Below are 72,089 nucleotides of genomic sequence, written 5' to 3'. Positions count from 1 at the left end.
TCATAAAATTAGAAATAACCGACTTCCTGTTGGGTTTCGGATTTTGCTCTAAGTGACTTTTTTGTAGGTATTGGAGAGTTACATGTGTATACCGATTTTCATACATGTACATGAAACGTAGCTCGAGGCACACACCGTTGAACGTGTATAGGTGGCGCCGTTGAGCCATTTTGCCACACCCACTTCTGAAACCCATATCAGACGTAAATGTTCGCCGGTTCTGAGGTGTGTGCAAAGTTTCATGACTTTTCGAGCATGTTTAAGTCCTCAAAAATGCGATTCATTTTGGAGAAGAATAATAATAATAATAAATATAGCTGCAAGCAGCGATGTCGGGCTCAAGCCATCAGTGCAACGCCACCCCGGTGGCATCAGGATAACTGTGCCCAGCGGGCATAAGCATTTACAGTAACCCTCTGACAATCAAGTTTTAAGGGATGTGGCAGTTAAAGGGTTAATCCGACCAATCTAGACTTTGAAATCACATACACAGAACAATATATACAGTATTGTTCAAAATAATAGCAGTACAATGTGACTAACCAGAATAATCAAGGTTTTTCGTATATTTTTTTATTGCTACGTGGCAAACAAGTTACCAGAAGGTTCAGTAGATTCTCAGAAAACAAATGAGACCCAGCATTCATGATATGCACGCTCTTAAGGCTGTGCAATTGGGCAATTAGTTGAATTAGTTGAAAGGGATGTGTTCAAAAAAATAGCAGTGTGGCATTCAATCACTGAGGTCATCAATTTTGTGAAGAAACAGGTGTGAATCAGGTGGCCCCTATTTAAGGATGAAGCCAACACTTGTTGAACATGCATTTGAAAGCTGAGGAAAATGGGTCATTCAAGACATTGTTCAGAAGAACAGCGTACTTTGATTAAAAAGTTGATTAGAGAGGGGAAAACCTATAAAGAGGTGCAAAAAATGATAGGCTGTTCAGCTAAAATGATCTCCAATGCCTTAAAATGGAGAGCAAAACCAGAGAGACGTGGAAGAAAACGGAAGACAACCATCAAAATGGATAGAAGAATAACCAGAATGGCAAAGGCTCAGCCAATGATCACCTCCAGGATGATCAAAGACAGTCTGGAGTTACCTGTAAGTACTGTGACAGTTAGAAGACGTCTGTGTGAAGCTAATCTATTTTCAAGAATCCCCCGCAAAGTCCCTCTGTTAAAAAAAAGGCATGTGCAGAGGAGGTTACAATTTGCCAAAGAACACATCAACTGGCCTAAAGAGAAATGGAGGAACATTTTGTGGACTGATGAGAGTAAAATTGTTCTTTTTGGGTCCAAGGGCCACAGGCAGTTTGTGAGACGACCCCCAAACTCTGAATTCAGGCCACAGTACACAGTGAAGACAGTGAAGCATGGAGGTGCAAGCATCATGATATGGGCATGTTTCTCCTACTATGGTGTTGGGCCTATTTATCGCATACCAGGGATCATGGATCAGTTTGCATATGTTAAAATACTTGAAGAGGTCATGTTGCCCTATGCTGAAGAGGACATGCCCTTGAAATGGTTGTTTCAACAAGACAATTACCCAAAACACACTAGTAAACGGGCAAAGTCTTGGTTCCAAACCAACAAAATTAATGTTATGGAGTGGCCAGCCCAATCTCCAGACCTTAATCCAGTTGAGAACTTGTGGGGTGATATCAAAAATGCTGTTTCTGAAGCAAAACCAAGAAATGTGAATGAATTGTGGAATGTTGTTAAAGAATCATGGAGTGGAATAACAGCTGAGAGGTGCCACAAGTTGGTTGACTCCATGCCACACAGATGTCAAGCAGTTTTAAAAAACTGTGGTCATATTAGTTTAGTGATTCACAGGATTGCTAAATCCCAGAAAAAAAAAAAAAATGTTTGTACAAAATAGTTTTGAGTTTGTACAGTCAAAGGTGCTATTTTTTTGAACACACCCCTTCCAACTAATTGCCCAATTGCACAGCCTTAAGAGCGTGCATATCATGAATGCTGGGTCTTGTTTGTTTTCTGACAATCTACTGAACCTACTGGTAACTTGTTTGCCACGTAGCAATAAAAAATATACTAAAAACCTTGATTATTCTGGTTAGTCACATTGTACTGCTATTATTTTGAACAATACTGTATAACTTTAGTAACACTTTATTTTAATATCTATAAAAAATGTATAAGGTGTGCATTGTAGCTGACACCTATATGAACACATTACAATTGTTTTATGACTGCAAGTCTTTCTTCTCAAATGCTATTGAGCTTCAAATTTGCATTTGAGCCCATGTGAAAAAGTAGCATAATTTTCATATGACTTACAGTTTGTTGTAATAAATATAAAACATTCAATTTAATTGTGCATTATAGCTGTCACCTAGATGAACAATTACAGTTGTTTTTATGACTGTAAGTCATTCTCTTCAAATGCTACTGACGTTAGAAAAGTGTATAACAATATCACATGTAACTTTAGAGACCGGCCCTAAATTTGAGACTCTAGAAAGTCCAATGTCAAGACAACTTTATGCCTGTTTTATTTTCTTTAGTTTTCTTTTCTCTGTGCCGGATTGCTGATGTCCTATACCCAGGCATAGATGTCCATCCATCAATTACGAACATTCAGCCGCAAACATGAGGTGTGAGCGGTCGCGAGCACGGATGGAAGAATGGCGCATGTTTTTTGTTTTGTTTTTTTGAGCAACTGGGATGGTGCCCCCTCTGGGAGTTGGTGCCCTACGAAGACTGCATAATATGAATATAGGGAGCGGCGGTACAATCTCGAAGATATATTCCTCAAACCATCTTACAAGAGGAGGTGATGCTAATCCTTCAAGAATCGCATAAAAGCTATTCAAGTGTACAGTTTCCTTTTATTGCATCTTGAAATAAATATTTCTGAATTCTGAATCAAACTGGGTTGTGTTTATTTATTTATTTTATAAGACAACTGAGACTTTAATCTCCTTTGTAATATATGTGCTTTTAAACCAAGAACAATTTATTTATAGATGTATTACTGCTTAATAATGACTATTATTAAGGGAAAAGGCTTTATAATCATGAACTATTTACTAATGCTTAGCTAATGAGTGCAATTATTATAAAGTGTTACCATTGCATATATACTAATGTTAACAAATTAGACATTATTTTACAGTGTTACCAAATCCTTAAATAATGTATTAGTGTTTTGTAATGATTTTAATGACCTATAAGCATTTGTGAAATAGTTTTGCTTGCATTGCAGCTTTATCTGTCAGTTGAAGAGTTTTACTGTTACATCCATGAGATTAATAAATGTCATGTCACGTCACAGGTTGTCATAGGTCAGTATCAAATGAGTTTGAAATTATTATTTGCAGCACAAATTAGGGTTCTTAGGATGTTTTTAAATCCCTAAAACTGTCAGAAAAGGATAAGGCCTAAGAGATTTCTTAACCTGTAATGAAAGGAGAAAAACACCACCATTAGCAACAACAAAAACAATAACAATTTAAAATACAGATTTTTTTTTTTCCTGATTATTAAAGGGATTATTAGGTCTCTCTCTCTCTCTCTCTCTGCCAGACAGCCCCTCCCTACAGTCCACACACACTGTCACAGTCACCAACCCCCTCACACTCCCCCTCCCTCTCCCCCTCCCTTCCCTCACACAGACAGGGTGGCCAGAGTGAGATCATGTAAGTTGAGAAGTCTGACAGTTTTTTAATTTTCTTTTATCCATACAGTGTTGTAAAGTCGTGAAACTATGCATATTTCCTCTGAATGATTTGATCTTTGTATGAAAAAATGCTTTGAAGTGTTTGGAAGTTGCAATTTAAACATACAAGACAATTAATGTTTCCCTTTTTACTGTCATTTCAAAAATTCACCACGACAAAACCGTTCAAGCTAACCAAAATCCGTTCGCAATTTAAGTTCCTCAATGGTTTTTCTTAATGTAGACAAAGTTTGGTGTGTATAGTGTACTTCCCCTGGGAGGAGTATGCATTAATTCACAAAAGAAAATTCCCAAAAATCCATATTCAAGTCAAAATAGCCAACTTCCTGTTGGTCGTAGCTTATGACTGCGAATTAGAAAGTTGTCCGTCTTGATAAGAACAATTTATGTACCAAGTTTGGTGTCTGTAGCTAAAACTAATCCCCCCACTTTTGACAAAAGGTGGCGCTATAGAGTGCCTCTTCCACGCCCTTTTAAAAGCTTTTGCCATGGTCTAGCTATCTTTAATACTGATATCTGTTTCGAGTTTCATGTAAATCTGAGCTAGTTATCTGCCTAAAAATCACCAGAACAGAACATTCAAGTTTGACACGTTGCCATGGCAACACTATATTAGATATAAATATCCCCACGACAGATTGTCTTCGGCCGTGTTTTGTCATTATTCTGATGAAGTTTGAAGCAAATCAAGTAAAAATAAGATGCTGAATTCAAAGCGTTCTGAAAATGATTCACTTCCTGCTGCCAGTTGGTGGCGCTATAACTTTGACTCCTAAAAGTCACATATATACGATCGGTATCATACAACGAACAAACCAATTAAGTTTGATCAAATTCAGCAAATGTATGTGGATGTTATTATATATTTCCTGTTTCTCATTTCTCGCCATAATTTCAACGCCTCGCCACGGGCAAACCGTTCGAGATATCAAAAATCTCTTCGCAATTTAGCATCCCCAATGTCTTGAGATCGTGTTCACCGAGTTTTGAGGTGAACGGGTGGAGTTCCTCAGAGGAGTATATCAAATTCCAGAGCATGTGTTTTTCATAAAACCCTAAATAGCCAACTTCCTGTTGGGCGGAGCTTATGACATGCAGTGTGAAAGTTGTTTGGTTTGATGAGTTATATATATGTACCAAGTTTCATATGTATACGTGCAAGTATGCATGATATATGGCCCTCGGTACTACAGGGGGCGCTGTAGAGCCCCTGTGACACGCCCGTGTATCAGACTCTGCCCGGCCCTAATGGCCGCAGGTTCCAAGGTGTGTGCCAATTTTCAAGAGTTTTTGAGCATGTTAAGGACCCCAAAAGCCCCCGAAACCTTAGAAAAAAATTAGAAGAATAAAAAAAAAAAAAATAATAATAATCCTAAGGAAAACAATAGGGCTCTCGCCCTCCAGGCTTGAGCCCTAAATATAGCTGCAAGCAGCGATGTCGGGCTCAAGCCATCAGTGCAACGCCACCCCGGTGGCATCAGAATAACTGTGCCCAGCGGGCATAAGCATTTACAGGAACCCTCTGACAATCAGTTTTAAGGGATGCGGCAGTTAAAGGGTTAATCCGACCAATCTAGACTTTGAAATCACATACACAGAACAATATATATAACTTTAGTAACACTTTATATTTATAAAAAATTGATAAGGTGTGCATTGTAGCTGACACCTATATGAACACATTACAATTGCTTTGTGACTGCAAGTCTTTCTTCTCAAATGCTATTGAGCTTCAAATTTGCATTTGAGCCCATGTGAAAAAGTTGCATAATTTACATATGACTTACAGTTTGTTGTAATAAATATCAAACATTCAATTTAATTGTGCATTATAGCTGTCACCTAGATGAACAATTACAGTTGTTTTTATGACTGTAAGTCATTCTCTTCAAATGCTACTGACGTTAGAAAAGTGTATAACAATATCACATGTAACTTTAGAGACCGGCCCTAAATTTGAGACTCTAGAAAGTCCAATGTCAAGACAACTTTATGCCTGTTTTATTTTCTTCAGTTTTCTTTTCTCTGTGCCGGATTGCTGATGTCCTATACCCAGGCATAGATGTCCATCCATCAATTACGAACATTCAGCCGCAAACATGAGGTGTGAGCGGTCGTGAGCGCGAATGGGAGAATGGCGCATGTTTTTTTTTTTTGTTTTTTTTTTGAGCAACTGGGATGGTGCCCCCTCTGGGAGTAGGTGCCCTACGAAGACTGCATACTATGTTATACTGCATAATGTTAACAAATTAGACATTATTTTACAGTGTTACCAAATCCTTAAATAATTTATTAGTGTTTTGTAATGATTTTAATGACCTATAAGCATTTGTGAAATAGTTTTGCTTGCATTTGAAGCTTTATCTGTCAGTTGAAGAGTTTTACTGTTACATCCATGAGATTAATAAATGTCATGTCACGTCACAGGTTGTCATAGGTCAGTATCAAATGAGTTTGAAATTATTATTTGCAGCACAAATTAGGGTTCTTAGGATGTTTTTAAATCCCTAAAACTGTCAGAAAAGGATAAGGCCTAAGAGATTTCTTAACCTGTAATGAAAGGAAAAAACACCACCATTAGCAACAACAAAAACAATAATAAAAATACAATTTTTTTTTCCTGATTATTAAAGGGATGATTAGGTCTCTCTCTCTCTCTCTCTGCCAGACAGCCCCTCCCTACAGTCCACACACACTGTCACAGTCACCAACCCCCTCACACTCCCCCTCCCTCTCCCCCTCCCTTCCCTCACACAGACAGGGTGGCCAGAGTGAGATCATGTCAGTTGAGAAGTCTGACAGTTTTTTAATTTTCTTTTATCCATACAGTGTTGTAAAGTCGTGAAACTATGCATATTTCCTCAGAATGATTTGATCTTTGTATAAAAAAATGCTTCGAAGTGTTTGGAAGCTGCAATTTAAACATACAAGACAATTAATGTTTCCCTTTTTACTGTCATTTCAAAAATTCACCACGACAAAACCGTTCAAGCTAACCAAAATCCGTTCGCAATTTAAGTTCCTCAATGGTTTTTCTTCATGTAGACAAAGTTTGGTGTGTATAGTGTACTTCCCCTGTGAGGAGTATGCATTAATTCACAACTGTAAAATCTCAAAAATACACATTCAAATCAAAATAGCCGACTTCCTGTTGATCGTAGCTTATGACTGTGAATTAGAAAGTTGTCCGTCTTGATTAGAACAATTTATGTACCAAGTTTTGTGTCTGTAGCTAAAACTAACCCCCCCACTTTTGACAAAAGGTGGCGCTATAGCGTGCCTCCTTCACGCCCTTTTAAAAGCTTTTGCCATTGTCTAGCTATCAATAATACCGATATGTATTTTGAGTTTCATGTAAGTCTGAGCTTGTTGTCTGCCTCAAACTCACCATAACAGAACATTCAAGTTTGACACGTTGCCATGGCAACGCCATATTAGATATCAATATCCCCACAACAGATTTACATCGGCCGTGTTTTGTCATTATTGTCATAAGTTTTAAGGAAATCGAGTAAAAATAAGATGCTAAATTCAAAACATTTTGAAAATGACTCACTTCCTGCTGCCAGTTGGTGGCGCTATAACGTTGACTCTTAATAGTCACATATATACGATCTGTATCATACAACGAACAAACCAATGAAGTTTGATCAAATTCAGGAAATGTATGTGGACGTTATTAGACATTTCCTGTTTCTCATTTCTCGCCATAATTTCAACGCCTCACCACGGGCAAACCGTTCGAGATATCAAAAATCCCCTCGCAATTTTTCATCCCCAATGTCTTGAGATCATGTTCACCGAGTTTCGTGACGAACGGGTTGAAAACCTCAGAGGAGTATTTCAAATTCCAGAGCATGCTTTTTTTAAACAGCCCTGAATAGTTGACTTCCTGTTGGGCGGAGCCTAAGACATAAAGTGTGAAAGTTGTTCGGCTTAATGAGATCTATAAGTGTACCGAGTTTCATATAAATACATGCAAGTGTGTGTGAGCTATGGTTCAAGATTTCTGAAGGTGTTCCAGGGGGCGCTGTAGAGTCCCTGTGCCACGCCCGGGTCCCAGCCTCTGCAGCGTCCTGATGGCCACAGATTCCAATGTGTGTGCCAATTTTCAAGAGTTTTTGAGCATGTTAAGGCCCCTAAAAACCCCCGGAAGGTTTAATAAAAAATAAAAAAAATAATAAGAAGAAGAATAATCCTTAGAAGAACAATAGGGCTCTTCGCCCCTTCGGGCTTGAGCCCTAATTAAAGCTGCAAGCAGCGATGAACGGGCCCTCGCACCCGGGCTCACCGGCAGCGAGTGGCTTTAGTAAATAGGTGAACGGTGAGAAACATGCATTTAAACTCATAAATATAAGTGGAATATATCAAAGTTTACTCCATATTTGTGCCAATCTTTGTGTTGCCAGTAGGTGGTGCTCTCATTATAATGGACTATTGGCCTTCAGATGTGTTCAGGGCAGGACTCTTATCGAAAATGTGAAGTTTGGGGAAGATCGAACAAATTATGCCTGAGTTACAACAACTTCTCTTGCTGTGGCAAGACATCAAATTTTGTCATGGCGCCATGGAAACGCCCTTTAACAAAAACTCAAGATCTCCAAAAGTTAACATTGCACAGGCCTTTAGATTAGACTGACCACAAAATATATGTTAATCTCAAAAAAATTATAGGAGTAGTTTGTCGCAGCGTAAAACATGTCACTTCCTGTTGCCAATAGGTGGTGCTATGACTATAACTGAATGTGGGCATGTAGATCTGTTCAGGTCAAGAGTCTTATCCAACATGTGAAGTTTGGGGCAGATTGGACATTGTATGTCTGAGTTACAGCAACTTCCTTTTTCATGGCGAAACAACGAAATTTGTCAGGCCGCCATGGACACGCCCTTTAACGAAATCTAAAGATCTTCGCAATTTAACATCGCAAAGTGCTTAAGATTACACTGACCAAGTTTGTTGTTGATCTGAATAAATCTCTAGGAGGAGTTCGTTAAAGTACAACCCTTGAAAATGGCAAAAACAACGCCAATTTTGCAGAGAAAATTCGAAATAACCGACTTCCTGTTGGGATTTGGATTTCGTGCGAAGAGACTTTTTTGTAGGTATTGCTGTGTTACATGTGTATACCGATTTTTGTAGATGTACGTGAAACATAGCTAGAGTCGCACTCTGTTGAAAGTGTATAGGTGGCGCTATCGAGCCATTTTGCCACACCTGATGGAATTTTGGCCTTCAGATGTGTTCAGGCCAGGACTCTTATCACACATGTGCAGTTTGGGGAAGATCGGACATTTTATGCCTGAGTTATAACATCTTTTATTCCCATGGCGAGACATCGAACTTCGTGACGGCGCCATGGACACGCCTTTTAACGAAAACTCAAGATCTTCACAACTTAACATCGCACAGGCCTTTAGATTAGACTGACCACAAAAAAGACATTGATGTCATAAAATTTCTAGGAGTAGTTCTTCGCAGCATAAAATATGACACTTCCTGTTGCCAATAGGTGGCGCTATGACTATAACTGCATATGGGCATGTCAATCTATTCTGTTCCAGAGTCTTATCAACCATGTGAAGTTTGGGGCAGATTGGACATTGTATGTCTGAGTTATAGCAACTTCATTTTTCATGGCGAGTCATCGAAATTCGCCAGGCCGCCACGGACACGCCCTTCAACGAAAACTCAAAATCTTCGCAATTTAACATCGCAAAGGCCTTTAGATTAGGCATACCAAATTTGGTGTTGATTTGAAGAAATCTCTAGGAGGAGTTCGTTAAAATACAACGCATGGAAATGGCAAAAATGACACAAAATTTGCTCATAATATTAAAAATAACCGACTTCCTGTTGGGTTTAGAATTTTGCTCCAAGAGTCTTTTTTGTAGGTATTCATGTGTTACATGTGTTTACCGATTTTCATACATGTACGTGAAATGTAGCTCGAGGCGCACACCGCTGAACGTGCATAGGTGGCGCTGTCGAGCCATTTTACCACGCCCACTTCTGAAACCCATATCAGACGTAAATTTTCGCCAGTTCGGAGGCGTGTGCAAAATTTGGTGACTTTTTGAACATGTTTAGGCCCTCAAAAATGCGATTCATTTTGGAGAAGCGGAATAATAATAATAATAAACGGAGCAATTCCAATAGGGTCCTCACACCATCGGTGCTCGGGCCCTAATAAACGGAGCAATTCCAATAGGGTCCTCACACCATCGGTGCTCGGGCCCTAATAATAATAATAATAATAATAATAAACGGAGCAATTCCAATAGGGTCCTCACACCATCGGTGCTCGGGCCCTAATAAGAATAATCCTTAGGGGAACAATAGGGCCCTGTGCCCATTGGCTCGGGCCCTAATAATAATAAACAAAGCAGATACAAGAGGGTCCTCGCACCTCGGTGCTCGGGCCCTAATAAACAAAGCAGATACAAGAGGGTCCACGCACTTCGGTGCTCGGGCCCTAATAATAAACGGAGCAATTCCAAGAGGGTCCTCGCACCATCGGTGCTCGGGCCCTAATAAACAAAGCAGATACAAGAGGGTCCTCGCACCTCGGTGCCCGGGCCCTAATAAACGGAGCAATTCCAAGAGGGTCCTCACACCATCGGTGCTCGGGCCCTAATAATAAACGGAGCAGATACAATAGGGTCCTCACACCTTCGGTGCTCGGGCCCTAATAATAATAAACGGAGCAGATACAATAGGGTCCTCACATCTTCGGTGCTCGGGCCCTAATAATAAACAAAGCAGATACAAGAGGGTCCTCGCACCTCGGTGCTCAGGCCCTAATAATTAAAGCTGCAAGCAGCGATGAACGGGCCCTCGCACCTGGGCTCCCCTCCAATGAGTGGCATTAGTAAAAAGGTGAACGGTGAGAAATATGCATTTAAAGTCATAAATATATGTGGAATATATCAAAGTACATTCCATATACACTATGTTCCAATCTTCTTGTTGCCAGCAGGTGGCGCTCTCATTATTATGGAATATTGGCCTTTAGATGTGTTCAGGCCAGGACTCTTATCGAACATGTGAAGTTTGGGGAAGATCGAACATTTTATGCCTGAGTTACAACAACTTCTCTTGCTGTGGCGAGACATCAAATTTTGTCATGACGCCATGGACACGCCCTTTTACAAAAACTCAAGATTTCCATAATTTAACATTGCACAGGCCTTTAGATCAGACTGACCACAAAAAAATACATTAATGTCAAAAAACCTCTAGGAGTAGTTTGTCTCAGCGTAAAATATGTCACTTCCTGTTGCAAGCAGGTGGCGCTATGACTATAGCTGAATATGGGCATGTAGATCTGTTAAGGGCAGAACTCTTATCTAACATGCGAAGTTTAGGGCAGATTTGACATTGTATGTCTGAGTTACAACAACTTCCTTTTTCTTGGCGAAAAATCGAAATCTTTTTTCAGGCCGCCATGGACACGCCCTTTAACGAAACCTCAAGATCTTCGCAATTTAACATCGCAAAGGCCTTTAGATTACACTGACCAAGTATGGTGTTGATCTGAATAAATCTCTAGGAGGAGTTCGTTAAAGTACAACCCCTGAAAATAGCAAAAACAACACCAATTTTGCAGAGAAAATTCTAAATAACTGACTTCCTGTTGGGATTCGGATTTCGTACCAAGATACTTTTTTGTAGGTATTGGTCTGTTACATGTGTGTAGCGATTTTTGTACATGTACGTAAAAAATAGCCCGAGGCGCACTCCATTGAATGTGCATATGCACTCCGTTGAAAGTTTATAGGTTGCACTATCAAGCCATTTTGCCACACCCAATGGAATATTGGCCTTCAGATCTGTTCAGGCCAGGACCCTTATCACACATGTGAAGTTTGGGCAAGATCGGACACTTTATGCCTGAGTTATAACATCTTTTATTCCCATGACGAGACATCGAACTTCGTCACGGCGCCATGGACACGCCTTTTAACAAAAACTCAAGATCTTCCCAACTAAACATCACACAGGTCTTTAGATTAAACTGACCACAAAAAAGACATTGATGTCATAAAATTTCTAGAAATAGTCTGTCACAGTGTAAAATATGTCACTTCCTGTTGACAATAGGTGGCGCTATGACTATAACTGAATATGGGCATGTAGATCTGTTCAGGTCAAGAGTCTCATCCAACATGTGAAGTTTGGGGCAGATTGGACATTGTATGTCTGAGTTACAGCAACTTCCTTTTTCATGGCGAATCATCGAAATTCGCCAGGCCGCCACGGACACGCCCTTTAACGAAAACTCAAGATCTTCGCAATTTAACATCACAAAGGCCTTTAGATTAGGCAAACCAAATTTGGTGTTGATTTGAAGAAATCTCTAGGAGGAGTTCGTTAAAATACAACACATGGAAATGACCAAAATGACACAAAATTTGCTCATAATATTAAAAATAACCGACTTACGGTTGGGTTTAGAATTTTGTAGGTATTGGTGTGTTGCATATGTGTGCCAATTTTCGTGCATGTATGTGAAACATAGCTGGAAGGCTGTTGATTTTCTTAGTATAGGTGGCGCTGTCGATCCATTTTGCCACACCCTCTTCTGAATCCTATATCAGACGAAAATTTTCACCAGGTTTGACACGTGTGCAAAGTTTCATGACTTTTTGAGCATGTTTAAGCCCTCAAAAATGCGATTCATTCGGGAGAAGAAGAAGAAGCGGAATAATAATAATTATAGAAAACAAAGCAGATACAAGAGGGCCCTCGCACCTCTGGCCCTAATTAAAGCTGCAAGCAGCGATGAATGGGCCCTTGCACACGGGCTCACCACCACCCGGAGCCCATAGGAAGAACCGTGAACGTTGGGCCATATGCAAATATTTTTGCCACATTTCCTGCTGCCAACAGGTGGCGTTATGATTATAACTGAATATCGCCATGTAAATGTCTTTAGGCCAGGACTCTTACCAAACATACAAAGTTTCAGGCAGATCAGACATCTCATGTTTAAGTTAGTATGAAATAAGTCATTCCTGTTGCCAGCAGGCTGAGCTATACTTATAATTGAATATTTGACTTTAGTTGTGTTCAGGCCAGGACTCTTATAAAACATGTGAAGTTTGGGTCAGATTGGGAATTGTATGCATGGGTTACAACAACTTCCTGTTTCATAGTATTAATAGCATCCTTTAGCACATAGTAAGTGTTGTTAGAATGTTTGAAAATATTTCTAGCATGATTAGCACACAATGGCAAATTGTATTGTGTTGCAAATGGTGCATAAAATTGTTAAACATGAAACTTCCTGTTGCCAGCAGTTGGAGCTATGACTATAACTGAATACTGGCATGCTGATGTGTTCAGTATGGGCCTCTTGTAAAACGTGTGAAGATTGGGGCAGATCGGACATAGCTAGCTTGAGTTACAACAACTTCCTTATTCAATGCCATAGTTGCATGCTTTAACACTTAGCTAAGTGTTGCTAGCATGTTTTATTATGCTTCTAGCATGTTGCCAGCCTTTTTAACCCTTTTTGACCCTTTTTTAAATTTATTCTTAGGAGTCCATAACAGTGTTAACCTTGTCACTTCCCGTTACCAGCAGGTAGCGCTATGACTATAACTGAATTTGTTCATGGGTGTTTGTCCGGAACAGGACACCTATCACACGTGTGAAGTTTGGGGAAGATCGGACATTGCTTGCCTGAGTTACAGCAACTTGCTTTTTCACTACATTATTAGCATGCTTTAGCACTAAGCTAAGTGTTGCTAGCATGTATTAGTATGTATATATTATTTTGCCAGCCTATTTAACACTTTTTGACACTTTTTAATATGTTCCTAGGAGTCTGAAACAGTGTTAACCATGTCACTTCCTGTTACCAGCAGGTGGCGCTATGACTATAACTGAATTTTTTCATGGGTTTTTGTTCAGGACAGAACACCTATCACACGTATGAAGTTTGGGGAAGATCGGACATTGCTTGCCTTAGTTACAGCAAATTCCTTTTTCACTTCCTTAGTAGAATGCTTCAACACTTAGTTAATGCTGCTAGCATGTATTAGTATGTATCTAGTATGTTGCCAGCCTATTTAACACTTGTTTCCACTTTTTAATATGTTCCTAGGAGTCTGTAATAGTGTTAACCATGTCACTTCCTGTTACCAGCAGGTGGCGCTATGACTATAACTGAATTTTTTCATGGGTTTTTGTTCAGGACAGAACACCTATCACACGTATGAAGTTTGGGGAAGATCGGACATTGCTTGCCTTAGTTACAGCAAATTCCTTTTTCACTTCCTTAGTAGAATGCTTCAACACTTAGTTAATGCTGCTAGCATGTATTAGTATGTATCTAGTATGTTGCCAGCCTATTTAACACTTGTTTCCACTTTTTAATATGTTCCTAGGAGTCTGTAATAGTGTTAACCATGTCACTTCCTGTTACCAGCAGGTGGCGCTATGATTATGACTGAATTTGGTCATGGGTGTTTGTTTGGAAAAGAACACCTATCACACAAGTGAAGTTTGGGGAAGATCGGACATTGCTTGACTGAGATACAGCAACTCCCTTTTTCACTACATTATTAACGTGCTTTAACACTTAGCTAAGTGTTGCTAGCATGTATTAGTATGTATCTAGTATTTTGCCAGCCTATTTAACACTTGATTCCACTTTTTAATATGTTCCTAGGAGTCTGTAATAGTGTTAACCATGTCACTTCCTGTTACCAGCAGGTGGCACTATTACCATAACGGAATTTGGTCATGGGTGTTTGTTCAGGACAGAACACCTATCACACGTGTAAAGTTCGGGGAAGATCGGACATTGCTTGCCTTTTTTACAGCAACTTCCTTTTTCACTGCCTTAGTAGAATGCTTTAACACTTAGCTAAGTGTTGCTAGCATCTTTCTTTATGTTTCTAGCATGCTACCAGCCTATTTAACACTTTTTGACACTTTTTAATTTGTTCCTAGGAGTCCATAACAGTGTTAACCTTGTCACTTCCTGTTACCAGCAGGTGGCACTATGACTATAACTGAATTTGGTCATGGGTGTTTTTTCAGAACAGAACACCTATCACACATGTGAAATTTGGGGAAGATCGGACATTGCTTGCCTGAGTTACAGCAACTTCCTTTTTCACTGCCTTAGTAGAATGCTTTAACACTTATCTAAGTGTTGCTAGCATGTTTTATTATGTTTCTAGCATGTTGCCAGCCTATTTAACACTTTTTGACACTTTTTAATAAACCTGATGATTACATTATTTTAAATGAGTCCACCCCCAAAGTTTACTGTTAAACATGAGCCGCGTCTAAAAGGCAAAGGGAGAGGTGTTGCTTCAATTTATAACAACGTTTTCAGGATTTCTCAGAGGGCAGGCTTCAAGTATGACTTGTTTGAAGTAATGTTGCTTCATATAACATTATTCAGAGAAACAAATGTTAATGATAAATCCCCTGTTAAGTTTGTACTGGCTACCAGGGCACCATAAAAACTTTATTAAAGAGTTTGGTGATTTTACATCCAAGTTAGTTCTGGTTGCAGATAAAGTTTTAATAGTTGGTGATTTTAATATCCATGTTGATAATGAAACAGATTCATTGGGATCAGCATTTATAGACATTCTGAACACTATTGGGGTTAAACAACACGTTTCAGAAACTACTCATTGTCGAAATCATACTCTAGATTTAATACTGTCACATGGAATTGATGTTGATAGTGTTGAAATTATGCAGAAATTATAATGATATCTCAGATCATTATTTAGTTTTGTGCAACCTTCATTTAACCAAAATTTTAATTTCTACTTCTTGTTACAAGTATGGAAGAACTAGGGCTGTCACTTTTGTGAAAAAATTATTTTCGATTTTTAAAACATAAGTGTTCATTGAATCGATTGTAAAATCGATTTTCCATGTCAAAAAAAAAAAAAGACATTTCCTTTTTCAACGCCAAATAACAGATGAACGTAAAGAGAGCGCTGGAAACACACAAGTCAGCAATATTTTTTATTTATTGGCATTAGAGCTGTAATCAGGCCTTAAAAGTTAGGCCCGACAGGACCCGAGCCCGACAAGTAAATTGATTGAAAGCTTTTTAAAATCCCGAACCCGTTTACAGTCCGACATTCAAATATGCGTGCACATACACAGCTTTTGCCTTTCGTCAAGAATGAGTAATTTATACGTTTTAACATAATTTATTCATAACTAACTTAGACTAGGCCACTTGGAAGTTGGAATAAATAAATAAAATAAAACTAGGGGTGCTCCGATCACGATCGGCCGATCATTATGCGCATCTCGTCAGTAAAGCCGGTTTTCTAATCAGCGGTTAATTCCATCAGGTGCGTGATTTCACATAGCGCAGCTGTTACTACACAGAGCCATTGTTAATAGAGAAGATGCGCAAATCACGTTAATTTTCAGCGTTTTTTGGCGCATCTTCTCAGTTACTTCTTGGAATTAACCGCTGATTAGAAAACCGGCTTTACTGACGAGATGCGCATTAACGATCGGCCGATCGTGATCGGAGCACCCCTAAATAAATCCTCTGTAACATAGTAACATCTCAGCACTCTAAATAGGCATAAGCTCATTTAGCCTATAAATAGACAAACGCACCAATAAAACAAGTCTTTTTTAACAAATTAAATTAATAAATTAATAAATTTTAAATTAAGATGGGTATTTGGCAATAACGAAATTAAGATAAAGGCTCCACCGGATTTGCTTCGCACTAGCAGCTCACATTAATAAGAATAATGCCAACATTAGCGTACATACTCTGTCCACATTATGCATTCAAGACTCAATGAATATATAGTTATCATTTGAAAAACCTTTACTCACAGAGATTAGGCTAGGTCTACATGTTTTTTGGAGGAAAATGATTGAATCCACTGTAAATATCTTCAGCGCTTTCCTGCGCTCACTGATATTGTGTCATTATTCACTCATTATTCTCATTATAAACATGGTCAAAACTTTTCCACATCTCAGCCTTTGCTTTAGTCACTGGTGCTATCAAAACGTAATCGCCAGAGGCAAGCCTCAGTTACACCTACTCGGCATCCATTTTCGCATCTTTCTCATGCTAATCAAAACACATCACATGACCACTCGTTTACCTCACAAACCGGAGCGCAAGCCCAAGCTAGGCTGCGCGAGGTGGGAGTATTACTGCCAATCTATCACCACAAAAGCCGGTCGCTGTCAGCTGGCAATGGTGGCTCCTTTTCATAACTCAGCATCTCCTGTAAGAGTATTTGCTGGTATTTTCTGTCTAGCTTTCGCAACGCATACTGCACTTTTGGAATTCTTTATTTTCTTTTTCTGCTTGTTTGTGAATTTTTAATTGTTTAATTATTTTTAAAAAAATATTATAGTGTACATATTTGGTTAAAATCGATTCCCTATTTTAAACTTTTTTTGGTTGGTCCGATCGATTGTGCAATCTATTTTTGAACGAAAAGTGACAGCCCTAGGAAGAACCATCACTTCTACCACAAAAGACTGCTTTTTAAGTTATCTTCCTGATGTATCCAAATTCCTTAGCATATCCAAAACCAAAACCAAATCCAAAACAACTTGATGATGTAACAGAAACTATGGACTCTCTCTTTTCTAGCACTTTAAATACAGTTGCTCCTTTACGCTTAAGGAAGGTTAAGGAAAACAGTTTGACACCATGCTATAATGAGCATACTCGCACCCTAAAGAGAGCAGCCCCAAAAATGCAGCGCAGCTGGAGGAAAACAAAACTAGAGGTATTTCGTATTGCTTGGCGGGAAAGTAACCTATCCTACAAAAAAGCATTAAAAACTACTAGACCCAATTACTTTTATTCTCTTTTAGAAGAAAACAGACATAACCCCAGGTATTTATTCAATACAGTGGCTAAATTAACGGAAAATAAAGCCTCAACAAGTGTTGAAATTTCCCAACATCACAGCAGTAATGACTTTATGAACTACTTTACTTCTAAAATCGATACTATTAGAGATAAAATTGCAACAACCATTCAGCCCTCAGCTACAGTATCGCATCAGACAGTGCACTATAGACCCCCTGAGGAACAGTTCCACTCATTCTCTACTATAGGAGAGGAAGAATTGTATAAACGTGTTAAATCATCTAAACCAACAACATGTATGTTAAACCCTATACCATCTAAGCTCCTTAAAAGAGGTGCTTGCAGAAGTCATAAATCCTTTTCTAACTATTATTATTTCCTCGTTGTCATTAGGATATGTCCCCAAAACCTTCAAACTGGCTGTTATTAAGCCTCTCATCAAAAAACCACAACTTGACCCCAAAGAACTAGTTAATTAAAGACCAATCTTGAATCTCCCTTTTCTGTCCATGATACTAGAAAAAGGTGGTATCCTCACAATTATATTCCTTCTTAGAGAAAAATGGTATATGTGAGGATTTCCAGTCAGGATTTAGACCGTATCATAGTACTGAGACTGCTCTCCTTAGAGTTACAAATGATCTGCTCTTATCATCTGATCTTTTGCATAGACTTGAACACTTTGTTGGCATTAATGGAAGTGCATTAGCATGGTTTAAATCGTACGTACTTAGTACAGTTCGTAGCAGTGAATGAAGATGTATCATATCGATCACAAGTGCAGTATGGAGTCCCTAAAGGCTCAGTACTAGGGCCGCTACTCTTCACGCTTTATATGTTACCCTTGGGAGATATCATCAGGAAACATGGTGTTAGCTTTCACTGTTATGCTGATGATACTCAGTTCTATATTTCTTCGCGGCCCAGTGAAACACACCAATTTGAAAAACTAATGGAATGTATAGTCGATGTATAAAACTGGATGACGAGTAATTTCTTACTGCTAAATTCTGAAAAAACAGAGGTGTTAATTATATGACCTAAAAACTCTGCTTGTAATACCTAGAACACTGTCTAAGACTTGATGGTTGCTCTGTCAATTCTTCGTCATCAGTTAGGAACCTAGGTGTGCTATTTGATCACAATCTTTCCTTAGAAAGCCACGTTTCTAGCATTTGTAAAACTGCATTTTTCCATCTCAAAAATATCTAAATTACGGCCTATGCTCTCAAAGTCAAATGCAGAAATGTTAATCCATGCATTTATGACCTCAAGGTTAGATTTATTGTAATGCTTTATTGGGTGGTTGTTCCGCACGCTTAGTAAACAAACTACAGCTAGTCCAAAATGCAGCAGCAAGAGTTCTTACTAGAACCAGGAAGTATGACCATATTAGCCCGGTCCTGTCAACACTGCACTGGCTCCCTATCAAACACCGTATAGATTTTAAAATATTGCTTATTACTTATAAAGCCCTGAATGGTTTAGCACCTCAGTATTTGAATGAGCTCCTTTTACATTATAATCCTCTATGTCCGCTACGTTCTCAAAACTCAGGCAATTTGATAATACTTAGAATATAAAAATCAACTGCGGGCAGCAGATCCTTTTCCTATTTGGTGCCTTAACTCTGGAATAACCTACCTAACATTGTTCGGGAGGCAGACACACTCTTTCAGTTTAAATCTAGATTCAGGGTTTCTGCAGGGTTTAATCTTTTTAAGACCTTTTTATGACCATTAGGATTTGAATTTATGATCTACACGAATTACGATAAATAGCTTCAGTCATTAAAATTCCTTTCAAAAGTCTTTTTTTTTTAATTATTGACTTTCATTGAAAGTAACAAGTTTTATTATTTAAAGAGCAGAGATGTATAAAGTACTAGAGACCCATACTTGAGTAAAAGTACACGTGCTCTATCAAAAAAGTGACTTGAGTAGAAGTTGAAGTGCTCTTTAAGCACCACACTTAAGTAGAAGTACTAAAGTATTCAACATTTTTGTACTTAAGTATTGCAAGTAGTTTATTTTAAAATTTACTACTCAAGTACTGAAAGTAAAAGTACAAGTATTGTGTTATGTAGTTATTAAAGAAAGTAGTTAAACGTTTGAACATATTGTTTTTACTATTTCAAATGATTAACCTAAAGGACAATCACAATTCCTTTGACAGTAACTTTTTGTAAAAAAAATAAAAATAAATAAAAAACAGATTAAAGGGTTATTTCGCCCAATTTGCAAAATTATGTCATTAATAACTTACCCTCATGTTGTTTCAAACATGTAAGACCTCCGTTTATCTTTGGAACACAGTTTAAGATATTTTAGATTTAGTCTGAGAGCTCTCAGTCCCTCCATTGAAGCTGTGTGTATGGTATACTGTCCATGTCCAGAAAGGTAAGAAAAACATCATCAAAGTAGTCCATGTGACATAAGAAGGTCAGTTAAATATAAAAATAGCAAAAACTACGACTTTATTCAGCATTGTCTTCTCTTCCGTGTCTGTTGTTAGACAGTTCAAAACAAAGCAGTTTGTGATATCCGTTTCGTGAACGAATCATTCGATGTAACCGGATCTTTTTGAAACAGTTCACCAAATCGAACTGAATCGCTTTAAACGGTTCGCATCTCCAATACGCATTAATCCACAAATGACTTAAGCTGTTAACTTTTTTTAATGTGGCTGACACTCCCTCTGAGTTAAAACAAGCCAATATCCCGGAGTAATTAATTTACCCAAACAGTACACTGACTGAACTGATGTGAAGAGAGAACTGAAGATGAACACCGAGCCGAGCAAGATAATGAACAAAAGACTGACTCGTTCACGAGTCAAGAACTGTTTACGAATTCGTGTCCGATTCGTGAACCGAGGAGCTGATGATTCAGCGTGAAGCAAACCGACACACAGCACTGGACCGAACTGATTCTTTTGGTGATTGATTCTGAACTGATTATGTGTTAATGTTATGAGCGCTGGCAAACCGAAGGCTTGCAATCATCGCCAATGACGTCATTACGTAGAGCGCAAAAGAACCGGTGAACTGTTTTCTTCAACTGGTTTATTGAATCGAACTGTCATCTCGGTTACGTATGTAACCATGGTTCCCTGAATAGGTGACGTCACCACGTATGGGAACACCTTCGGTGTGACGAATGTCTGAAGCCCTATACCATCCCGCCAATCCTATTGGCCAAATGGCGCATGGCACCACCCTACGCATGCGCACGCATGATATACCTGGGTGCCGCGCGCCATTTCGCTCAGATTTCATGACTGAAGATGAAGAACATTATCAAGGTACGGCACGGCCAGGACCGCAGCATCTCGTTCCCTATTCAGGGAACCATGGTTACATACGTAACCGAGATGTTCCCTTTCATAGGTCACTTCGATGCTGCGGTGACGTCACCACGTATGGGAACGATATACCAAAACGCCTGACGTACCTGATAACTGAGATCCGAGGAAGCATCTGCTCAAGCGGAGAGAACCCGGGAGCCAGGAGCCATCCTCACATCTAGACTGTAGGACTTGATAAAAGTGCTCGGTGAGGACCATCCTGCCGCAGCACAGATATCATCCATAGAAGATCCACTGAGAAAAGCTTGAGAAGAAGCCACAGCTCGAGTGGAATGAGCTTTAACTCCTAAGGGCGAAGCGAGTCCGCGCGCCTCATAGGCCAAAGAAATTGCCTCCACCAGCCAATGGGACATGCGCTGTTTTGTAACCGCATGGCCCTTACTTTTATGCCCAAAACAGACAAACAGCTGGTCAGATTCACGCCAAGGGGCTGTACGATCCACATAAGTCTTTAAAGCTCTCACAGGGAAAAGACTTAGATCTCCTGACCCAGCCTCAGCAGGTGAAAAAGCTTCCAGGACCACTTGCTGAAAGCGAAAGGGGTTAGATGCGACCTTAGGAACATAGTTAGGCCTGGGCCGCAGCAGCACCTTCACAGAGCCCGGTGCAAATTCCATACATGAGGGTGAAACAGAAAGAGCCTGTAAATCCCCAACTCTCTTGAGGGAGGATAAAGCCATGGGGAGAAGTGTCTTCAGTGTCAGGAATTTATCCGGTACAGTCTCCAAGGGCTCAAACGGATGCCCTGATAAACCTAGCAACACAATGGATAAATCCCATGAAGGAACTCGCACAGGGCGGAAAGGCCTCAGCCGTCGCGCACCCTGTATGAAATGAGAAACTAGTGGATGACGCCCCACAGAGCCTATGTATTCGTGGTAAGCTGAAATGGCTGCCACGTAAACCTTTAAAGTGGCTGGTGTTACGCCATCTGAAAAACGGTCCTGGAGGAACTCCAGCACTGAAGCCACTGGGCAGTAAACTGGATCCACATTACGATTGCCACACCAGGCTGTGAACAGTCTCCACTTGAAAGCATATAAGCGTCTCGTAGAAGCTTCTCTAGAATTTAATATAGTCTCAGTGGTTTCAACAGAAAGACCGGGACATACTAACGCACTCCGCTCAGTGGCCACGCCCACAGTTTCCACAGATCTGGCCTCGGGTGCCAAATCAGTCCCTGTGCTTGTGATAATAAATCTTGTCTGAGGGGAATCTCCCACGGAGAGCCCGCTAGCAGACTGATCAGATCCGCAAACCACGGCTGCGTGTGCCATCGCGGAGCCACCAGCAGCAGCTGTTCCACTCTGTCCCGCCGTATTCTGCATAATACCGCTGGGATCAAACGAATCGGAGGAAAAGCATACAGACTGGTCCTGGGCCAGCTGTGAGCTAATGCATCCACACCCAGGGGCGATGGGGGGCATAGGGAGAACCATAGCGGGCAATGCGTAGTCATGTTCGACGCAAATAAATCCACTTTCGCTTTGCCGAATATCCGCCATAAAAGATTCACCGTCTGGGGGTGTAATCTCCATTCGCCCTGTTCCAGAGCCTGTGTGGATAGCAAGTCTGCTCCGAAATTCAATCGTCCGGGGACATGAATGGCCCGGATCGACAGAAATTTGTCCCGAGACCAAAGAAGAACATGCCTCGCCAGCCTGCACAGGGGGCGAGAGTGTAATCCTCCTTGATGGTTCAGGTATGACACAACCGCTGTGTTGTCCGATCTGAGCAGCACATGACGGCCGATCAGCAGATCCGTGAAATACTGGAGAGCCAGAAAAACTGCCAGTAATTCCAGTCTGTTTATGTGCCAGCCGCGCTGAGCCGCTGTCCACACTCCGTGGGCTGGGCGCCCTTGACAAACAGCTCCCCAACCAGTCAAAGACGCGTCCGTCGTGACAGTCTCTCGGAAAGCATAAATTCCCAGCCGAACTCCTGTCAGGAGAAATTCGGTTGACATCCATAATTTTAGCGACATCACACACCGCCGTGTCACCGAAATCGTTCGATGCGGAAGACAACGGGGTGAAATATTCCGCCTTTTCGTCCACCACTGAAAGGGGCGCATGTGAAGCAATCCCAGACGAATCACGGGGGATGCTGCTGCCATTAGACCTAAGAGCCTGAGGCACAATCTCACTGTCACCGTGCGACCCGCTTTGAAGTGCCGCACGCATGACGCAATCGACTGAGCGCGCGGGAGAGAAAGCTTCGCTGTCATCGCGCGAGAATCCAAATCTATTCCCAGGGAGGTTATCCGTTGAGAGGGAATTAAAACACTTTTCTTGAAATTTGTGCGTAAGCCCAGGCTGTTTAAATGATTCAGCACAAGATCTCAGTGAGAGTGTGCCTGAGTCTGCGATTGCGCTAGCACCAGCCAATCGTCCAAATAATTCAAAACACGAACGCCCTGGAGCCGCAACGGGGCCAGAGCTGCGTCCATGCATTTGGAGAAAGTACGGGGCGCTAAAGCCAAGCCAAAGGGAAGAACGCGGTACTGATATGCTTTGCCCTCTAAAGCGAATCTGAGGAACTTCCTGTGTCTCTTGCCGATCTGAATATGGAAATACGCATCCTTCAGATCGATCGTAATAAACCAATCGTTTGGTCGGATCTGAGACAGAATAGACTTTACAGTCAACATCTTGAATTTGCTCGGCCTGAGTGCAAGATTCAGACGGCGTAAATCCAGAATGGGCCGTAATCCGCCGTCTTTTTTCGGTACCACGAAATAACGGCTGTAAAAACCTGCCTCCATCTGAGAGGGGTGTACTTCTTCTATAGACCCTTTGCTCAGCAGAGTTGACATTTCCTGTCGCAGCACCGCCATTTCCGTAGACTTCACCGTAGTGGAAAGAATTCCGCAGAAAGGAGGCGGGCCTTTTCGAAACTGAATGGTGTATCCGTGACAAATTGTGCGTAACACCCATTGAGAAATGTCGGGCAGGCGTTCCCACGCGGTCCGAAACAATATTAGCGGTTTCAAAACTTCCGCTCCCTGCAACGCTGTCATACGCGTTAAAACGTCCGGACACGAAAAACCTGTGGTGTTCGTGCACAAGGGAAGCGTATACACAAGAGTCATTGCGTCCCGTTGAGTATAATCCTGAAACGTGTTCACGGCAGGAATTAGGCCAACAGATTGAACATCGGGCTCTGCCGCTAGCGAAAAAGCGGCGGCTGCGCGAGCCGTCATAAACGGGCCGTTTGTGTAGGGTCCCTGAGTCGCCCCTCGAATTCCGAAAGCAGGATTGCGTCTGAGGGAGCGTCTGACATTACAGCTCGATCCAATGCTGCTCGAGGCGCTGTTTGCGGCGAGACAGTCAATGTTTGAGCATGGGGACTGCAATGAGAGTGTAGGATGCGCGAAAGCGGTCCGACAGCGCTCTCTAGCGGAGGGCACAGTCCCTGGCAAGCAGCAAAATGATCAGGAGCTGCTATTCGGTACCCGAGAACGAGAGGCCTTTGCCGTTGAGGTCAGGTTCAGTCTTTTCCGTTGACGCTGGTGAGCCGGAGGAAAAACCCTAGCGCCCCAATCCTTACGAGGAGGCGCCATAGGTGAGGGCTCCTCTCGAGAGGCTGCTCGCTGGCGGTGAGAGGAGGTTGAGCGAGAACGCGCGGGCGCTTGCCGGCGTTCAACCTCCCTGGGTCTGCGGGGAATCAGCTGGCGGAAAGCGGCTGATTGCTGTTTCGCTGCCCTGAACTCTACCACTACCGACGTGACAGCCTCACCGAACAACCCATCCCTGGAGACAGGGGCATCCATGAGGAAAGATTTGTCCTTTTCCTTAATATCGGTGAGATTAAGCCAGAGGTGGCGCTCAACCGAAATCAAACCGGCCATAGAACGGCCCACTGCACGAGCGGTATGTTTGGTAGCACATAGCGCCAAATCCGTTGCTCTACGCAGTTCTTTTACTGCCTCCGGCGTGATGCCCTCACCTTCGTCAAGTTCCTTCAATAGCTCCGCTTGGTAGGCCTGAAGGACCTCCATAGAGTGGAGTGAAGCAGCCGCTTGACCAGCCGCCATGTAGGATTTACCCACCAAACTAGACGTGACTCGATACGCCTTTGAAGGAAGAAGGGGGCGAGACTTCCATGCCGCGGCCGAATTAGGCGCAAGGTGTTCGGCGAGAGTCTCTTCCACCGGGGGCATTATTGTGTAGCCATGGTTCGCCATATCAGAAACGGTGGCGAAATCCGTGGCCGCAGCATTAGTGATCCGCGCCGAAACGGCTGTTTCCAGGACCTCGAAACCTCCTGGTGGAGGTCCGGGAAAATAGGTAAAGGCCTCCGGGGCTGTGTAGGTGTCCGACTAGTTAAAAAACGGTCGTCCAGCTTAGAAGAAGGTTGGGCCTCGGCCTTGTCAACCTCCCAGTCTAGCCCCAATTTACCCACCGCACGAGAAACCACGTCCAACAGCTCACTGTAGGAGGGGGAAACACGCCTCTCCTGTCCGCTAGGAGGGAGAGGGCTAGTGTCGGTCGCGAAGTCCTCAGACCCCGAGGCCGCGGTGGATAAAACGTCGTCATCATAGCGTCCACAACCGAAGGAGATGGCGGCGCATGCCTCCGGTGTGGGGTGTAAATCCTCATTAGAGAAGACGACAGGCTCAGTATAACTTTTATTCTTCAGCAGGGTAGGGGAGAGCGAGCGATGTGGAGAATATTCCAGCGCTTCGCTGTCCACGAAATCCATGTCGCACGTGTCACCCCAGGCCCTTGCCTCGTGCGGTGCCTCGGCAGTCGCAGAGGTGTCATGACGGGGGTTAGACTCGAGGGCGACATCGGAGAATACTTCCACCCTAGAGCGCAGTACTCTGAGCCGCAGGCCATCACAATGGGGACAGGAAGAAAGGCCGCTAAGCGCCGCCTGTGCGTGATGTAAACCAAGACACACTACGCACCTGTCATGAGTGTCCCCCGCCGTGATGTACCTGGTACATGGCTCCTTACATTTACGAAAACTCATCGCGTCCGCGAAGAGGAGTTAACACTGCTCGAAGAGATCGCTGGAGAATGCGAGATGATAGGGCACAGATGATTCGCTATTCCTGAAGGAATGAAATCTGAGCGAAATGGCGCGCGGCACCCAGGTATATCATGCGTGCGCATGCATAGGGTGGTGCCATGCGCCATTTGGCCAATAGGATTGGCGGGATGGTATAGGGCTTCAGACATTCGTCACACCGAAGGTGTTCCCATACGTGGTGACGTCACCGCAGCATCGAAGTGACCTATGAAAGGGAACAGAAAGAACTACTGGTGATCTGGAAACCGATGCAACCGGTTCTTGACTCGTGAACGAGTCATTATCTGGCTCGGCTCGGTGTTCATCTCTCTCTTCACAGCAGTTCAGTCAGCACGCGCAGTCTTCTTAATCGCTTGATTCGCTCAATAATGTGCCAGCTTCATCAAACCTGCCATCTACAGTTCTGGCAGTGGTAATGTGGGTAACGAGTAACGATGCAGCACATAACAAAAATAACGGAGTAAAAGTATTAAACTCATCGAAAATATGTACTGAAGTAAAAGTGGAAGTAGGGGAAAAAAATAATACTCTAGTAAAGTACAGATACCGCCTTTTAGTACTTAAGTACAGTAGTGAAGTAGTTCTACTTCGTTACTATACATCTCTGTTAAAGAGTTATTCTATTATTTCTTAAGATTAAGAAACTGAAGCCTTCGCCTTCTTTTTCTTGAGTATCAAGAACACAGGAACACTTAACAAGTGTAACATTGTAAAGTAACAATTATTTTATGGCATTATTTTCCAAAATAACAAGTGTTATTGGTGTTTAGTCACAGTATTAAACACCCACTGGGGTAGCTGGGGTCAACGGGGCCCCGGTGAAGGTTGAACCAGTGGGCCCTGTTTGAAATTGTTTAATTTGGATGTTCGTTCATTTTTATTTATTTTTGCTATTTATACATGTTTAAGTTTTTTTCAAGTTTGCAGGTGTCAAGGTACAGAAACCGAATAATTAAATGTAAAATAGCACTGGATAGTCTTTAATGTAAAAATGAAATATACAATCAAATCAGACACCTTGAACATTTCTCCTTTATTACTTTATTTGCTATTGCTTCTAAAATGGTTATAAAATATGACAAGAACTTAGAGTTAAACTCTGTCAGAACAAATTTGTCTTGATAATGTCATAACTTTGATAGAAATCTACATAATCAACCAAAACTACAGACAACTGTTATTATGACAATATTTATACAACTATCAATACTTTGTTGATCAATTACCAAGCAATGCTTCATTTTGTTCAGACTGTGGTGTGAAAAGCTTTCATTAGCAATTCAGAAAAAAAAAAACACATAAGCAATGCATGGTGCTTTATAAGGTGCTGAATATTTTTTGTTCCCAATTTTATATATAGATAGATAGATAAAACATTTATATCTATCTATTTCACTAATAGTTCACTGCATGAAGATTATTTGGGTATAATATGTCACAGTTTGCTTATACTCACTTACATAAATGTATTAGTGTCCTTTACCTACTAATAAAATATGTATATCAAAAGCTATATCTGGAGTCTGGATAATTTTTGGTTTGACTGTGCATAAGTTCTTGTTAAAACTACAAAGTAATGAAGTCAAGAGCAGTGAGTGATTTTTCTTTCATTTTCTTGGATTAACATTACAGCAGCTAGTAGCTAATTAGGCACGGTCACTTTAAGAGACGATCAACGCATCTTTTCCCTCAACTGTTTACTTTCACTTAAGAAATAACTGACAAATAAATACGTTTTTTCGAGCATACTTTCCAAGGCGGGTATTTTGACATATTTTGTATGCATTTGTCGGCACAAGAGCAAAAAGAAGCGAATTCGGTGTACAAGCGTTTTGAGACCCCTTTCTCAGCGTGAACCCTGAACACCTGAACACCGTGGTACTGAATCGGGCTCTTTCACATCCTTTTGTTTGTTCAACACTGCGATTAGTATTTGTTGGTTCATGTGCAGGAGGTACTGTCCGTGATACGCGGCTCTCTCTCTCTCCACACCGAACACAGTGCGCGAGTAACCAGCTACTCAGTTCAGCTTTTCTGCGTCTTGTGTTTTGGCTGCTTGATACCGATTGTTAGCGACGGGCTTGAGCCAGCTACTAAATGCACCATCTTCGAGCCATAGATCCATAAAGGTCTATTTTCCCATTGTGATAGCCAGGATGATTTCAATTAATCTAAGCAGTGACTCAGTATGATACAGTATGTTCGGAGTTCACGCGGGTTTCTGTGAAAGTCCTTCTGACAAGTCTGTATGCTGCTGCATGGACCTTGTAGTTCTGGAACGCTGTGATACCAGTGTGATACCAACCAGATTCCTTATACAGAACTACAACAGGTGAAACAAATGAATGCCATTGCCCCTGGGAGCGCATTTTGATGGAAGAACAAATTAATGGACTAGCATATCAATTTAATATGTGGCTAAATGTTTTTTATGACCTTGTATGGAAAAACCAGACGTTTTTATGACTTTTTATGGCCTTAAATTATTATTGTTAAATTTATGACATTTTATGACCCCGCGGATACCTTGTAGATTAAAGACCCACCTCTTTAACCTGGCTTACACATAACATACTAATATGCTTTTAATATCCAAATCCGTTAAAGGATTTTTAGGCTGCATTAATTAGGTAAACCGGAACTGGGAACACTTCCCATAACACCCAATGTACTTGCTACATCATTGGAAGAATGGCACCTACGCTAATATTTGTCTGTTTCGCTCTTATTCCGAGGTCACTGTAGCCACCAGATCCAGTCTGTATCCAGATCAGAGGGTCACTGCAGTCACCCGGATCCAGTACGTATCCAGACCAGATAGTGGATCAGCACTTAGAAAGGACCTCTACAGCCCTGAAAGACAGTGGAGACCAGGACAACTAGAGCCCCAGATACAGATCCCCTGTAAAGACCTTGTCTCAGAGGACCACCAGGACAAGACCACAGGAAACAGATGATTCTTCTGCACAATCTGACTTTGCTGCAGCCTGGAATTGAGCTACTGGTTTCGTCTGGTCAGAGGAGAACTGGCCCCCCAACTGAGCCTGGTTTTTATCAAGGTTTTTTTCTCCATTCTGTCACCAATGGAGTTTCAGTTCCTTGCCGCTGTCGCCTCTGGCTTGCTTAATTGGGGTCACTTCATCTACAGCGATATCGTTGACTTGATGGCAAATAAATGCAGAGACACTATTTAACTAAACAGAGATGACATCACTGAATTAAATGATGAACTGCCTTTAACTATCATTTTGCATTATTGACACTGTTTTCCTCATGAATATTGTTCAGTTGCTTTGACTGAATGTATTTTGTTTAAAGCGCTATATAAATAAAGGTGACTTGACTTTACTCTACTGACTGTTTGGGCTCCAGGCCGACCACCTGCTCCATATGTACTTTAAATGGACTTTCAGTGATCCTGGTATGATGCAACAATAGGAAAAATGTTAGAAAAATGTTGCTGCACTTTAGTTGTGCGTGCACTAATAAGACATGGAAAGCTAAACAGTTTGCTTTTAAAAGGTTTGGGTAAGAAACCAAATCCCATGATCTCTGCTGACTGCTCCTTAATTGCTTTTGTGAGACTAAGTTGATCTCCACAGTGCACCAGTGTCTAGTTGGGACCCCAGCCCACTCTGAAAGATCGCCCTCTGAACAAAGCAGCCTCCATCAGCAGGTGACCCTTTCCTAGAGTTATAGAGCTCTCCAGAGGTACAAAACTTTAGGGGAAACAACATCCTGTATGAGCTTTGAAGAAGAACTATGCTCTTGAAACAAATCGCATTCATCATCCTCTGCAAAGAGAGACCTTCATAATCTGTATAGAAAACAAATCAAATTTGATTAAAACAACAGAAAATGATGGGTTTCTAAACAATGACTCAATTACACCCACACTACCTGTAAGGTATGAGGGTTGATGCCCATTGAGGAAGTAATCTGACTTGATGCAGATAGAGGCTCATGCTCGGCCGGAGTCTCAGATCTCAGCTTGTTCTCCTCCAGAGTTCTCTCTCCATCCTCCTCACCCAAAACACTGCCTGCCGGTTGCTCTTGAGTAACGTTAGCCATGTCACTGTCCAACTCCCAACACATGGCTGAGCAGCTCAAGAACTGCTATACTCTATACACATGCATACAAAGAGATCAAGTCAAGACTTCAATCTTGATCTGAGTATAGAGTACAGTCAAAACTAAAACTTGTTTTCCATCCCCATCAGACCACTTCAGCAATGATAATGTAGACAGTAGACAAAGCAAACTTTCAAACAATTACATTTTTACCTAAATAATTTGACAGGATCAAGATTCTAGCTGCTGCCTATTCAAAACATTGCCATGAAAGCATTGGGTAGCCATGAAATGTCCTGATACGAACATTTTCTCTTTATTTATCAATAAAATACATGAAAAAAAAAAATCAAAAATCAAACCACACACTGCCACCCATACGTTTCACTGCTATACTTCCAACTAAAACAATCTTAAACCTCCATGTAATGCTTAATATTATAATTACTGCATGTGATGTTACTTACATCACCTACTAAAAGTAAATCTAAAATTCAAATGGTCAAACAAACTTTTTGCTTGTGTTCCACTATTATCATAACATACAAACATAATTCATATTTTGTCAAAGAAAAAAGAAACCAAAGCATAATGCCTGACTGGATCTTATTTCACACAAAACATTCAAACAGAAACACTCTTGTATTTTAATTATGTGTAAACAAAGCAATATTTTCATTAAAGAAATTGTAACAATTTAAATTTAATTGAAAATGTAAAGTATAGTCTTTACACTTTAAGCACCTGCTAATCACAGCTGCAAAAAAATAAAATACAGTCAGCTTTACAAACTATAAATATTAGATAAAAGGCAACTCCCTTTGTTATATAAACTTTCTCTGTAAACTCTTAATATTTAAGATGTGGCACAGAATTTTAATAACTTCCAATATCTTGGCATTATTACTGAATAGCATTTGAACCACTAAATCTCTTTGCTCTCTCCCCGCAGCTAGTGTTGATCTGGACTGCGGGTAGCACAGCAGGTTTGAATGAATTTGAGAGGCCCCCGAAGACCAATGTATGTCAGACCCAGTGTGTTCCTCAGTCTACCTGAGCCTGTGGTGCCATCTGCTGCTGGGTCAGTGAAAGCTGTGGGATCCCAGGTGGAACACCGGTCTTCAACTTCTTCACGTCTTGTTTGGTGAGGGGGGGGTGTGGGGTTCCTCTTCTTCATCAGATTCCTGGAGTCCATACTTTGAGAAGTGGGCCACCTGTAGAGGAGATTTTGGTTACATTCTAAAGATTTACACATGACAACAGCTGACTATATAATACAAGATCAGTCCGAAAATAAAATGTGGATTGAATATGGAGCAGTAAATGGAACGTGGAGTAGACATTCATACCTCAAAGACCCAGGAGCCAGTTTCGGGTCTGTATTCCAAGAAGCGTGCACCCTGTTTACGTGAGGCTGCCTCAAGCCGGCCCTCGTAGTTCATCTCAGTCAGCCTATCTGAACTCTTAATCTGAGAGCATGTTGTCTTGTCATTAGGCCACACACCATCTAGAGTCACCTCAGCACGTCTGCATGTTACAAGAAACAAAATACATTGGAACAATTAGCAGAAACTCGACCAAAGTGGTTGAAGATGCAAAAGCAATTCATGCACAACTACCTGTTTAGTCCCTCTCCAACAGAAGGCTTGTCTTTGTCATCGGGGTACACAATTATTTCCTTACGCCTGAAGTGCACAATCTCATCCAGGTTCATGTTGCTGAGATTCACCTCACGAGAGAAGAAAACTGATCCATTGTCAGGGTTGGCAAGGGAGGAACTCAAGTGCAGACAGGGATCACAACACACAGGATTTATTTAATACAAAAAAGGGAAAACAAAACCCACGAGGGGGAAAACAACAGCTAGGGCGGAAACTAAACAACTTAACAGGACAGGATTGACATGACAAACAAACTCTTAACACTAACTACAACCAAACACTCACGGTAATACAAGGACTTCAGAGGTACAGCACAATCACAAATGTGGAACAATCTCAGTGGAACAATCTCAGTGGAACAATCTCAGTGGAACAATCTCAGTGGAACAATCTCAGTGGAACAATCTCAGTGGAACAATCTCAGTGGAACAATCTCAGTGGAACAATCTCAGTGGAACAATCTCAGTGGAACAATCTCAGTGGAACAATCTCAGTGGAACAATCTCAGTGGAACAATCTCAGTGGAACAATCTCAGTGGAACAATCTCAGTGGAACAATCTCAGTGGAACAATCTCAGTGGAACAATCTCAGTGGAACAATCTCAGTGGAACAATCTCAGTGGAACAATCACATATGAGGTACAACCACAATGAACCGACGCAAGACAGAGCACACTAGGAGATCTAAATAGGGGGAACAATTAAGACACGACAGGTGACACAGATAGGACAATCACGACAAGACTATGATAACAAGGGGGGCGGGGCAAGGGAACGAGACAACACAAGCACATGGCCCAAAGACAAGGCCATGTGCTTGTACACAAAACACGGGTCTGCCATGATCCTGCCTCAAGACTAGGAAAAATCAAGGACACAAGGGCAGAATCATGACATCCATAGCCTGCAAAAAACACATTTTTGTCATGCTCCACTCATATACTACTTATAATATAATTTGTTCTTACACAATGTAGCATTTCAATACTTTTACCTTTCCTGCCAACAGTGAAGTTCTCCACAATACACTCGCCATTCTCATTTAACATCCTTCCCAGCTCTTCCATTGATGGGATGGTGTAGTAGCCCATACGGGTAAGCACTATACCTGAGAGGACAAAAACAGCTCAGAATAAGAGTTGTAGATCATCAAATACAGTGTGTTTTAAAGGGGGGGTGAAATGCTATTTCATGCATACTGAGTTTTTTACACTGTTAAAGAGTTGGATTCCCATGCTAAACATGGACAAAGTTTCAAAAATTAAGTTGTACATTTGAAGGAGTATTTTTGTTCCAAAAAAACCTCTTCCGGTTTGTCACAAGTTTCGGAAAGTTTTTTTCGAGTATGGCTCTGTGTGACGTTAGATGGAGCGGAATTTCCTTATATGGGTCCTAAGAGCGCACGCTCCAGTATAGCAGAGCACTGAGAGGCTGAGCACAGCCTGATCAGAGCAAGAGCGTCGCGAAAAGTCACAAAAGAAGTGTGTTTTTGGTTGCCAGGGCAAGACAACCCTGCACAGATTACCAAAAGAGAAACAGCATTAAGGGACCGGTGGATGGAGTTTATTTTTACAGAGCATCAACGGAGATGTGCAAGTGTTTTTGTTTGTTCCCTGCATTTCGGATTGCACATCGTTTATTTCTTAAGGATAATGCAGTCCCAACGGAAAAGGGTCACGATCGTGTGTTGGAACCGCAGGCGGTGAGTAAAACTGCTTCAAATATCTCTGTGTTGTTAACTTAGCTATCAGCCCTTAAGCACATCAAGTAAACAACATGCGATGTTGTCATCAAACTGCACTTTCCACATGTACAGCTTAAAAAAAAAAAAAAAAAAAAAAGACGATATAAAGTGGAACTTAGTCATTTTCCAAAACCGCTAAGCAAATATATAGAGTTTCAGTACATACCACATAGCATACCGCCTTTGCTGATGCTGCTCTTGTTAAATTTCAGCCTCTGGATCTGTGTCACAGCTTCCACATGCTCTCAACTCAAAAGCCTACTGGGGCTCGTGATTCTTTAGCTCCGCCCACACGTCACGCCTCTGGGTGAGGAGGTTTCTGAGCCTCTAGCTCCTCATCTCTCTCCTCCTGAATAGAATCCTCTACCAGGGAGATGTCCTCACTGCTGGCCTCCAAGCCATTGCGATGACTGGCAGTTCCCCGCATGTTGAACTCCGAGATTGTGTCCTGTAACAAGGGGCTCGGCTGGGAGTGTTGAATTGGTTTGGTGATCGGATTGATGTAGAACTTGGAGACCTCCAGATCATCCTCCTCACTTCGCTCCACAGTTACCTCTCTGGTCTCTCTTTCATCTCTAATCAGACTGAAGTATGACAGGAAAACCTTAAAATATATGGTTAGATCTTTACCAACTTCAGCAGTAGGGCTGTGACGGTGGCTGATTTTTTACCACCGCGGTAGTCATGGCGCGGTGTTGAAAAATAAATAAATAAATAAATAAATAAATAAATAATAATAATAATTATTATTATTATTATTATTATTATTATTATTATTATTTTTATTTATATATATATATATATATATATATATATATATATATATATATATATATATATGTTTCAAAATTTGCTCGTTAACGATGGCGATAATTTTTTTTAGTTTAACGCATTCAAAATATTTAACGTAGGGGACTATGGTTGGCCACCCCACTCACAACTGCTGATACTGTCACTTTTTCTCATGACAAGAAGCAAATTTATTCTGTCTCAGAATGACTGAACAGGAGACGTTTCGGTCACGCGCTCCACTTCACTTTAGCATCAGGTGCAAGTTAAGCAAGCGCGGAAACGGTCCTGTGATCAAAGCGCGCTTCCTTTGTGCGTATTGTTTCATATCAAACCGCGAAATAAACTATGTGCAAGCAGTGTTGTGGTCAGTTAAGTCATGGAGTCACCAAAAATTACTGATTAAAGCTGCCTTAAACTGTGCATGCATGTAATATATGTTATATACAGAATATATTTATATGTATGCACATGTCTCTGAAATCAGCCCAGCACTGTCTCACTCATCTCAACACACCCTATTTAACTCCATCAGTGAAAGCCGCCTGCAAATCACTAAAATAAATATCAAGTAAATAATACAGTAGCCTAAATAAGAAAGTTAAATACACCCTGTCTAACAGACGCAAGTGACGCAGCATGAAAAAATACTCATTATAATCAGTGATGCTACACTGGATGCAGCATGACACGACATTATAAATCCCCTGTCCGGTCTGTGAGGTACTGACACAGAGTTCAAATGTCCTGTAAACACTAGACAGACTAAACCTGTTGCAACGTGGTGTTTGAGGTAACTTGTGAATTACCGTAGACTTAGAATTTGCAACTATTACAGTTATTACACTTCTATACAAAACTTTGTATTATGCTTGCTATAGAGTGTGTGAGACGTCACGTGCACTACCGCCGGTGGCAAAAGACAACTGTCATGAACCTATTCAGCAGTTGATAATAGTGTTAACTTACCTGAGCCCATTTTGTGGGTACTCTGAAGGGGAGGCCAAGTCATCAGCCTCTCTGTTCACAGAGTTGTTATACAGACTGCTGTTATTCAGATTCTTCAAAACAAGCTTCTTTATGCTCTTCCTAAAACAAAACATACAGACAGACACACTTTAATTAGTGCACTACAACTTGAGCTATATGCACAAGAGTAGCTGGAGTTAAGTCAGGTTCTTACCTAGACATGAAGGCTCCATTATTAAGAGAGGGTTCATCATCATCAAGTCCATCAAAGAGCTGAGATTTGGATTAGCCAGATGAGGACAGAGCTTTGGGACGAACACGGATGGCAGGACGAGGGGTAAGTTTGTACTGAGTAGGGGTAGTCAGGGCTTTCTGAGCAGCTGGATTTGTGGGCTTTAGAAGCTAATGATGAAGAAGATATGTTAGCAGTGCATGTACTGTGCTAAATGTTAAGAAACAAGTTGTCTTTTAGTGAGCCACTCACTAATCTTTTCAAATAACCAAAACATATAAGTACTACGTAAACTGTAAAATCAAACCTCTTCCTACTTCTTGGGGTCTGATAGTGGATTTCTGAAGAGGGGTGAGTCTCCAAAAGGAGAATAGGCCAATGCATTGATCTGCTGTTGGAGGACGGCCTGCTGCACAGCTGATGCATTGGGGTCAGTCAAAGCTGAGAAGAAAACACAGTATACCAGTTATTTATTTTACATAATTTCAAAGAGATCCGTCTCACATGAAGTACTCAATTTAAAATTATTACAACCAGTTACAGGAATTAAGTCACTTATGAAGCAATTTCACTGACCCACAGGCTGTTGAGGAGCACCAAAATTCAGAGTGTTGGCACCGGTGTTAAAGCCTCCAGTCCCAAAGGTGCCCACTGATCCCAGGGTGGAGCCTAGCTTGCTCTGGTTGTTCCCAAACAATGATGTCTGGCCAGTTCCAACAGCTGAAAATACAGACTAATACTTAGAAGCCATGTTTTCATTCTTACAATAACAAATGACAACAAAAATCATGCACCCTAAAACATACCTCCTCCAAAGCCAGTTCCCAGTCCTGTTCCCAGGCCCGTCAAAGCAGTTTTGTTCCCAAAGAGACCCCCACCAGTACCAGTTGCACCAAATCCTAAAAAATATACCAGCATTGACATTTAAGAAGAAATATATTGACATTTCTAGGATAGATCTAAGTGCATACTGGTGACATACTGGTGAAATGAAGCCCATCACTTTCACCACCAAAACTGAAAATGAATTTTATCACAGCAAATACTAGTCAGCATTAACAAAGACTTACCAAAGGTTGAGGTGTTCGTGTTAGTCCCTAGAGTAAGTGTAGGCTTATTTGCAAACAGACCAGTGCCTGTTCCAAAGGAGGGTGCGCTAGCGGTGGTGGTGGTGGTGCCAAATCCAGCAGGCTTATTGCCAAAAAGATTCTGTGAAATAAAGAGAACAAGTTAAACATTTAGAAAAACAAGGCAAAAAAATCTAACTTACATTTGAACATGTTGAAGATCTAAAAATGGACTTTTGAAAAATACAGAAAGCTAACTGTAGCCTCTCCAAAAGTCACCTGTGTACCCACATTCCCAAAGCCGGTGTTAGTTTGGCCGAAAATTCCTGTGCCAAATCCCATGGCCGTACTTGTGTTAGTGTTTCCAAACAGTCCTCCAGCCTGAGAGGCAGTTGTGTTGCCAAACAGACCCTTATAAAAAAAATTGGATTAAACAAAGAATTAACCTGATGTTAGACTTAAAAGATCAGTTAAGAATATTTTGAAAATCAGTGTAGACATTTACTACACCTGCTGGAACTCACCATGCTGCTGCTGTTGCCAAAGGAGAAAGTGTTATTTTGGGTGGTGGTAGCTGAGCCAAATGGTTTGAAGAGACTGGAACCTTGCTGCTGCTGTTGCTGCTGCGGCTGGCCAAACAAACTTCCTGTGGTTGTACCAAAGTACCTGCAGTGCAAACACTTGGCACATAAAAAAAACAAAAAACAACAATTGAGGTACAACCACTTACTTGTGCCAAATGAGGTCTTGTTCTGGCCAAAGCTGAAGCCATTGTTCGGAGTTGAGGGTCCAAAGAGTCCAGTGCCAGTACTGGGAGTAGCTGTTGCTGCGGCTCCAAAGAGACCACCTGTGCCAGCTGCCATGGGGTTGGAAGGACCCTTCCTTCCTGCCTGATAATCCTCAAGCCTTAATTCCTAAGATCAAGGAAAGAATGGTATATTTCTTTCATCATGGCTTGAAATCCTTAAAACTCTAGCAACATATTGGTTTCATATTTTGTTCTCTCTATACAGTTTATCAAAGAACCCGACAAACCGTGCTTGACAATGTTTTCAGCAGGCTGCCAAATACTAAAACAACGATCACAAAAAGAGAAATCAACCTACCTCTAAGGATTTGTTCTCATATTCCTTCATGGCAGTTATACACTGGTGTTTGGTGTTGATGCTGGTTGTCACACCTCCTTTAACCATTGTGTCACTCCCAGTTGGTGGCTGGAGCAAAACACAAAAGATTTTGGTTAAAAACCATGTATGAAAAAACAGGTAGCTAAATAACCAGTATGAAGAAGAAAAAGTATAATAGTTTCTAAACAAACATTGAATTTGATTGTTGTGCCAGGTGGAGCAGCAGTGAAATTTGATGACCCAAACAAAGATCCTGATGTTCCTCCAAAAGGGTTGGATGTTGTGTTGGTTGTCCCGAATAATCCACCGCTACTGGTGCTGGTACCAAAAGCTGAAAATCATTTCAAAGTTACTTAGGTCCATTATGTTGGAGCTATTTTAATCCAAGACATTACTGCTACAACAAATCAAACAATGTATAGCTACACAGGAATGCTGTAGGAGACTTACTGCCAAAAGTGGCTGGTTTGTTGGCACCAAAGGCATTATTCTGCTGTGAAAACAATCCTCCACCTCCAGTGTTGGTGCTTCCAAAAAGGCTGTTTGATGTGCCACTGGTGGCACCAAACCCAAACCCACTACTGGTGGAGGATGTTACAGGCTGACTGAAGGTGCTTGAACCAAATAGACCACCTTGAGGACAAACACAAATATTTCAATACAAAATCACACTGATGCCCAAATACAACATTCTAATGGGAACACTAATTTCTTATGTGATAACACATCAGTTTGTAATGAAATATTTCCTCAAAACTGGGGATGGGCAATATGGCCTAAAAATTTTTTCACAATTTCTGGTATTTATTGCGATAACGATATCAAAGCCTTCGCATACATTTTCTTCTGTAAAATAGCAGATAATGTTATGTTTAAGTTGTGTTCCAGTAACTGTGCTGCACATCACACAACAATTATACATTAATAATTGAAATAAATTACAAGTTTAAAAGGTAAACACAGATTCTGTATTTATTTATACTTTCATGGGGCAAACAACGGCACAAATTGTGCAAACAGCAAAAGTAACAATTCCAACAATGTCTTCGGGTGGGTTTCAAAATGATAAGAGTGCAACTGCAAATAAAACCTAATTAAGCAACAAGCATGTTATAGTAGCCTTATAAATTAAAGAAGTTCACCATGAAACAGTCAATGACACACTCTTAGAATGTGAATAAAATACTTGTGGAACATGCTACCTACAATTAAAGTGAAAGTGACGTGACATATGGCCAAGTATGATGACCATACTCAGAATTTGTGCTCTGCACACAAAGTGCAAACACACAGCAGTGAACACACACCCGGAGCAGTGGGCAGCCATTTATCCTGCGGTGCCCAGGAAGCAGTTGGGGGTTCTGTGCCTTAAGTAGTCTAAAACTTAAGTCCTCTTAAGTTTTCAACACTATTGTCTCATGAAAGAAATTGTAAAAATATTCAAACAATGTATCAAAAGTAATGATCCCAAATATGTCTTTAGTTAGTAATACAAAATAGTGCAAAACACAAAAAAACTACCGTATTTTCCGGACTATAAGTCACACTTTTTTTCATAGTTTGGCTGGTCCTACGACTTATAGTCAGGTGTGACTTATTTGTCAAAATTAATTTGACATGAACCGAGAGAAATGAACCAAAAGAAAACATTACCGTCTCCAGCCGCGAGAGGGCGCTCTATGCTGCTCATTGCTCCTGTAGACTACACTGAACAGCATAGAGCGCCCTCTCGCAGCTGTAGACGGTAATGTTTTCTCTTGGCTCTTGGTTCTAAATAAATGCGACTTATTGTCCAGTGCGATTTAAATGTTTTTTTCCTCATCATGACGTATTTTTGGACTGATGCGACTTATACTCAGGTGCGACTTATAGTCTGAAAAATACAGTAATAAAAAACAAATCAAATTAAATTTAAATAAAAGTTCTATTAAACTGTAAACACTGATATATTTTAATTTGTAAATTTGTAAAGTGTATAAATGAGGCTGACATGAAAATGTCTGGTAGTGCAATTTATATAACATACAAATGAATTATGTGTTTCAAACAGCTTTCAAAAAGAGAACAGTGCTCACACCTAAAGATTTTTGGTCAAGAATACTAACATATCCACTGTAGTTGGTTTCAGAAGAGACCTTTGGGATGTTACTACATTTCCAGCAGTGCTGAACACCCTCTGAGGGTGTAATTGTGGCAGGAATGCAAAAGTACTTTTTCGCTAAACGTCTGATGTTAGCGAAATTCACCTTGTGTGCCTTCCACCACGTAAGGGGATTTATTTCACCATCTGCAAATGGCCCATGCAAGTAGCTGTTTGATTCAGCCTCAATTTTCTCGGTTTCAGAAACACTGATCATCTCAGCAACTTGCTTCTTGAAAAAAATTCCAAGGGGTCAGGGGATTCCTGCAGGATGGGAGTCATCTTTGCTATTAATCACGGGATTTGGACAGTACATGATAAATGGTTAACGGGAGCAGACGGGAGCGGGAATCAACCAATAACAAAGACAACAATAAAATAAAAAAGTAAATGCACCATTTTGTAGTTTCCTTTTAATACGCCTACAATGTAACGCAATTAAAAAATAACTACACGACCCAGCCGTCCCAGAAGCCATCAGTGCTTTTTGTCACGGCTTCCCGCCGGAATTCAAAGAGCAGTGATGGAGGGAGCTAACAGCCGCGGAGAAGTCGATGTGGCAAAAAATTATTTACAGCGCAAAGTCAGAAGTAATGGCATGTCTATTAAGTTCACAGAACTGGTCGGAAAGTCTGAAATATTAATTAAGTTTATGAGAGTAGAATGTGATGGTGATAGCATGATGTACGCTGCTTGTAAGACATGCTTAGTCTTAGTCAAGTAAGCAAGTGATTCAGGCACGAGCCGTCTGAAGAGGCACACTTGCAAGGCAAATTCGGGAAAGAATCAGCCAAGCATTGCTTCGTTCATCAAGCGAAAATTGCCGTCAAGTGTCAAGTCTCGTCTGACCGACAAAATTGCTTGCATGTGCAGCCAAGATCTCAGGCCCTTTGCTGTGGTAGAGGGGAAAGGCTTTACCAACATAGCACAGGAGCTGCTGGACATTGGAGCCAACTATGGAAGTAACGTGCAGGTGGAAGACATACTGCCATGTGCAAGCACAGTTTCCCGTCACGTAGAAGGGGAGTATGAGAAAATAAAACTGCTGGTCATGGAGGAGCTCCGTCAGGTATTTCACTCTGCACTATTTTTCTACATAAATTGTACCTCTCACGCAGTAGTCTGTGATCTATAGATTCTAAACCCTATACACCTGATTTTCCTTACAATTTTTAAAAGCCATAATATCTCCATATTCTAAACTGGTAATCTTTTTTACATGTAAGATATTTTGTGGCCCATTAAAAATATAATTCTTCTTTTCATGCAGACTAGAGACCATGCTGTAACCACAGACCTCTGGACAGAGGAAAGGACCAACACACACTACATCACTGTTACAGTGCATTGAATCCTTGACTGGAAGATGATAAACGGTATTCCGGCCACAAGAAAGATGGAAGGTGTTAAATCCAGTGACCACATCAGAAGGACTGTGGAGAGAATCCTTCAGGTATCTCTCTCTCTCCGTGTGTCTGTCTGTCTCTCAAATCAGATCATCTTTATCCACAAGGCATATGTAATTAATATTGCTAATTAATGATAAAATTGGGAAAAGTATGAGAACAGAGTGCAACAGTAACAACAACAAAAACATGTTTACAAGAAAAATTATACAATAAGAGAAATATATCAATAAATACAACAATAGCCATGTGTGTGTCATTGTCCCTTACTGTCATTTGCTGCTCTCTGTGTCGGAGGCAGTTCTACTTTTTTCATAGATTAAGGAAAACTTTTCATAAAAATTTCAAACTTTTAAAAATAGTTTTCATATTTTCATATCTTAGTGTCCTCCTGTGCTGATATGCATTAAGCATATGTGTAAACACTGTATGTTCTGTCCTAATATATTTATAAACATTTATTGAAAAGTTCTCTGTTCAGTTACAGGACCGTTAGTCATTCAGTTTTGATGCTCCTATATTCTTTTTGCAAAGCTTTTGTGTTAGTCTTTTTTTAATCTTTTTTTAATCTTTTTTTTTTTTTTTTTACCTCACACAGGAATTTGGCATCCTGAGCAACGACACTGCTTTTTTAACGGATAATGGCTCAAATGTGGTTGCAGCATACAAGGATTATGTCCGACTCTCCTGTGCTGGCCATAATATCAACTTAATCTTAAAACATGTATTTGACCACTTGGACGAGGACAACCCAGTGCACAGCAACATCATTAAGATGTTTAAGGACGCAAAGACCCTTGTCACACACTTCAAAAGAGCAGGGTAAAATAGCATACAATTTTATGTCTTCCTGGTAAAGCTGCTTATATAATTTGAAAGAAATTAAAGTAAAATAAATAAAAAGAAGCTACTGTAATTTATACCTGCACAGGGCTTTTTTTTAACTCAATTTTAAATAAATCTCTTTTATTTAAATAAATGTTGTTTTCCCAAAAGAGAGGCCAATGAATTGTAATTTATGTCACCGTAACATCCATTTTTCTTGTGCAATTTCTTTATATTTTAGGTTGCAAAAAGCACTGGACCAGTCACTGAAGCAATCTGTGGAGACGAGGTGGAATACCAGACTAGCAATGCTCCAATCTGTTAATGATGCTCTGAGATCTGGGAGGCTGCATGACATCCTGCTTCGCCGAAACGCGCTCCGTTACCTCAACAACATAGACTGCGAACTTCTTGAAGACATCATCCAACTCCTGAAACCTTTCGATGAGGCTACCAGGCATCTCTCCACTGATCAGACACCTACCCTCCACCTTGTCCTCCCGACCAAGGCTACTCTACTGAGGGGTTTGTCGATCCAGGATGGAGACAGTGTGATTGTAAAAGAGGTAATACAATTAATTTCTAATTTTCATTTAGTTGGTGGTCATTCAAGTAGCAAACATAAGCACAGTGCAATGATGTTGCATGTATCGTCATGCTCCTCCTCCCCTAGCTCAAAGGGAAGTTAGCCCAGGCAGTGGAGATGAAATTCAAAGTCCACCTGTACCATAAGGTAGCCACAGCTCTCTCTCATTGTTCTATTAGAATCTGTCTTTTTTTCCTGAAGATCCACCCCTAGAGCAAGGAGATACGGAGGTGCATAACTTTTTTGCAAGTTGTGTAGAAGAGGAGGAGAGGAACGAGGACAGTGGTGATATGGAGTCACATGGTTGCCAGTTGGTGCTGCAATACATGAGTGACACTAAGTTGACACGTTTCCAGTGTCTTCTTGACTTCTGGCGGGAGATGTCAGGTGGGCTCGTACCAGTTGCCAAGAGGCTGCTAGCTATCCCCACAACAAGTACTCCTTCTGAGCATAGCTTCAGTGTTGCGGGAAGACTGATAGAGGAGAGGCGTTCTACCCTCAATCCAGAAAATGTAGATGCACTTTTGTTCCTACACAGCAACATATAACTAAGATGAACTCATTATGCAAGAGCATAATTGATGAAAATCGTTAACATGTAATTAAAAAAATATATAAATGTAAACTATAAATGTATTGTTTACTCAACAATAAATGAGTAAAATGCAGCTTTATGTGCTGTTTGGGTTTAATAAACTATTGTAGACATGGTGTGAACTATGTACTGTTTTTCTTTTATTTGCTGTCTTCCACTTTCTGGAGGAACCTAGAAACAGGGTGCTCAGCAGCTGGTCTAAAACAGGATGGAGAGCAGATTAAATCAAATTCTATGTATTATCTAAACACTAATTGAAGAAAAAATATATGGGATCGGTACAGGAGCGGGAGTCAGTTTAAACAGGAGCGAGATGGGAGTGGGAGTCAATTTACCAGGAACGGGATGGAATGGGATTATTTTTTAAACTTTGGAGACAAGATTTCTTTCTATGGGAGTGGGACGGGACAGGAGTGAAAATCCACTCCCGTGTCATCCTCTAGTGTAGACTACAGGAGCACTGAGCAGCATCTCTGGAAGCATAGAGCGCCCTCCCGCGGCTGTAGACAGTAACGACAGGAAGTCGTGGCCTAATGGTTACAGAGTCAGACTCCCAATCGAAGGGTTGTGAGTTCGAGTCTCGGGCTGGCAGGAATTGTGGGTGGGGGGAGTGCATGTACAGTTCTCTCTCCACCTTCAATACCATGACTTAGGTGCCCTTGAGCAAGGCACCAAACCCCCAACTGCTCCCGGGCGCTTGCAGCATAAATGGCTGCCCACTGCTCTGGGTGTGTGTTCACAGTGTGTGTGTGTGTTCACTGCTCTGTGTGTGTGCACTTCAGATGGGTTAAATGCAGAGCACAAATTCTGAGTATGGGTCACCATACTTAGCTGAATGTCACGTCACTTTAATGTTTTCTCTTGGTTCATTTCTCTCGGTTCATGTCAAATTAATTTTGATAAATAAGTCGCACCTGACTATAAATCGCAGGACCAGCCAATCTATGAAAAAAAGTGTGACTTAAAGTCTGGAAAATATGGTAGATGCACTCTGAGCTTCTTTTGTTGATTCAGCTGGTGTTACAGGGGTAGCAGAGTCAGCATCACTTGGCATAACAGAAAGGGATTCCACCTCTCTGACTACTCTGGCTTTGATGACCAGGATCTCTTCTTGACTCATATATGGAGTGCAGAAGTGTGGATCAAAAATGTTGATCAGTTGATCAGTTCCTGAACCTCTAGGTCATCATATTTGGAGTTCATGTAGTCAAGTATTGAACTTTTAATTGTCTTGGTAAGATCTGTGTCTTAATTTTTCCCCTGCAGGAGCTCACTGTTGAATAGGTGAAAAATAGGCTTCAAGCATGACACTGTGACGTAGTTTTTAGAAGAGAGAGAATCTGTGAAATTAAGAAGAGGCCCAAGTGCCTTACTGACAGAGTCTAGGAAATCAATATCCTGCCAAGTAGGCACCAGATGCCTGGCTGACTTGTCAGCAGCCAGGATTTGCATGATGGCCTTCTCTTGTTCAAGCATCCACTGAATCATCTTTTGCCTTGATCCCCATCGTGTTGCTGATTCAGTCACAAGTTGTGTGGTGGAAGGCCAAGTTCTACTTGAGCATCTTTTGGTGCTTTTCCACTGCATGGTATGACTCTTTTTGGTATGGCACGGTTCTGCTTGACTCAGCTCTGTTTGCGTTTTCACTGCAGTTTAGTATCGCTTTAGTGTGGGCAGGATTATTCACGTTGTTATTTTTGCACCGCCTCTACTGCCGCGACTTCTTTTACATTTTGCCTCACCCCATTAAGCACTCCCTGGATCTGCTCCTGTGCTATCAATGAGAGGAACGTCTATACTTCCTCAACAGTCAACTAAGACATTTTTGGGTTGTTAAAAAAGTTGCGCTCATTCAAAACAGTTGCGTTCGGTACTTCGCTGGCTGTGCTGATTTAAATCTAGTGGTTCTTTTTGTGTTGCAAGTTCAGTGACTCAGGTAGTGATGATTCTCTCCCACCAATCAGTGGTCAGCAGAGTTTACACGTCACGTTTTGGTAACAGTACGGTTCACTTGGAACCTCAACCGAGTTTGTACTAAAAGAAGTGCAAGGTACAAGGTACTGTACCCAGTGGAACCCTACCGTGTCGTACCATGCAGTGGAAAAGCGCCATTTGAGTGCTTGCTGCTTTTTCAAGCTGTGCGTCAAACTGACAATCTACATATAAACTCCAACAGCTCATCAATTCTGGTATCCCTCATGCTTCTTTCTGCAAAACAACAATAAAATAATACAATAAGAAACAAACAAAAAGGACAAAGAAAAAGTTCTAAGTTCAATTAGAATTAAAATAACATCTTCTTTTAAATGCACATAATACACATCACCTAATGTAATGATTTACTGTTCAAAATTCAGCATGCAGTAACATTACTAATGCAGAAACAAATACATAAATGCAGTAAACATTAAGCTCATGTTTGCTCAGTGTGGATACAGAAAATATACTGACACTAAAGCACTATTCGGACGGGACTAGTTTTCTAAACTACGTTTGAGTTTCGATTCTTACCACCTGACGTCTGTGATTTTCATGTACCAATTCGGACGGGACTAGTATCTCTGTGTTTATTACAGAGGTGGGAGCGTCTGATTTGTGCATCTGGGCGTCACAGAGATCACGTGCTCTGTATGCGTGCATTGCATTCATTCAGAATGATTGCCTTAGTATTATTACACAATAAATACTAAATGGCTAGTATAACAAAACCATGTTAATGTGTGGTTCCTTTAGTTTAACTTGTTTTCCTTTTTTTTGTAATTAAATGTAATTAAAACATTATGTAACTGAGTACATAAATGAACGTGAGTAATCTTACCTGATGCTGATATTACAATAGCCGGTATTAACAGTTTACGCGATCTTGCTCTTGATTGTATTATTTGTATATTGTTTTTATTATTATTTATTTGCCGCTAAGCAAATATATCAAACATCCGCGCGGTAAGAGCATCTACGGTAATTAGCGTTGGCCAAAACACACAAGGAAACACACGTTTCACACGTTGTGAAATAAAATATCAGCGGCGATCACAGACATTCGCATTCGGACGGGATTAGTTTTTCAGAGGATCACTGAGTTTGCTGAAAAACGGTAGGTAATTTGCTCTGGAATTATCACAGAGGTTGTGTGAGAAAAACACAGACGTGGCAGATTCCGACGGGATTAAAATCACTAAGTACGTCTGTGAAACGCAGATTTCTCTAACGACCCCCTGTAAAACTAGTCCCGTCCGAATAGGGCTTATGAGAGAAAGATGAAAATTACCAGTAGCAATGTGTAGACAATGGGCAAAGCAAGACAGTCTTGCGCATGTTTAGAGTTACTGCTTTTACTATATTGGTTCCACTGACTGTTGTTAGTCACACCGGTTTCTCCTTGTCTAAATTCCATTCTTGAAGAAACTGCTTGAAGCCACCCGCAATGTTTACATTTAGTCATTTAGCAGAAGCTTTTATCCAAAGTGACTTACAAATGAGGACATTTGAAGCAATCAAAAACAACAAAAGAGCAATGATATATAAATCTCAGTTAGCTTAAACGCATGTGGTCACCCATGTGGTCATCCGGAAAATAACTTTTCTGGATGTAACAGCTGTTCAAGCTCCAGTCACTCTTTATGCAATGGACCATAAGGCTGATGTACGGCTTAGTTGGTCAACTACTCCACAGGTCTGTAGTTGAGGCATAAAAATAGACAGAGTAGATAGCGTTGTTTGTCCCCGACCACGGCACTCTTCATACATCGCTGGCAGGGTTGTACTGGAAAAGTACTTCCTTGTTGGCATGTTGTATCTTCACTCTAAAAATGGCTGGGTTAAAAATAACCCAATTGGCAACCCAGCGCTGGGTAAATATTGGACAGAACACGTGCTGGGTTAAAGTAACCCAACATGCTGGTTTACACATTTTAACCCAGCATGCTGGGTTATTGAGAAAACCCAAGTTAGAGTCGTCATGGATTAATAAATAATGAAGAATACAGGTAATTTAGACTGTTAAAAAATAATTTTAATGCCATCTGACATTCAAAAATTTGTACCAATGACAAACAATATGGAATTTTTCCTTTTTTTTTTGTTTCCAGCAAATGCAAAATAAATAAATAAAATAAAAATCACAGAATTACAGTTGCAATAAATAAGAAAATTATTTCTGAGTGACCTGTCTAGCTGTTTAACTATTGCATTTTGACATGTTTAGCTATTTAAATACACAGTGAAATGACATTGACAATTAACATTCTTTAAATTTAAATGTAAAATTATTTAAAGATGTCCTTAAATTTATATCAAGTATATAAAGACTCATATGTAGGTAGATGTGCACTGCTTAGGGTAGTTCAACATATAGTTCACCCAAAAATGAAAATTCTGTCATTTATTACTCAACTTCATGTCGTTACAAACCTGTAAGACCTTCGTTCATCTTCAGAACACAAATTGAAATTCGAGAGGTTTCAGACCAGGGTGAATAATTAATGACAATTTTCATTTTTGGGTGTACTATTGTCAAACACTTAAGCTCTGAAGCAAAGATCTACACCTGAGAGCAGTGTACTCTGCTATAGAGCCTGTCAACGGAAGGGCAATTTTCAAAAGGAAATGAGATAAAGACACATTGTGACATAATCCAAACACAATTGCAAATATTGAATAAAAACACTGTTTCAAAAACACAGAACAAAAATTACTGTTTCAGTTTCAAAGTCCCTTTGCAGCTGTATTTTCCATGTATTATGAGTAATAATCCTGTCATATTGATCAAATACTGCATCATAGCAGCTTTACAATATTAAAAAGGAAAATAGTGTGTAATAATGTGAAGGGATAACAGTAAACACTCAGTTTTCAGTTAAAGTCAGTTCATCATTGATTCAGTGATGTATCGTCCCTCTGTGCGATCAAGTCGATGATATCGCTTGATCTTAATGGTCCCCAACTTAGGAAAACCAAGGAACCGAAACTCCATCGGTGACAGAATGGAGAAAAAACCTTGGAAGAAACCAGGCTCAGTTGGGGGCCAGTTCTCCTCTGACCAGACGAAACCAGTAGTTCAATTCCAGGCTGCAGCAAAGTCAGATTGTGCAGAAGAATCATCTGTTTCCTGTGGTCTTGTCCTGGTGGTCCTCTGAGTCTTTACAGAGGATCTGTATCTGGGGCTTTAGTTGTCCTGGTCTCCACTGTCTTTCAGGGCAGTAGAGGTCCTTTCTAGGTGCTGATCCACCATCTGATCTGGATACATACTGGATCTGGTGGCTACGGTGACCTCAGAATAAGAGAGAAACAGACTAATGTTAGCATAGATGCAACATAAGAACAAGTACATGAGGTAATTACCATGTCTGTTTTTTCACTGTGTCGCACGTTACCTGTCAAAACTCAAATGGAATCGCAATTACTTTAGCATCTGAATTTCCAATGATTCACATTGAAAACTGTCAATTTTGCCAGAGGTGGGACCATACTATGGAGAGTGTTTGTATTGGGAGGTGATGTCACTCAAAGACAATTGTGCCAAAATGCTTTGAACAATGGAGGTTAAGGCACTACTAAAGGATGCGTGTTAAAGAACAGACAGATGCGTGTTAAAGAACAGAGATGCGTGTTAAAGAACAGACAGTGCAACCCGGATCTCCTAATATTCTTTGCACCTTACACAATAAATAATTCTGTCATTTTTACCCCAAATGCAGCTACTATAGCCTGCTAACTGTTAGAGCCACATGGTACTATTGGTCAATATTCACCATTAAACTTTTCACCTGAGGAATAAAATATAGGGTAAGATGCAAATAGGTAAATCGGAGTAGAACTGCAATGTTGTTTTGCTGATGTGCAGCAGAGTACAAACAGTGAGAGATTTGGGGTAAAAACTACAGAATATATCCCAATAAAAAACACGCCCCATAGTATAGTCCCACGCTTGACACAAATTGACAGCTTTCTGTGTAAGGCTTTTCAATTGCATTCGGACTATGTCACAATGTATGCGTCCACATGTGGAAAAATGCAATTAAATATACAATTTGCAATTCCTTTTGAAAATTGTCCAGAATATCCTTACCTGTCCATTGATTATGATCAATGCCTGAGAGATCTGCTGGCATTTTTAAATCGCCACAACAATTGTATGGGGTTTTGTGGACTCTGCTCGGTTAAGGAATTCCATGTTTGTTCCAACCTTTAAAATAAAGTAAAAAAAAAAAAAAAAAAAAAAAATGGTTTTAATAACAGTGAATCAGTTCAATTAACTGTGTGAAGTTCATCATGAAATTGAGTCCATCATGTTTATGAGTTAAATTCACCTATGAGTTGGTCTTCAGAAGCAGAATATGCTCTAGTGATTGGCTGAAAGTTGTGCTTTCAAACTGTCTAATCAATGGGATGTTCCAGTCATTATAAATCACAGTTTTATGTTAATATCCTGGCTTTATCAAACACTGACAGTCGCTGGCACAGTAAGGGAGATCACACTGAAAGCGCTCAAAGACATTTCTATGACAAGTCACGCAGGTACTGGGTTACTCCGCAGCTTTAAAACAGTCCATATATAAACACTTATAGGTGTACCAAAGTGATAAGGACAAGTCAAAAACACGATCTGTATGTTTATGATGTTTACGCTCATAAATAATGTACATTCTGAACACAAAGTTACTAAGTGCAGCTTTAACTATAGCACGAAATAAAAATATATGTGCGTTTAAGTTACGTGAGGGTTAACGTTAGTTGATTATAACAGACAAGCAATTATGTAAAATGTATAATAAACATGAACTTACCGTTAGACGCCTCAATAAGGCTGCACTCGACGAGTTTTTCTCTCACAAATGTATCCATGTGCTTTTCTGACAGGAAAAAACAACATTTTGAGTTATAACTTGTATGTAAAAAGACTTTATAAACCACAAAAGCATAAAATCACCTCACTAACGCGGCCTACCACACTCGCTGTGCATCCGCGCACTTTGAAATGCCCTGAGACGTCGATTATTTTCCGGGAATCACTTTGTTAGACTGAACCGGTTTATTTGAACTGGATCGTCGGTTCTCTTAGACCTGCGGTCCGACTATATTGCACGTAATTTGTATGATTTACATGTCGATATGGACAACTGCATGCGTTTACATTAGAGCAGAATGTCGTATTCACTTTTTGAACTCATTTGACTCACTTAAATGTCAAATTCGCTTTTCAGTGTCAGAAACTACTTTTTCCTCTATTTTCACAGTTATTCGCATATTTCAGCCATCCGTCACTGTCTGAAACTTAATAAAAACTGTATTAATATGTCGTCTCAGATATCTTAACACGATTATTCGAGTCACGTGGAAATTATGCTCGAAAGAACTGTCAGTTATTTCTTAAGTGAAAGTAAACAGTCGAGGAAAAAAATGGGATGTGTATTATATTGGATGCGTTCATCATCTCTTAATGTTCCTGTAGCTCAACTGGTAGAGCAAGCGCAAGATTGGGGGTTCGATTCCCCGGGAACACATGATATGTAAAAGTTGATAGCCTGAATGCACTGTAAGTCGCTTTGGATAAAAGTGTCTGCTGAATGCATAAATTTAATTTAATTTTAAGGGACCGCGCCTAATTTAGCTACTGGCTGCTGTAATGTTAATGCAAGAAAATGAAAATCACTCACTGCTCTAGACTAAATTACTTTGTAGTCTTAACAGTCATAGCAAAACTGTAATAATGTGAGAAATGTTGAAGGTGTCTGAATAAATGTAGGTTTGATTGTATATTTCATTTTTACATTGAAGACTATCCAGTGCTATTTTACATTGAATTATTTGGTTTCTGTACCTTGACAGCTACAAACTTGAAAAAAAAAACATTGTGTAAATAGCACAAATAAATAAAAATAAACGAACATACAAATTAAACGATTTCAAACAGGGCCCACTGGTACAACCTTCATCGGGTCCCCGCTGACCCCAGCTACGGCCCTGCTCACACCTGTTTCACACATACTCCATCTGCAGTGCGTATGCAGTCCTTGTGCGTTACGTATGTGGTGCAGCACCGACTCAATGTGCTTTCACACAGGACGCGTTTGCAGTTCGCTACTTGGTATGTAAACGATCCCTGCACTAGGGATGGGTACCCGAACCAATCAATGAAATCAACATATTTTCTACTTGTTTTTAAAATTTCAAATAAGGAAAAATCAATATGTAAATGTAAACATTTATGTGGCTAACTTAAATGCACAGCACCTCAAGTTAGTTTACAAAATTGCCAACTGCCACATTTTGCAACCTTTTTATTTTATATATGTATGTATATAAATATATATATATATATATATATATATATATATATATATGCATCTCAAAATCATAAAGTCACTGCTGGAAAGGGTTCAAATATGCAAAGATGCTGGAAAACTGAAGAAGGTGCAGGACCTTAAAGATTTTTCTGAAGAACGCTGCTCAGTTTAACTGTTCAGAACAAACAAGGGACTCATGCACAACCACCACAAAACAGAAAGACAGTCGAGGATCATCAGGTAACAGCACACAGTATTAAGAACCAAGGGTTCCCAAACTTTTGAGTGGGGTTATTTTAATAATTTCAGCAATTTTTTTGTCTTGTGGACTAAATGTTAATATCTTTTATGTACAATATCTTACTCAGGACAGCACTAAATAAAAAATAACATGCATTTAGTATGATCTCTCTTATTTTTTGAAAATGACTCGCATTTTCACAGATTCTGCAAGGGGTGCCCAAACTTTCGAGCCCCACTGTGTATGTATATATATATATATATATATATATATATTAGGGGTGTAACGATATGCGTATTCGTATTGAACTGTTTCGGTACGGTACGCATTATGTACCGAACGGTTCGTTGAACTAATTAATTATATATATATATATATATATATATATATATATATATATATATATATATATATATATATATATATATATATAAAAGTGAAATATAATGATATGCGTTCAACAAGGTAGCCCAATAACCCAAACGACGTAACAGGCAACGCCCCTGATACCCCCGAAGAAGAAAAAAACACCAACTATATGTTTATAAAAGGGGCTACTCAGTACTGAAATTCAGTCGCGTGTTAAAATCATTCACGAAACTACAGCCAGGTGGCGCAAAGGGACGCCTTGCGAAATGAATGTAATTGTAAAATGAGATAAAAGAAGGAAGTAAAACAACAATAACATTATGATATAACATTGTAACATTTAAAAAAAAAACTTTTTTTACAATTTGTTAATTTTTTAAATGTAGGATAGTCTTAGACCACAGTCTGCTAAACAAAAATTAAAAGAAGACCTTAACACAAAGGATCATATGCATGCTATTTTTATTAAACAGTAAATAAATATAAGGCCTATATTATATATATATATATATATATATATATATATATATATATATATATATATATATATATATATATATATATAAAGCTAAATGTCTTAATTTCATTTTCATTTCGATTCATTCTTGGTTTAAAAAAATCTTCAGGTTCCATATGCAGAGCGAAATGGGAACGGTCCAGCATTTAGCAATAATTAGTATTAACTCTGTTATTATTCTCGATTTTTCAAACTACCAGCATTTTTTAATTATGCCTTATGTGTGACCAAAAATTAAGTATTATTTGTTTCAGCTGATCGTGCTGGTGCCTCGCGCACATAATGGAAACAGAAGTCGTTCACCAGACATTCGGCGTGAGCACTTTGACATATTGTTAATTATGATTTATTTATTTTTTTTCATCAATACTGAAACGCACACAGCCTATTTACCTCATGAATAATAGCCTAGTTAAGCTTCAAATGGGCAACATCACAAATATGGAAACGTTTGATCTCTCCCGATTGAGCCTATTTTTTTCCTCTCACAAACTCTGATTTATTTTTTAGCGTGTTTAAAAAAATTAAAAATAAGTATGCAGCAAACGAAAATAGGTGATTGATCCGTTCAAATGAAACCTATGCACGACTCATATATTTTTTTCCTCTGACAAACTTAATTTATTTTTTAGCGTGTTTAAAAAATAAAAAATAAAGAAAACATTCAGCAAATGAAAATAGGTGATTAATACGTTAAAATGTGTTACTCTTGGTTAACAGTACTAATTATAATTATTTTACTTTAGAACAGAGCCTGGCACTAATCTAGGTTTATCCATGTTTTTTTTTTTGTTTGTTTGTTTTTTCTTTCATTGCATCTGAAAACGACTTTGTTCATTACATTCACTTAACGTGATCTGGCGCAGATCAGCCTCCCGCAAAGCTCAGCTGTGGACGATTTAAAAATGTTTGATATAAAGCAGTGGTTCTCAACCCGCGGCCCGTCACGAATTCTAATGCGGTCTGCACAACGTGCTGAAAAAAAAAAAAAAAAAAAAAAAAAAACTTTATCAGTTTGTAAAATTTTATTGTTTACATCAATTTAAAAAAAATGCTACTAATCAAATATAAGCTATATCCTAATGTATTTAAATGTTTTTTTTTTCTTCTTCATATATTATTTTCAGACATGAGCACTGGCATAAGCATTTAACGAACACATACAAGCGCGCACATTGGCAGAATTCAATTCAAATAGTCATCAACAGCCATTAGGTAAATTGCCTGTAAGGTAAAATTGCACATCAGAATGGACACATTTGTTTTTTAAGGGAGAAAAAAAAAGAAATTCAAAAAATGCCAGCGAATGAACATGTACAAACTGTCAACAGTCGCAGTATCAGTATTGAAGGAGAAGTGCTGGAATTTTTTATTTTATTTTATTTATTTATTTTTTGCCCTGCAACTCACTTGAAGAAGTTCAGATAAATGGAAACACCATACACTATGTAACAATCCTTAATTGAAGAAATGTGGCAAATATCTCAAGAGAGAACCTCATATTATTAAATTTAATAGTGCTTTCCAAATTTGGGTCAAAATAGGCTACATTTGTGAACGCACATTTTCTGAAATGTTGCGCGTCAGGTCATGCAAGCCTGCATCTTAAACCCTCTGTCAAACTTTCTGCGTCCGCGAGTCCGCTATGGACCGCTAGGTAGGCGTGAAGTAAAAATCGTCTTTGGAGAGTGTGTGCAGAGGCTCTAGCAGACGACCGCGCGGACAGGTGCGCCTGGTCAGTTGGCTTCAAAAGCAAAATTGCACATGTGCAGCCAGGCAGAGTGAAGCTCATTGCTTTGAACCTGTGCAATCCGTCAATAAAAGAATATAAAGACAGTCAGATGTGCAATAATTCTGGGCAACTGCAGAGCTGGCCATCAGCCTGCGCATTCAGAAGTATAAATTGAAGAAGTCTGCGTCCGCCCTGGCCGTGTGCGCGTCCGGATTGCTCATGCGGAAAGTATAACAGGCGTTACAATCGCAACTTCTTTGTGTTACTCCTTTCAAGCTGAATCTCACAAAATTGGTCAGCTCCCGACAGCATCAGGTGTTTTATTTATGGGGAGTAGAATTGTTTATTTCAATGAATGTAATAGATTATATATCATAATAGTTAGGCTATAATATTATAAATCAGGTTGGTTTGTATTGCTGACGTAATATGTAAATTATATGCGTAGACTTTCACTTAGACCATAGTGCGGCGCGCTGGAAAAAAAGGTTGATGACCACTAGGTTGCTGTTTCATTTTATACAGGAATTGTTCATTTAAAAAAATCTAATTATATTGTTAGTTCTAATTATATTGTTAACACAAGTTCATTTAGAACTTTTTTTAGGCTACTTATAAACTCCTTGAGAATTTAAAGTTAGTTTAATAGTATTTAAATTCAAGTTTTAAAAAAGGTTTTAATTGCTTAAATTATTTTTATTAATTAATAATATGTTATCATGTTTATTCTTGTAAAAAAAAAATACGTGTTTATTCCTTAGGAAAACAAGGGGAAAAATAAGGGACAATCCGAATATTTGTTTTGCTTTACCTATTTATGTAAGCTACAATTATTCAAATAATAATAATAATAAAATAATGTCATTAAAAAATACCATTGGCCTGAGTAATTTTGACCATTATAGAATTGTGACTTTGAAGATTAGTCATTTAGGTGGTAAAAATACTGTGAAATTAAAAATGGCATGGATTTTAGAGCATAACAACTGAAGGTTTATGAAACATTAGCCAATAAAGCATTTTTTTAAACAACGGAACTTAAAGTTGTGAACTAAAATATTATTTCAACCATACAGCATGTGAATAAATAAAATGCATAATTTTCATAACATTTCATTATTCATAAAATTCATAACGTTTCTGGTGTTTGGATATGTACTTCAATATATTGAGCTCCAAGTTTAAGAATAGTCCTAGACTTCTCTCTCTCTTTAACAGCATTAGCTCAATGATATACGTCTTCCTTCCGTTATACTTCTCCTGCCTTGCTAAATGTTGGGCTCATGATCCTCAATCTGATTCAGTAAAGTCAAACCGCAGACAGTGAAGCCTCGGAGATCCGCACGCTGTGAGGCGGGAACAGCGGACTCCGCTTGGTCTTAAAGCCTCCCACAAAACATCCACGATCATAAATAACAATGATTTTCGTAAAATAATGATGAATTATTAATTGATGATTTGTTAATGTCATTACGGTCTTGTGAAAATAATAATATGGGCTGCGAGAAAATTATGAATACAAATAGTAGTGCTGCTCTTTCATATGGATAGGCCTAACCTGATTTTACCAAGTGAGACACGTTCCTGGGACAACATCGTTGTTGACCCTGGAACAACATTGTGATTAACCAATCAGATTTGAAGAACCAGTTTATAGATTTTGTGAAGTTTATGCTTAAAATCAGTGTTTGGTGCTTGTACATCAGTGTCATTCATCTATCATTTCCTCTGATTTTAGGGATTACTCATGGTTAAGGTTAGGTTTAGGTGTAGGGATATGGTTAAGAATATATTTTTGGAGTAAAATGTTGTTCCAGGGTCAACAAAATATGTTGACCTAGGAACATATCGGACTTGGCAAAATCAGGACGTGCGATGGATAGTGTCATGAGGCTTTCACTTGCTGAACCGGTTTATATAGGACTGTTGTTTTGGGTATATTCACAGTGCTGGCTCTCTCCGATGAGAGAAATGCAACATTCACACATTACACTATTCCTTTTCGTTTAAAAACATTTCAAGCTTTCTGTAGATATTTTTAATGTACCTATGTGAGACACCACGATATTATGTTAATTAAAAAATTATCATTATCATTATCATGAAAAATTAAAGTGATGAGATGGGGCCTCCCTGTCATTAATGCACATTAATCATTTTTGCACAAACACTTGAATATGAGCTTCTTATCACGAGTAAAATTCATGCCAATAGCCAACAGATTTAGCTTGATCAGAAGGTTGACTGCAAGAGTCGAGCGGGATGTTAAGAGTTAAGTCTGTTTCTTTTACTGATTATTTTCGGGTTAAAGCATGATTTAAACAGATTCACACTCAATCGCTTTCGCAATAATGCGTTCAAACAAATGTAATCTTACAGTCAGTGTTGGGAAAGTTCACTTTCTACATGAACTAGTTCAAAGTTCAATTCACAAATTTTAAAATGAACTAGTTCAGTTCATAGTTCAAACCACAAAATTCACACAGTTCCAAAAATGAACTAGTTCATAGTTCTTTTTTTCCATATGTGGTGAATACCAGTTCGCCGATAATTAAGCGGTACCTCAGTTGGTATAAAAGCGGCATTTCCAAGCATAGAGGCACGTCATTTGATTGCGTCACGGCGTTGCTGCCGCTTCCGGGATTCCACCGCTCTGAGTTGGAGGTATGTGTGTTTGGCGTTTTGCCGATGGCTGGCAGGTGTATGGTGAAATTACTAGGTTTTCTGTGCAGCTAGAGTTGGCCCGTGGGAGTTTATATGACCGCTAAAAAGAAGGTTGATCTTCCTCGCGATGTTATTTTGACAACTGGAAATAAAGCGACCATATATGTGTGTTGGACAACAGACTGTAGGTGATTTGCTTCTCCCCGGATTCGGTAAGTGGTATTCCCATACCATACCCGTACTGATCAAATGAGTTGGTGACGATTGAATAACGTGTTCTCTCCTTCCCCAGTGATCAGCATAAGGGCGATCTGGGTGCACGCTTAATTAGTGATATCTGAAGCTGGTATGTAGAGTTTGCGTTTATTATCACCACTTAGAACGTAAAATAATTTTTTTTATCTTAACTTGTTTGTTATGTTTTAGCCATTCAAGAGGCATGCTTGACGGCATGGCCTAGCCGCGACATTGCTGTTTTGCTTTAATTTCTTTTTTTGATTTCTTTCTCATTTCTTTCGGTTTTTTGTGTGAATTGTTATGTTTTTGGTTAAATTCGTTTGCTTGTAACATTTATTGATTTATTTTCATTTATTTTGTTTCTTTTCATTCTTGTCATTGTGTATTATTCCTATTGTTGCTTATCATTTTTCCTTATCTTTAAAAAATAATAATTATTTATTATTACCACTATAATTCCTGCGGTTATTGCTGGTATTTATTTGGTATTTTGCTTTGTATCGTTTTTTTTTTCTGTTATTAGTTTGTTAATTGAGCAGTAATCAGCCCAATGCTGTGTGTTTTATGTTTAAAGAAAAAATGTTTATTCTTTCTCTTCCCTCTTCCTTTTGACTTAGGAGTGGGGTGTATCAGAGTGGCGGCTATCTAGGGTGTGGAGGTGGTCTTTTGTCAAAAGTGTGGGGTGTAACTTATGTTTGTAGTGTAATTCCACTAGAGTGTCTTTTGAGATTGAAATCCACAAGGGAAGGCTGCTTTAATTTGGGCTGTTGTGATGCTCCATGTGTGGCCGACCCACTTTCTGAGACACCCCAGTTCTATGATGTAACCTTTTGAGTTAACCCTTTTGATTTAGTCCTGTTGTTTTATCGCTTGTGGCTCTGGCCATTTATTCTGAACTACTTGTGTTCATTTTGGTCATTTTTACCTTTATGATAATAAAGCTGTATTCTTATATTGATTCACGCCTCATTGGTGGATGCTCTGTGGGAGCGAACGAACCGGTGTGCTTTTCTTTAAGTGTTATTTTCCCCAGGCGTTTAGCCAGGGGTGGCGTAGTCGCTACTACTGATAATTAGAGCTCCGTTACCACTTCCCCCCCCAATGCCACATTTGGCGTAGTCGGCAGGGTTTGCTCTCAGTATGAGACATCAACTTGAGGCGTGGATGTTTTTATTCTAGCTGTTTTTGTTTCCCTGGATTTTCAATTTGCGTTCTAGCTGTTTTTGTTTTTTCATCTTTTCTTGTGGTGTTGTTTTTTTGCGTCTAGTACAAGCAAAACAGCGGTGTCCATTTGGTTAGGAGTGTCTGTTTGGGCTGAATTCCTTTACCTTGGTAAGTGGTATTCCTTATTTTGTCATCATGGAAGACGAGTTAAGGGAATTACGAGAACTTGTAGCCCAATTAAAAGCCGATAATTTAAAGCTGCGTCAGGAGCAGGCCCAGGCCAGTGTACCTGGTCCTAGCAGTGACCATGTACCAGAGTTCCCTGCAGCAACGCCATCTGTTTCAGCTGGTGTTGCCGTAGCGGAGCGGTTTGTATTGGTACCTAGGGACAGAAAATGCCCCAAATTTAACGGCAGGTCTGGCTTGGGAATTAATGAATGGGTTGAAGAAGTGCAGGCTTGTATTCGGGCCCGGCACTTATCTACGGCAGACCAGTCATTCTTTTTGTTTGATCACCTGGAGGGGGAGGCACGTGAGGAAATTAGATATAGGCCAGCAAGTGAACGGGAGGATCCAGATAAGATCATTGCCGCCTTAAGGGAATTGTATGGGGATACCCAGTCCTATGTCTCCTTGCAAGAAGCCTTTTTCTCCAGAAGGCAACAGGAGGGAGAGACTCTTTTAGAGTTCTCTCTTGTCCTGATGGGCCTCCTGGAGAGGGTGAAGCAGAGGTCACCGGTTATGTTGTCCAATGCAGAAACTTTGTTGCGCGATCAATTCGTGGAAAACGTCCTTGATAGTACGCTACGTCGTGAGTTAAAGCAATTGGTCCGTCGTCAACCCGAAGTAACATTACTGCATGTTCGTAGTGAAGCTATTCGATGGGAACGGGAGGGTTTGCCTGGGGGTACAAGAAGCCGTAGTCATTCCGTCCCCTTAGCCCATGGCTTTCAGTATGGGGTTCAAAGCAGTGCACCTTCACGGGTGGACCAACCCTCTCCGTCTGTAGAAATGAGTGAGCTTAGAGAGATGTTGAAACTGCAGCAGGAACAGTTAACTCGGCTTACTCAAAGTGTTGCTCAGTTACAAAACCCGTCACGCAGTGTTCGAGCAGTAGGTGGCCCTGTGACCTGTAGGAGGTGCCAAAAACCTGGTCATTTTGCGAGGGATTGCGATGGGGAAAGGGTCCCACCCCGCTCTCCCTCTGTCACCCGTCCTAATACTAGGGCTTTAGTAGGGGCATTCCCTCGTTCAGGTGCGGAGTCGGGAAACTAGTTCCCGCCGAGTTGTTGAGCCACAGTTCGGTAGGGGGCCACTCTGGCTCTGATATTCCAGGTAGAGGTGATTCCGTGATGCAGTTAATGTCGTCTTGTCCTCATTTGATGGTGGTAATGGGTGGTGTGCCAGTTCCTTGTTTAGTTGACACGGGATCCATGGTTTCCACAATCACTGAAAGTTGTTTTCGGGAGCATTTCGAGCCTTGGGGTCAGGACCGTCTTAAGACTTGTCAGTGGTTACAGCTTAGAGCCGCCAATGGGTTGTCTATCCCTTACATAGGATACATGGAGTTAAGCGTTGAACTATGTGGGAAGTTGTTGCCAAAATGTGGTGTCTTGGTTGTCCGGGACCCTCCTGGTGGTTTTTGTGCCCAGGCACCAGGTGTCTTGGGGATGAATATCTTGGGTCGTTGCTATCAGGAACTTTTTGGGCAGCACGGGCCTTCCCTTTTTGAGTCTCCACTAGTATCAGCTGTGCCCAAGTTAGTCTTTCAGGCGTTACAATATTGTCACCAAGTGAGTACTCAGCCTGCTTCTGGGAAGTCTGGTGCAGTGAGGGTACGTGGTCCTCGAGCAGGTCGTGTCCCAGGTGGCACCATTAAATTGGTAGCGGCCACCTGCTCTGAGCATTACTCTGACAGTGTAGTACTTCTTGAGCCCCCCGAGGGTGGGCTCCCCATGGGGTTATTAATCTCCCCAGCACTAGTCAGAGTGATTAGGGGTACAGTCTATGTTCCTGTGGTTAATGTGGGGACTACAGATGTTCTGTTGTTCCCTCGTCGTGTTATAGGCTCATTGACGAGCGTATCTGTTGTTTCATTACCCCCTGGGGTCTCAGAGGTTAAGCCTGGTACTGTCTGTTCTGTTTCTTCCCAGACTGGTGTTTCTTATGCACAGGATCTGCTGGATACAGTAGATTTTGTCTCTTTTGTCGGGGGAAGATCGGGTTAAGGTTAAAGATCTCCTTCGGAAGTATCAGTCTGTGTTTTCCACTTTTGAAGGAGATTTAGGATGTACCGACTTGATCTCGCATGATATCCCATTACTAGATGATGTTCCTGTTCGGCAGCGGTATCGCCGTGTACCTCCAACTGATTATGAAGCAGTACGGGCACACATTAACCAGTTTTTGGAGACCCAGGTCATCCGAGAAAGTTGTAGCCCTTTTGCCTCTCCAATTGTGCTTGTAAAGAAAAAAGATGGGAATTTACGCATGTGTGTAGATTACCGCCAGTTGAACGCCAAGACGAGGAAGGATGCTTTTCCCTTACCTCACATCGAGGAGTCTCTGGATGCCCTAACCGGTGCACGCTGGTTTTCGACTCTGGATTTAACCAGTGGGTATAACCAGGTTCCTGTTAGGGAGGGGGATAAGTATAAGACCGCTTTCTGCACCCCCTTTGGCCTATTCGAGTGGAATAGGATGCCATTTGGGCTCTGCAATGCGCCTAGTACCTTCCAGAGACTCATGCAACGTCTGTTTGGTGATCAACAGTGCCAGTCATTATTGTTGTACCTGGATGACATTGTGGTCTTTTCTTCTTCTGTCGAGCAGCACTTGGAGAGGCTGGAGGTGGTTTTGAGTCGACTGGATCGGGAGGGCTTAAAGGCTAAGCTGGAGAAGTGTGTTTCTTCAGTCTGAGGTGAAGTACTTAGGCCATGTGATTTCCTCTAAGGGGGTGGCTACAGACCCTAGTAAGATCCAGGCGGTGGCTCAGTGGCGTTGTCCGACTAATGTTACAGAGCTGCGCTCTTTTCTCGGCTTTGCTAGCTATTACCGTCGGTTTGTGGAGGGGTTTGCTAGGATTGCAGCCCCCCTGCATAAGTTAGCGGCAGAGTTTTCGAGTGCTAGGGCTAGGCCTAGGAAGCAAGTTGGATTGGGTTTTATGGCGGCTTGGAGCGAACTGTGCCAACAGAGCTTTAAGGACTTGAAGGATAAACTCACTACTGCCCCCGTACTTGCTTACGCAGATTTTTCCCAACCCTTTATCCTGGAGGTCGATGCTAGCCATGGTGGCCTGGGAGCAGTCCTTTCTCAGGAACAGGAAGGGAAAATACGTCCTATTGCGTATGCTAGTCGCGGTCTAAGGCCCACTGAGCGCAACATGTCTAACTACAGCTCTATGAAGCTGGAGTTTCTGGCGCTCAAGTGGGCCATGACTGAAAAATTCCGGGAGTACCTGTTGGGTAGTCGGTGTGTTGTCTTCACGGATAACAATCCCTTGAGTCATTTGTCTACAGCAAAATTGGGGGCCACCGAGCAGCGGTGGGCTGCCCAGTTGGCTGCTTTTAATTTTCAGATACGGTACAGGTCGGGAAAAAGTAATGTGAATGCCGATGCTCTTTCCCGCCAGAATTTTCCAGAAGAGGGGCCATTGCATGCATTAGCCCCGGGAGCAGCAATACCAGCATTGCTGCAGCAAGTAGAGGAGGTCAGATCAGTTGTCGAGGTACAGCAAGCAGCTATCACTACTTTACCTGGTCCTTCTGGTGTTGATGTCTGTTTATTGCAGACGGAGGATCCAGTTATTTCGGAGCTCCTGCCATTTTGGAGGCGGAAGGCCCGTCCCAGGGTTGAGGAGAGGCAGGGGCTGTCTGTGGAGGCATTGAAGTTACTCCGCCAGTGGGACCGTTTTGTAGAACAAGATGGGACACTGTACCGTAGGGTTCAGTGCCCGGAGGGCGGAGAGGAGTTCTTGCAGCTGATATTACCATCTGTTTTGAAGACCGAGGTGCTGACACAGTTGCATCAATGTCATGGACATCAGGGCATTGAGCGAACTGCTGAATTAGTTCGGCGAAGGTGTTATTGGCCCGGGTTAGCATCAGATGTGGCCCGCTGGTGCCAGGAATGCGAAAGATGTCAGTCTGCTAAAGACACACGGCCAGTGGCGCAGAGTTTCATGGGTCATTTGTTGGCATCACGGCCTAATGAGATTCTGGCCATTGACTATACGTTGTTAGAGCCTTCGACCTCAGGGGTAGAAAATGTGCTGGTAATGACTGACGTCTTCAGCAAATATACTCTTGCTGTTCCTACACGGGACCAGCGGGCTGAAACTGTTGCTCAGGTCTTGGTCAATGAGTGGTTTTACAAGTTTGGTATTCCAGGCCGGTTGCACTCAGATCAGGGACGGAACTTCGAGTCCGCACTTATTCGCCAGTTGTGCGGCCTGTATGGAGTGGAGAAGTCTCGTACGACCCATTATCATCCGGCAGGTAACGGTCAATGCGAACGTTTTAATCGGACTTTGCACAATCTGTTACGTACTTTACCAGTGTCCAGGAAGAGGGACTGGGTGTCATGTTTGCCTCAGCTTCTCTTCTATTATAATACCACCCCTCATCAAGCCACTGGTGAGTCACCCTATTTTTTGATGCTGGGACAGGAACCACGATTGCCTGTGGATTTCCTGTTGGGTAGGGTACAGGAACCAGTGGCTGGTAGTATACACGAATGGATTCTGGAGCATCAAGCCAGGTTGCATACGGCTTTTGAAGGGGCACAAGGGCGATTACAGGAGGCAGCCAAGCGACGGAAAATGAAGCATGACCAGCAGGTACGGGATGTACCTTTGGTGGAGGGCCAGCGGGTGTACCTGCGAGAATATGGTCATAAAGGTCGGCATAAGATCCAGGATGTGTGGAGTTCGATTGAGTATCAGGTAGTGCGGGCTCCTTCGGAAGGTGGTGGGGTTTATTCCATTGCTCCCAGGGACGATTTGAGTAAGGTGAGGAATGTACACCGTTCCTTATTGAAAGGGCGGGTACAGGGTAGTGATTTTGCGGTAGAACCACCACAGCAGCAGTTAGAGTTTAGAGAGGTGCCTATGCAGGAAGAGGAGGAGGAAGAGGAGATTGATTTGGTACTAATAGTAATAGCTGGTGGTTCCAATGTATTGAGCAGGGAGAGTGTGGTGCCTAATTCACCGGCATGCAACGAAGATCGGTCACCAGAGGGGGTACTAGACTTGGCTGATCCAGGGCTTATAGGTACCTCTGGTGAAGTAGAGGTGGTAGAAAGTCATCCTGCCCCGGTATCAGTTTTAGGGTTGGAAGTAGTTGAAGGGGTGAGACGAACAGGGCGAGTAACTGCAGGTCACCACTCCAACCTTCACCACCTCCCTCGTACGGTGATCGGGACAGTGGCTTCCGGGTCTAATTGTATAGGGGCTATTTTTAGACCTTGGAATTAAGGTGACGGGGTTGTTATTGGCTGGTGCATCGTCGGGTCGGCAATGCAAAAGCTGAGGGGGGTAGATTGTGGTGAATACCAGTTCGCCGATAATTAAGCGGTACCTCAGTTGGTATAAAAGCGGCATTTCCAAGCATAGAGGCACGTCATTTGATTGCGTCACGGCGTTGCTGCCGTTTCCGGGATTCCACCGCTCTGAGTTGGAGGTATGTGTGTTTGGCGTTTTGCCGATGGCTGGCAGGTGTATGGTGAAATTACTAGGTTTTCTGTGCAGCTAGAGTTGGCCCGTGGGAGTTTATATGACCGCTAAAAAGAAGGTTGATCTTCCTCGCGATGTTATTTTGACAACTGGAAATAAAGCGACCATATATGTGTGTTGGACAACAGACTGTAGGTGATTTGCTTCTCCCCGGATTCGGTAAGTGGTATTCCCATACCATACCCGTACTGATCAAATGAGTTGGTGACGATTGAATAACGTGTTCTCTCCTTCCCCAGTGATCAGCATAAGGGCGATCTGGGTGCACGCTTAATTAGTGATATCTGAAGCTGGTATGTAGAGTTTACGTTTATTATCACCACTTAGAAGGTAAAATAATTTTTTTTATCTTAACTTGTTTGTTATGTTTTAGCCATTCAAGAGGCATGCTTGACGGCATGGCCTAGCCGCGACATTGCTGTTTTGCTTTAATTTCATTTTTTGATTTCTTTCTCATTTCTTTCGGTTTTTTGTGTGAATTGTTATGTTTTTGGTTAAATTCGTTTGCTTGTAACATTTATTGATTTATTTTCATTTATTTTGTTTCTTTTCATTCTTGTCATTGTGTATTATTCCTATTGTTGCTTATCATTTTTCCTTATCTTTAAAAAATAATAATTATTTATTATTACCACTATTATTCCTGCGGTTATTGCTGGTATTTATTTGGTATTTTGCTTTGTATCGTTTTTTTTTTCTGTTATTAGTTTGTTAATTGAGCAGTAATCAGCCCAATGCTGTGTGTTTTATGTTTAAAGAAAAAATGTTTATTCTTTCTCTTCCCTCTTCCTTTTGACTTAGGAGTGGGGTGTATCAGAGTGGCGGCTATCTAGGGTGTGGAGGTGGTCTTTTGTCAAAAGTGTGGGGTGTAACTTATGTTTGTAGTGTAATTCCACTAGAGTGTCTTTTGAGATTGAAATCCACAAGGGAAGGCTGCTTTAATTTGGGCTGTTGTGATGCTCCATGTGTGGCCGACCCACTTTCTGAGACACCCCAGTTCTATGATGTAACCTTTTGAGTTAACCCTTTTGATTTAGTCCTGTTGTTTTATCGCTTGTGGCTCTGGCCATTTATTCTGAACTACTTGTGTTCATTTTGGTCATTTTTACCTTTATGATAATAAAGCTGTATTCTTATATTGATTCACGCCTCATTGGTGGATGCTCTGTGGGAGCGAACGAACCGGTGTGCTTTTCTTTAAGTGTTATTTTCCCCAGGCGTTTAGCCAGGGGTGGCGTAGTCGCTACTACTGATAATTAGAGCTCCGTTACCACTTCCCCCCCAATGCCACACATATGTTGCTGCGAGCTATTATTTTTCAAAATTATTGCAACAGCCCATATAGAATCACAGACAGCAATTATTTTATCAGTTTTAACAATGAAACTATGCGTCAGATTTCATCTTCATATCCAATATTGAATCCTTATCCAACCAGGGTTTACATTAGCATTGAGGGGACAGCACTTTCCCCTTGTTGCTTTAATGCTTTGTCTCCCATTCTCACCGACCTTGTCTATCATAAACATCATAAAATTCTTTTAAATTATCATACGCCTTCTTTCTACATGCTGCTGTCGCCTCGATGCCTTTTTTTTTTTTTTTTTTTTTTTTTTTTTTTGATGACGCGTCAGGCATGCGGCGGACGGTGTTGCCAGATTGGGTGTTTTCCCGCTACATATTAAGACCCGTTTACGGTGTGTTTTAGCCGGTTTTTCGTCTGGAAGGCTCTATAGAAATCTGGCACCCTATTGAACGAAGTTAACCTGAGAGAGCGTGCGGTTCACAGACACCAGAATGAACGAGTTGACAGTAACGTTCATCGGGCATACAGCACGTTCAGTTCACGTTCGCCCAAAATATGAACGAGTTCATGAACTATCCTTCAATTAACGCGTTCAGGCACAACACTGCTTACAGTGCTAAATTATCAGCATGCTATCTGATTTTGAAATCTTGAAGAAGTCAATCGATCTGTTTAGATAAAATAACTGACAAAGATGTTATTTTCATCACAAACAAAATTTTCACAGCAGAAAGCAGCAATTAAAGATGTAGCTAATGCTTACAATGTTATTAGTTTGGCATGTGATATAGGGAAAAAGTTTTCACATAGCTTAAGCCACTTTGAAACTCTCCTGTTATTTTTTAAAATTATTATTATTATTTTATATGCTTTGTTATGAACATAACATTTCAAACATACTGAAATACTTTATTCACGGAGTGAAGGCGGAGCGTGTTTCTGGTATCAGTTCGCGTGGAGGGGAAGTTGTTGCTTCTCACTGACTCTGCTGCGAGTGAGAGAGTGTTTAACCTGACGAAACGAACATCCGCCAAAAATCAACCTGCAGCAATGCTCGTTCACCGACTCGCTTTACTTTTGTAGGTCGCATGGCAGTAAATAATTCGATAATATGACAATGCAGTCTATACAGATATTTAATAAAAACGTTAAAAAAAGCAGGGCTGTAAAAAAAAATAAAAAACGCATGCCAGGTCTACACCGGTCTGGAGTGGAACGATCGAACCAAATACAGCAGAACACAGTAATGGATACACTGGACACGATCCCCATCAGTGAACTGATGCTCGTTCTGTTTATGATTAAATGTTCTGACACTGCGTTCAGATGATTTGACACTATAGTGTGATGTCATCAAGTTTAGACACACTTTTCGCTGTGGGACACAGATGACAACTCTGGCGTCCGGTGTAGACACAGACAGTGACTGCTCTATTTACAAATAAGTTCTATAAGAAAAAAAAAATCTAAACCAGCGGCATAACGAGATGGAAATATAAACTAGAAAAAATTTTAACAGGTCCTCCATCCATGACACTGACTCACTGCTGAGCTGCCAGTTTTAATCTGAACAGCTCTTAAAGCTGAGTGGATGGTTAAATGCATGATGGGCTAGTATTAAATTAATCATCTTGTTGCAGTTATAAATTTGACTGCTAAATGAATGATAAAGAACTATATTAAGACTTTGTTTTGTAAAATTTCTTCGTCATTTGAATATTGATTTAAAAATCGGTTTAAATCATAAATCATATTTTTTTTTCTAAAAAAAAAAGAAAAGAAAAGAAAAAAAAAACAAAAAAAAAAAAAAACTGGGATTTTTTTTTTTTAGGCCATATGATATTACCCTACTTTAAAAGCAAGTAAAGAAGGTTCCCTTTAAAATTACTTTAGTTATCAATTACTAAAGCTTTTTTTTTTTTACATCGTGTGAATGTTGTTGATTATAATGAGAGAACTTGCGTTTAATTGTGAGGACATTTTATTAATTCTTTAGAGTTTCAAAGATTTAATCGTGCCGGTTTAATTTTATTCGTTTCTTGTTTTAGGCAAATTAGGCCTACATAATGGGAACGAAATTATGCTTCACATTTAAACATGCAACAATTTCTTAATCAGTTTACAGACAAATGTCTTTTTCTCAATAGGTTATGTCAAAATAAAGGGCAGGTAACGAATAACAAAAATGCATGTTGTTTTATTAAAGGAAAAAATATATTTATATCTAAAATATAAATTAAAATATGCAAAATGTCAATATTTTAATATATTATGCCTATATTAATCCATGTAGCCTACCCCCCTAAAATAGGCTACCACTTTTAATGCTCGGATGCAAAGTAAACCACAATTTATTTCGAATAATATAACGCATAATTAATATAATATAAATAATACTGCACACCTTTTAAATGTGTCCAATCTAAAATATGGTTTAATACCATGTAGCTTAGAAAATATAAGCAAAGACTCTTTCTCTTTCTCGTTCTAAGAAATGCATATAACTTCATAAATACCAAACTTTCTTCTGTGAGTATTAAATATTAAATATATTAAATATTTAAACTATGGTGTTTTTCTTTCATTTTCCGCGACTGAAGCAGTCAAATGTAACACATCAGCGAGGCAAAACTGACGTCTATTTGTGAAAATGTGCTTTGATGCGCTTGTTTTATAACTTGTGGTTAAAGCGCCACTCAGCGGTCAAAGGCTGCACATGCACTTTACACCGCTGCGGCGGCGGTAGGAGTGGCGGTAAGAGTGGCGGTAAAAGCGGCGTTTTGGATGTCTAGTTAGTGTATAATTGTGATGGCAAGAGAGTGGTGGATAAAAAAACAAGGGTATGTCGCATCTACATGACAATAGGGTACACCAGCTTAAAACATGTAAACTCATTTACGCCGACATCACCTTATTGTGTCAGTATCTGGGAAAAGACGAAAAAAAGGAGAAACATACATGCAACAAACTATCCCCGCAGCATTTAGGCAGACATTTCCAGTGGATTCAAACTGGGCAAAAGACATCACAGTGGCGATTGGTAGGCTTCATTTACATTATAGCCGCGGATATGAGACCTTACTATTTACCATTCATTCTATAATCACCATTATAGCTTACAGGGAATCCAAAGTGCACCCAAACACCAGACCTGTTGGTTATTGGAGGATCTTCTATTTCTGGTCTGTTAAATGCATTAGACATTTTGCAACGAGCCTTCAGCGTGTGCGGAGTGAGCGAGCGCCTTAGGGGCCGTTCACATATCGCGCCTAAAAACGCTAGGCGCGTCTTTCTCCTCCTTTCCAAAGCACTCGGGCAGAAGCGCACCTGAGGCATCTGCCTTTGCTAAGCAACAATGATGTGCTCTAAGACGCGGAAATTTCAGCAAAGGAAAAATGGATTTGCAGCTCTAAAAATCGCTTGCAGTAGGCTAGCTCTGCTACTAAATTTATTTCAAAATTGCAATCCATATACAACTATGATCAGCTGTTCCTTCATCTTGGCTGAGCTTTCAACGTTGTTAAGGGAAAGGATGAAGCTGATTGGTTAGTTCTTGTCACATGACCCGCGGTGCGCTTGAGGCATTCTGAAAAGTTGAGATGTTTTTACATTTTGCTGTATCTAAAACTTACCGAACTGTACCGAAACAAACCGTGACATCAGTGTATCGTATCGAACCGAACCGTGAATTTTGTGAGCGTTACACCCCATATAAATATATATATATATATATATATATATATTTATATATAATATTTTTATTTTTTTTTAAGCTGCAGCTACTATGAACCAACCAACTCCTGGTCCAAGACAAGCCCATTATTAATTTTACATAAAAAAAAAAAAAAAGAAATGTTAATTCTGTTCTCAACTTGTTCTTAAAAAAAAAACACACACACACACACAACACAAAGTACCGATAAGAATACCGTTAATGTACCAGACCGTTAAGCAGTATAGGTAAGAGTAGTAATACCGTTAAAACCTTAACGATACCATCCCTCCCCTGCACTCCTGCAGACGCAACGCTCCTGGAACGCAACTGGAATCAGTTAACATGGGTGTGTAAAAAAATATGCAACATACGCACTGCAGACAGAGTATGTGTGAAACAGACGTAAGGTTGTTTGCACCTGGTGCAATGTGTAATTAGTTTACAGCTTTTTCAAGCACTTTGTGATGCATTTTGGAAACAGGAGATGAGCCCCTTTTCTAATGCACCACCTAGCTTGATAAACCCCTTCTCAAATACTTACTGTTTGTCAGGTTGCAGGTGCATAAATAAACTTTTGTTTCCTCCATGTAGTTCTGAGAGCTGAGGTGTACATTTTGATTTTCTCAAATACATCAAGGTAAGTGCGCAAAAGTCTCTCTCACACTCTCTCTCTCACACACACAATATAATATGCTGTTATACTCCATATAGCTTCATATACAAGTCAGAAACTAAGCTTTTTTTTTTTTTTTGCACAGGCCTATCTAAAAGGTTAATGGTCCCACCTAGTGATCAACTGTAAAAATAACAAATTTTACCTCTTCCCAACCACAAACAATCAAGAAAGCATGATTATATCATGGCTTTGCAATCAAAAAATGTCATTATAATGGAAGTCAATGGGGCAAAAACAGCCACCAACAACAAATTAGGGAGAAACATTTTAAATCTAATGCTGCACAAAAACTAAAAATGCATCAAAGCCAATGTTGCTTCTAATCTTTGACATGCCCAAGACTGTTATAAAAAGTAAAACAAAAATCCAGCCACAATTACCTTTATATTAAAAAGAAGTCATTTTGTGTTCTTTTTTACCCAAATCAGTGATATCATTTATGAACTTGGCAATTAAAGAGTTAAAATCTTGGATTTTTTTTTTTATATATTTGGTAGTTTTGATCAGGACTGAAGTTGATTAACAGATTTATGCAAAAAAAAAAAAAAAAATAATCTGATAAATTTTTACAGCAGTTTAATTGAGTGGATGTTTTCATCCCGAACATAACGAAAGCATAGTGAATTTGAACAATGCACAAGGGTTAAAGATGGCTATGAGATTCTGCATACACTTTCTGCTACAGAAAACAGCATACCAGGTTTGTTTGGGGTGGTCCCAAACAGTCCTCCTGTGTTGTTTGTTGTCCCAAATGCTGAAGATCCAAAGCCCCCCGTTGCTCCAAATCCAGTATCTGGTGACAAAGGTAACACAAAATTCTTATTTAGGTTCTGTACAATGTTAATTCTTAGTTCTCTAATTTCTTTACATATATATACTAAGGTATTTTATATCAACTTACTTTGTTGCCCAAATGTTGAAGTAGCCCCAAATCCTCCTGTCCCTCCCCCAAAGGGAGTCCCAAAAGATTTGTTGAACATCTTGCACTGCTATAGAAGCTGCATAATATGTCTGCACAAAAGACAAAAGCTTTAATTTCTAGCACAGCATACACTTCAGCTGCTTTACTAACAATCTTTTCAATATTTAAATTGTTATTATTAGCGGTTCAAATATTGTTTTGATTACTATCATGATGAATATTGCTTTTAATCTTTAGACTTTGATTCCTATGGCCTGTGCCAATATTACAAAGACTAAAATAGTTTATTTCTATAAATGTGACCCTGGACCAGTAGCGTAGCCAGAAAAGAGATTCTCGGTGTGCCCCATTTATTGTCAGATTACTGTGAAAAATTATGGGATAGTATTTTTGTCGCACTGCTTCTGTCCAACCATACTCCTAGTGGTAATTTGCAGGTCGTGTCAAAATGTAGTTAATTGTTAAATGTAATAATTTTCTTCCAAATATGACTTAATTGGTATGATATAACTTCTGGTATGATACTTGGACATTTCCAATCTGGCAACACTGTTGATGTTGGGCCCGGGGAGGGAGAAACATCCTCATCTGGTTTAACGTTAGGCCTTGTGTCCTGCTGTTCACCAAGGTTTTTTGCAAAAAAAAAAAAATTAAGAAAGGAGCTCTGCGACAAATTGCTAGCTAGAAATGTGCAATCAAAAGAAATTCTGTTTATATCATAGACTCACAGTCAGCTGCTGTTTGCTGATTGGTTAGCAGTCCAAATGTCGGCAGATATATTTTAACAAAAATAATAAAAAACGGGCGTAGATTACGTGGCGTGTCCCCCGCACTTTTAATATCATGGAAATTCGTCCCCCGCACTTTTTCGGGCAAGTTTTTCTCAGAGGTTTTCAAAAGCTGGTGTGAATAAATATAGATTTAAACTCAAAGAGACGGGATAGTCTGCATATGGTTTGATATTTAATTCGGACCCAGAATACAGCGAGATGGACATCACAGAGCGCAAACACGAGTAACCCCAGAGTGCAGTCTGGACGATGGGGCGGGGCGACACTTCGAGGCGGAGCGACACGTGTCGCCCCGCCCATATTTGTTTTTCCCCGCCTTTGACATTTTCCTCCGAGCCAGCAGGGGGCGGTTTGCTTTGAAACAAACAGAAAGGTGGCACCTGCAGCAGCAGAGTAATAATGCTATTCCATGTTGATTGCATGAGGTGAGTAAAAGTGGTTGTGTAAATATCTAATCTTATAATATTAAATGCGATGTTCGATCATTTATTTATCCATTGTACGTTCAATTTGAATATTTATTGTTAATAATTTTTATAAATTGCTCATTTTATTGTTCTTTGTGGAT

At 40.4% G+C, this 72,089-nt stretch overlaps 1 long non-coding RNA gene and 1 pseudogene across 1 annotated transcript; both read right to left on the bottom strand.

Annotated features, from left to right (window-relative positions):
• Positions 1 to 29,199: 29,199 nt before the first annotated feature.
• On the bottom strand, positions 29,200 to 70,807 carry LOC127941368 (nuclear pore complex protein Nup98-Nup96-like; annotated as a pseudogene).
• On the bottom strand, positions 47,767 to 50,480 carry LOC127941394 (uncharacterized). Its single transcript, XR_008149008.1, has 3 exons — positions 49,957 to 50,480; positions 49,239 to 49,355; positions 47,767 to 48,440 (listed from the first exon to the last, which is right to left on the bottom strand). It is a non-coding gene; the product is annotated as an uncharacterized LOC127941394 (long non-coding RNA).
• Positions 70,808 to 72,089: the final 1,282 nt, after the last annotated feature.

The sequence above is a fragment of the Carassius gibelio genome, chromosome A21 (genome assembly GCF_023724105.1).
Source record: "Carassius gibelio isolate Cgi1373 ecotype wild population from Czech Republic chromosome A21, carGib1.2-hapl.c, whole genome shotgun sequence".
NCBI lineage: Eukaryota > Metazoa > Chordata > Actinopteri > Cypriniformes > Cyprinidae > Carassius > Carassius gibelio.
The sequence above is the reverse complement of the archived record's forward strand: the minus strand, read 5'-3'. Positions and strand labels throughout refer to the sequence as shown.